Below are 71677 nucleotides of genomic sequence, written 5' to 3'. Positions count from 1 at the left end.
ATCTACATACTGTTAAAGGGTCAATTTCCTGGGGATCTGGAGGGTGCTTAAATCTTGGTGGACTACTTTGGAGAAATAAGAAGGTGCCTTAGTGAACCCTTGAGGCAATATACCCATGAGGTATATTGTTGATTGTTCTAGGTAAAGGCAAATAGATATTGGCTGTTGGGGTCTACAGCAATGCTGAAAAATGCTGAAGAAGGTTTATAACCGTGAAGAATTTTGAGTTTGGTGGAACTTGTGACAACACGGTGTTCAGGTTTGGATGAAATGGGAAGCAAGGATTAATTATCTTATTAATAGCTCTCAAGTCCTGGACCAATCACCACCCCCTCCCATTAGGTTTCTTAACTGGTAAGATAGGTGTTTTACAGGGGCTAGAACAGAGAATGATCAGCCCCTGGGCATGTAGGTCCTTTACTATGTGTATGAGGCCTTCTATGTCTTCAGGCTTTAATGGATATTGAGGCAACTTAGGAAAAGATTTAGGCGTATCTCTCTGCATCTTTGTAGGCTGTGCACTTTTTTTTTAATTTTTGTGTTTTTGCAGTCAAAGGTTCACCCTAAGCTAACATCTGTTGCCAATCTTCCTCCTTTTTTCTTCCCCTCTCCCCCCCCACCAAAGTCCCAGTATATAGTTGTTTATAGTTGTAAGTTCTTCTGGTTGTTCTATATGAGCCGCCACCACGGAATGGCTACTGACAGACAAGTGGTGTGGTTCTGTGCCCAGGAACTGAACCTGGGCTGCCAAAGCAGAGCACACTGCAGTTTAACCACTAGGCCATCAGGGCTGGCTCTAGGCTGTGAACTTTTTATTCCCCCAATGTTGGTATTAAAGTTGCCCACAGATTTTCAGGCATCTCAATTATATTAGGGAACTGTTGTTGGAATTCTTCCTCTTCTATGTCAAGGGCAGATTGTAAAGAGCTTAAAAGATCGGGTTCAGGTTGATCAAGAAACTGTAAGGTGAGGTCTTCATTGGAAGCAAAATGTGTTAGCCCTTTTAATTTAGAAAGGAGATCGCTACCTAATAGATTGACTGGGGCTGTACCACACGGCAAAAAGGGAAAGTTTTCAGTAAAAGGTCCCAGAGTCATTTGTACTGGTTGAGATAGAAATTATCTCTGAATGTTATTAGACATCCCTACTATAGAAACCTTCTTTCACTCCGAGGGATTTGGTGTCCTATGAGAATGGCGTTTAACAGAGAAAGTGTAGCTCTGGTATCAACTAGAATTTGGCAAGGTTTTCCACTGATTTTAGTTTTAGTTTCCTCTTGGCTATTTCAGGGAATTCTTTGGTAGCACTTTACAGCAGAAACCCTCAGAGTCCAGTCAACTTCAGGAGGGGCCCATTATGAGTCCATCTTTTGGGGGCATTTGAGTTGATGTTAAAGAATTTGCATAGGACATTGGAGAGCAAACTTTTTTCCAGTGTTCCAATTGATTACAATTGAAACATCAATTTCTAGAACAGTGTCTTGATATTGGACCCCTAGGAGGTGACAATGAGAGAAGCCTAGGTCTTATTTTAGGGCTGTGACCTTGGAGCTCTTATAACTATAAGGCTAACAGCTTGGCCAATTCTTGTTTGTGGTCTTGCTCCAGGGTCCTTTCAAAGTGCTCAGCTATTGTCATGAGTTCAGTCAGTTTGATGGGTTCTCATCCTATTTTCTGCATTTTTATCAATCTACTAATCTCAGGAGATAATCCACTTAGAAATAGGGCAGCTAGAGCATGTTGCGTGACCTTATTTATTGTATAGAACTGGAATGTTGTAGGAAGAGGGCTTCCAAATGGGCTTTACAGTCTGCCACAGATTTATCTTTTGTTTGTTTGTTTGTGTAATATACAAATCAGCGTGGGCAGGGAAGCCTCTAGGAATGGCTTGTAAAAGATCAGTTGCTATTTTTTGAGCCTTTCTGGTCTAATGGAGGAACATATTGAAGATCAAGGGTTTTAAATACCGTCCTCAGGGTTTTGCCATTTTGCTTCTTGCATCCAATTTTGGACTTCATCAGGTCCTACCAACATGTGTACAAGCTGACAATGATCTTGCAACCCGGGATCATAGGCCCCAATAGTGACTCTAAATTCTTTAAAAATCTTTTGAGGAGCCTCCCTCGGTTTAGGAAATTCTTTAACTATGACCTTTATTTTGGTTTTGACCAAGGGGTGAAAGATATCTGAAAAGGTTCATTTGGAACCTAGGGTAGTTTTGTTTTAAAAGGTAACTCCTTAATAGTCTCTTCAGAGTAGAAAGGCAGTTCAGACAGAGAATCAGTAAATGTGGGTGCTGGGGTGAGAAGGACAGAGGGGAGCAGTAGGAGTCACATCATCCTCTAGTCTTTTGTTTATGGTACTTTTTTCATCTTTAATTTTTCATTAGCCTTTTGTGGCAAATCTTTTCATGTAGCTGTTTTGGATTCTTGCAGCCTTTGTAAGGTATGCATATCAATTAAAATAGTTAATCCATTCTACTTGTTTCATTAAGGGAACCTTTACTTTATTGTGCACTTCTTAAATAAACTATCTTGTCTAATTGGAACATTTCCTGTAAGGGCTATTGTAATTCTAGTTGTTTTTTAGCAAGATCTTAGGCCAATAACTGCTGCAGAGAATGTGAAGAGACACCTTATCCAGCACCCAACTGAAAGCACGCATGTAGTGTCAGCCTCACCCTGCCCTGCCTGCCTCAATTTGACCCTCTCACCTTAGTTCTTGCACAGATGGCACCTGATGTTCCCCACCTGGAATCTGCTCTTGCAAGTGCAAATCCTGCATCATGTCATGGGGTCCTCAGACCTGCGCTAATAGCAGTCCCCTCCATACCCACATGGATCACACATACTGGTTTCCTTCCCTTCTCCACCACATTGCTAAATGCCGGGAACCCACAGTATTTGTGTGAGACGTGATGGTAGTGTGTAGGGCTCAGATGTGCTGTGCTTCTTTCTCTTTCTTAATGCTACTGAAAGATGGGTCTGGGGACAGCAGCGACAGCACCAACCAGGACCATGTTAAAAATGAAAATTAGCGGCCCCCCCACAAACCTGCTAAACCATCCCTTTTTAGAGTGGCAGATCCCAAAAACATCTACTTCAACAGGATCCCCAGATGAATCCTATGCTCGTTACAATTTGAGAAGTAATGTTTAACTAAATGGTCCTCAATATTGGTTTCCCGTTTAGGATCATCTGAGATTTTCAAGAAACATTATCTCCTGTGCTCTGCCATCTCCCCCACTTTCATTCTCTCAGTTGTCAAGCCTTCAGGACTATTTCTGTTAGTGAAGTCCAAGTTCTGGCACATGAGGAGGTAACAGATATCTACTCTGTGTGGGTTTTGTAGGGGGATCTTGGTCCAGTCACATCTCCAATGCTGCAGCGTGATTTGGCCTGTCTCTAGAAGGAGAATGTCCCTGAAGACAGGGGAGGAGAAACTCACTTTATGACCTTCAGATCAGAGCTGTTTGCCCTTGACTCCCTCCTGTGGCAAAGACAGGCAAGTGCAGCCTTTTCTGCATTTCAAGGTCCTTCTGCTTGTGGGTATGGAGGTGGCAAGGGAAAGTGTTTTTGTTTCCAAGGGCTGCCTTAACAAGGACCATGAACTGAGGGGCTTAAACAACAGAAACTTATTGTCTTACAATTCTGCATGCTAGAAGTCCGAGATCCAGGTGTCAGCAGGACCAGGCTGCCTCTGGAGATCCTAGGGGAGAATCTATTCCAGGCCACTCTTCCAGCTTTTAATTCCTTGGCTTGTGGCAACATAACTTGAATCTATATATGGCATTCCCCCTGTGTGCATGTCTGTCTCCAAATATCCCCCTTTTTATAAGGACACTAGCTATTTGGATTAAGGGTACACCCTACTCTAGTAGGATCTCATCTGAACTAATTATATGTCCAATGACCCTGTTTCCAAATAGGGATAAATTCTGAAGTACTGTGGCTTGAGTCTTCAGCTCATTAATTTTGAGGGAACACAATTCAACCAATAACAGAAGGGGAATGTTGATGCCATAACAAAGGCATATTTGTAACATGTCGTTTTTGAAGATAATGAGAAAGAGGCCTAGAGAAGAGAAGAGAAAAGAAGAGGAGGGAAATGTCTTTCTCAGGCAAACACTGAGTCCTAGGTCATATGCTGTGTCCCCTATTCCTCCTGAAATGCCATGTTTTTATGACTGGAAAAGCTTTCCTTCTCTATCTCTGAGATATTGAGTCAAGAACCAAATTTGTTAGTTGTGTGTGTGTGTGTTTGTGTGTATAGTACAATTTCAGGTACAATTTCAGATATATTCTCAAAAGGCATGAGAAGTATAATATACCTCAGTGATGAAAATTGTTACATCTGGAGATCAAAATAGTATTGGTCACAGGTAATTCATGAAGACTTTGACTTTATTTTGTTGTTTAAATATTTTACTCAAATTTGTTCCCATGTATATTACTTTAATTTTACTGACATAACATATTACCACAAGTTTAACAGCCTAACAGAATAGCCATTTTATTTTCTTATTTTTCTTAAATTGGAAATCTGACTAGGTATTCTGATTAGGGCATCACAAGCCTAAATCAGCAGCCTGGGCTCTGTTCTCAAAACTCTGAGGAAGAATCCACTTCCGGGATCTTAAATTCCTAGCAGAATCCATTTCCTTCTTGCAGTTTCCTCATGTGCCCACCTACATCCCATCTTCACAGCCCAGCAATGGCATGTGAAATCCCTCTCATATTTCAAATCTCTGACCTCCTCTTGTACCCCATCTCTTTGCCTTCTCTTTCTTGTTGAAAGACTCTTGTAATACATTGAGTCTACCAGATAATCAAGGACAATCTGCCTATTTTAAGTCTGGCTTATTAGCAACCTTAATTTTCACTGCACAATTCCTTTACTATGTACCGTAACATAACCATCTAGGTTATGTTACACTTCTGGATGGAGATTTCTCTATAGTATTATGAGACCAGTAAATTTTTTGGAGTAAAAAAATATTATTTTTAAAGTATCAGTGTATCTACAAAACTTATCACAGAGTACTCCATGAGATGGTATCTTATATGAAAGAAGCAAAGAGGAATATGTCCTTAACATTTTTAGTTATTTTATTGTTTTATTTTTTATGGTAAAGTTTACAAATATATGCTTGTCAGAGCACATAAAGATTAAAATTTAGTATTATATTTTAGAAATACTACAATAAAGAAAGATATTTTCATCACATCAGTCTTGGGACATAAAAATTCTTGTGGCACTAAAGTTTTCAACCTCTAAACAGGCTTTTTGAAGGAATTATTTGGCACCTTTTTCCAACACTGAACACTGGGTACTAGTAAACAGCCTCTCCTGTTAGACCTGCTGTGTTTGATCCTGTACATGGTACCAAAAAATAAAAGAGAAAATATTGTTGAGTGTTGTTCAGCCAAATTTTAGCTGCTCTCCTCTACTATAGATTAAATTTAAGGGATATTCAGGGGCATGTTACGAGAGGAAGACTTTTAGCCCTAAGCTGAAATTAGAGACCACAAGAAATAAAAAGAGGTTATGGGAGAGATATCTGCAATCCTATGTTTGTTGCAGCATTGTTTACAATAGCCAAGATATGCAAACAATCTAAGTGTCCATCAATGGATGAATAAAGAAGATGTGATATATATTTACAATGGAATATTATTCAGACATGATAAAGAAGGAAATCCTGCCCCTTGTGACAACATGGATGGACCTTGAAGACATTATGCTGTGAGATAAGTCAGACAGAGAAAGACAAATACTGTATGATCTCACTTACATGTGGAATCTAAAAAAGTCAAACTCAAAAAAACAGACAGTAAAATGGTGGTTACCAGGGGCAGGGGCCTGGAGGAATAGGACAGTTGTTGTGTAAGGGTACAAACTTGCAACTAGTAGACAAAGAGGTCCTGGATATATAATGCACAGCATAGTGAATATGAACATTAATGTTGTATTATAGTCATCAAACTTTCTAAGACTCTAAATCTTAATTATTCCAACCACCGAAAGAAATGATAATTAGGTGATGTGATAGAGGTGCTGTCACTACAATGGTAGTTATATTACAATATAAAATGTATCAAATCAATATATTGTACACCCTGAATTTATACAATGTTATTTGTCAAATATATTTCCATTAAAAAAAGGAAACCATAAGTGACTATTGTGACTTGATCATAAATGAGGGGATAGATGAATGGAGGAAACAATTAGTAGCCTCCATTCTGCCCTCTGCCACCTCCATCACCCCTAGACCCATCCATCCTCTCAGTCTACCTCTATACTCCTATCTACATCCTTCATCTGTCCACCTGTGTCCTTTAGACATCCACTGAAATTCCACCTGCTCTCTGACATTCACCAACACCTTTGACTTCAATATCGCACTCTACACCTCTATCTGGTAGCCTTTTTCACCTCCAACTCTCTGTGACCACTCTTCTAGGGATCTCAGTCTAACCCTCTTCAGCCTTCGTCACCTCTGCAAAGTCCATTGTCCATGCACTCCTTCCTCTTGCCTTCCATGTACACCCAATTCCAGTATCTCATCCTATGCCCTGTGACTTCTATGCCCCTGCACTCTCATTCATCATAGCCCTCATCTTGCACTCGTCGTCAATGCCCCCAGGAACCCTATCCACACCCTGCACTCATTACATCTAACATATAATTCCTGACTCTTTCTCCTGGGCTCTTTAGCTCATGCATGCTCACTGTCCTCTCCACCTCTCTCATTGCCCTCTGCCAATTTAGCCTTCCTGCCCATGCGCATGGTTTTCCCTTGTGCCATCTCCTTTTCCCACATTCTCTCCAACTTAGATTTTTATCATCTACCATGATCTGCCTACCCCATTTGAATTCACCTTCTCCCCACACCGTTTTTTAAACCCACTCAATATTTGAATTTCCTCACTTTGCCATTATCTTCCCATCTCCATTAGTGCTTTTGTTCCTGTAACATTCTGCATTCCCTTATGACTCCAGATTCCAAGATCCCTCTTCCTTCACTTCATTACACACTTTGCTCACGTGCACTTTCATCTGTGACATTGCAGTTTAATACTTCACCAACATTAAAAACCCTGTGCCTTTTCTCTCTCTGTTCGCTCTCTTCCTCTGCACTCTCTATAACCCCAAGCCCCCAGGGCTCCCTGTATCCTATCTTATCCTTATTTAACCTGTGTCTTGTAGACTATTTTTATACACTCTATCACATACCCACACACTCTCACTCCACTATGCACTCCAAGTTGCCCAGCATGTGTCTCGATGTAAGGGCAATGCTCACAGCACATTTGAAGGGTTGTGCATTATAATAAATATTACCCTTATGACTGTTGCAGGGTTAGAATGACTATAAAGGGTAGGAAGGCCCCCATTTTAGGCATCCAGAAGTCTGGATATACAACTATTCTTCTGTATAAGTTCATGTTATTGAAATACACACATGTATGGTAACTGTGATTTTATAAAAGAGTGTAATTGTGAGTTTATGTATGTGTATTTATGAGTACTTACACAGGTGAGTGTAAATTTTCATATGTTCAATGTGTGCATTAATATTTGTGAGAGTGCAAATGAAATTTTGTGAGCACATGAGTGACTGTGTATGTATATCAGAATGTGAATGTATGTGACTATATGTTTTACTATACATGAGCTAGTGTGAATGCATGTGTGTTTTTGCATCTGTGTGTAAATGAGTTTGTGTGTGTGTGTAGGATGAGTTGTCCACCATTATGGCTCAAAAAACTGACTTGACAATTGGGGGTAATTGCATGGTGAACCCAGATCAAAGGATTGATTTGTGTGTAGGAAAATCTAAGAATTAAATTCAACTCATAATTTATATTTATTTTTTTTCTGACCCATAAAAAATATATTTCTTAAGAAACAAGCAGTCATAGATCCTTACTGAAAATTTTGGAGAAAAGTAAGTGTAGAGGACTGTTGTGACCATTTGATCATCTTGAATTAAGTTAGCAGACTTGGCTTATCTGATAGTTACAAGAATGGCGGAATCTCCCTGGTAAAACATCAAATTCTGGTTCTTTATTTGTGAGGGACTGTTTTAGAACATTATCTCTTTTTTTCTGTGGATATGAATCTGCTTCTGCTTCCTATCACTAGTGAGTGTCAATATTGGTAAAGTAGAGTTTCCTAACAGTACACATTAATTGACATTGAGTTGTGCAAATGAGTGCAAAGATATCGAATATAAATTATTGGCATCATGTTCTTCTTGTTACTTCTATCTCTTTTTGAATCCTTCTCAGATATTTTGACTCACTCCATTTTTTTGCTTATAACTTAATTGTGCATCTCTGTCGCAAGAAATTAGGAAAGAACTCACTTTTGGGTAGAACTTCTGGGTGAAGTAGAACATCCACTGTGACATAAATACTCACAGCCAGTTCCTTATGTGTCAGACTTAAGTATTTCCTGTTCTCCTCCTTGTGGCCATTGTCTGCCTCCAGGGATCATGGAAAAGTTAAGAGTCTCCCACCAACACTCCAATAGTCTCTTAAGAGATGCTAGCTGGAAACTTGTAGTTGTTCTTGATAACCAGTACCTGTGAAAAAAGTTTTCAAAAATATCCTCAGCTCCCAAGCTTGTTACTGCCAATCCTTCTGCAGGTGAAATGATAATTGCAGTTCTGAGGGGAGGTGAGGTCCCAGAATCACAAACTCATATCTCAGGGTCTAGCTACCCTCTCACACATATATTGACTGCTTTGACCTTCGCGCTGAGCCCACCATCCAGGCAGCAGGAAAACATCAGTGGGTTTTCTCTATTGATCTGACGGGTAGAATCTTTAGGAGAAGGAGTTGTATCAGGAGTCCAGGTAAGTGAACATATTGGACAAATGGAATCTTCTGCATATGAACCTGGTCCACTACCAAGGCCACATAGGAAGGTGGAATAAATCCTGAGGCATGAGCTGAGATAGTAAAGATAGATGAGTCCTAGACCTTCCACAGAACCCTGACGGCTCCAAGTATAATGTAATGTAATCCTCACTGATGGTGATTGTTGTGGTTTAATCCAAGTGATAATAAAATCTGATTGTTAATGTGCTTAAGGACTGTAGTTCTGGAGTCAATCTTCTGTTCAGCCTACTTTACAGGAATCATAGACATAACTTTCAGGTTTCAGAGGTGCACCCATAATACCTCCATGCTTGTAATAAAGAGGTGGATGAACGTACAGGAATCATCTGATCCTATGCAGAAACAACATGTCTAATAGCAGTTGCTAGAATAGAAATGTTTTCTCTAACTCTGGGGGTATGAAGTGCTTAATAGATTTCATGATTGTGTCTCTATTGATTGTGGAGAGACTTTTCCCACTTAAAGTTAGGGAAGCAGCATTGAAGAAAAATATAACTCTCTAAGTTTCAGACAACACTTTTAGGTTCAAAAGTATTTTGTGATATTTCTGCCACTTTTTGTGTGTGTGTGTGAAGAAGATTAGCCCTGAGGTAACATCTGATGCCAATCTTCCTCTTTTTGCTGAGGAAGACTGGCCCTGGGCTAACATCTGTGCCCATCTTACTCTACTTTATATGGGACACCGCCACAGCATGGCCTGACAAGTGGTGCGTCCGTGCGCAGCTGGGATCTGGGCCTGCAAATCCTGGGCCACTGCAGTGGAGTGCTCACTTAACCGCTGAGCCACTGGGCCAGCCCCATCTGCCACTTTTAAGTATTATAATATCAATCCAAAAAATGGCTGTCAGATATACAATACACAAGGTTTTTGCCTTAGCATTGCATGTTGCATATGTGTCTCTTGTTTCATATCTTTCACAAATCTTGCCTTACTGCTAATAATTTTATTTAACTCAGGTGTTAATGAATAGACACGTATGTGATCTGAAGTTAGTAATAATTGTTTTCAACCATACACTGTTCGTTCACTAGGCATCAGTGTTTCCTGTCTCATAGTTCCTGTGACTAAGGCCATTGTGTTTTTTTACCTGGGTTAAAAAACAAAACGAGTCTTTCTGTTGCCATCCTAGTGTCAAAGAATTTATGTGTTCATTAAACCCAACTTGTCCTGGGCAAGTTCCTGCAGTCATATACTACAACCAGGGCATCTACATTTTATTAAGATCTCTAAAGCTTTATTCACCATTTATAGTGCCTATAGAATAAGTCTTCATAAAGAGGGAAACTTTGCATTACCAAAATTCTAAAATAAATTACTGCCAATCTGAATTGAAATGACAAGGTGCAAAAACAAAACTAAATTTAGATCTGGTTTATTTAAAGAACACAGCTAACTGGTATTTTAGTATATTAAGGATTAAATGCAGCATCTTTGTTGGCAACCCAGCCAAGTTCAAATGCACACTCCACCCCAAACCAGTGAGTGAATACAGAGGAAACACTTAACCTCTCTGTGCCAATGTTGTCCTCATCTTTATAAGAAATGTAACAGTGCCTGCCCCATGAATGTGTGAAGGATAAAGAAGTTACCGCATATGTGGCCATAATTTCACTGATTCATACATTGCAAGTGTTCTTTAACAGTAGACATTCAACTCTTGGAAGTCTCTAAATGACAGAAAAACTTTAATTATTTCAAAGTAGGAACTGTTGGTAAATGGAGAACATTGGATTTCGGTTGACATGATACATATGGTCCAACCTCCTATTTCAATGCAGGATCCTCTAGCTCAGAAGACCAATATCAGTTATTGAGAACTGAAAAAGATGCCTGTCAAGTATTTGGCACTAGGAATGATCTTCTTATTCCAGACTACAATCAGAGTCCTGGGGAATTTCTCTCTTCTTTACCATTATCTCTTCCTTTATTTCACTGGGTCTAGGCTAAGGTCCACAGATTTGATTGTCAAGAACCTGATTGTAGCCAACTTATTGGTCTTGTTCTCTAGTGGAATGCCTTTTACAATGGCATCTTTTGGGTGGTATCAGGTCTTCAATGATTTTGGATACACATTTTTTTACTACGTTCATGGAGTGAGCAGGGGTGTGTCCATTGGCACCGTCTGCCTTTTGAGTGTAGACCAGGCCATCATAATCAACCCCAGGAACTCCATGTGGGCAGAGCTTAAAGAGAAAGCTCTCAAGTGCATTTCCCCTTCAATTTTCTGTGCTGGGTCCTCCACATGCTGATAAATGTCATGTATCTGACGTATATGACTAGGAGTGGGAGCCACAAAAACATCACAAACAGAAAAACTGGTGGATACTGTTCTGCTCTTCATCATGACCAAACCGAAGATGCGTTATATGCAGCATTGCTATCAATCCCTGATGTCTTCTGTTTCGGGCTCATGCTCTGGGCCAGTGGCTCCATGGTTTTCATCCTGTACAGGCACAAGCAAAGGGTCCAACACCTTCGTAGGACCAGTCTTCCCCAGATCATCCCCTGAGTCCAGAGCTATGAAAACCACCCTTCTCCTGGTGAGCACCTTTGTCTATGTTGATACGCTTTCCTCCATCTGTTATGTGGTTTTGTCTATTTTTAATAATCCCCACTGGTTCCTTGTGAACATTACTTTGATAGTCACTCTGTGTTTCCCAACTGTCAGCCCCTTTCTGCTCATGAGTCAAGACTCCAGTGTCTCCAGGCTCTGCTTTGCTTGGATGAGAAATACAAAATCCCCTAATCTTATGAGAAATATGTAAACTGTGTGTATTCGCATCACGCTCATTTGATAATTCACTAATTTTCCTCAGAGTCCTTATTACAATTATGAGTGGGTGACCAGAGAATGTAAGCAGGACATGCTAAGCATCTTTGCCAAAGTAAACAATAATAGTATTTGTAATGAAATATTATATAATTATGATGATAATACTTATGTGATTGGAATTTTACTAACGCTTGCAGTGGAGGAGTTCAGAATTCATGCAATAATAAACTCCAGGTCCTGAAACAACCTGGATAATATGGAGAAGTCTTCAAGTTTGTAACTTAAATCTGTAACAGTGAGTTTCTCAAAATGAGCTAGGGATGGAATTTTAAGAAAAGGTACATGAAAATGAAACAGCATGTGGCAGGTGATAACTGAAACTGAAGCCAATAGAGCTGGAGTGGAAATTTAGTCAGTGACTAAAGTTTTTGGGAGCCACTTATGAGTTTTGTACATGACATCCTTGGAGAGTCATTTATTTGAAATATGATATTATTAAGGTTAGACGAGCATATTTAAACATTTTCAGGTAAAAAATGACCAGTTGAACTGGAGTGGGGCAAAGGAGAGCATAAAATTACATTTAAGATGATGTTTAAAGAACATCAGATGAGTGTGACAATTTTAAAAGACATGAATTGCACGAAATTGGGATCTGTAGAGGGCAGATTTTTCTCTCGTTTGTGAAGATGACTTGGGTATGTTGGCAAGAAAGAGATTTAGAGTTTTACACACCTGTCTCTAAAGTGATGAAATTAGTTTATGGTGGAGACTTCCATTAAATTTGGAGCACTGTAGGGAGAGCCATTTGAAAAGGAAAGACATGAATCCATTCTGTTTACATGGAGTTTGTGGCTCCTTGATTTTCAAGGAGCAAAGTGGATATTTCCACAATTTTAGGAGAGATTTTTATAGAGTTTTCTCTGTCTTACATTCTGAAGCTGATGCAAAGTATTGAGAACTGAACAATTTGAAAAACAAAAGAATTTTTTTTACCTAAAGGATACATATATATTGAATCTTGCACCACAAAGAGAAATCCGTATTTTTAGCTTACGTAAGACACTTAAATATTTACCACAAATTAGATCACAAAAGAAGAAAAAGAAAAAAATAAATATATATAGAAACACATATACCTATAATTGTGTATGTAAATATATGTATGTCTGTGTGTGATCTGTGTCTATATATATATATGTGTACATATACATATAAAGTTTTTCATGTTTATTATCCATCAATCAATATATTGGGTTGTACATTAAGAAAAATTTTAAATAGTAATAATTACAATATTGACAAATCTTAAAGTTTATGTTATCTGATGTATATATTGCCATGGATGTTGTTTAATTGTTAAAATTCCATAAAGTGTATTTCTCACTTTGGTACTTTAATTCTATTATTTGGCCATATCTCTTGAAGAAACATCCAATGAATATAGTAAAAAATGTTTGATATTTAAAGGAATAATTAGCCTATTTAAATTTAATATAGTAATTGATACATTTGGGTATCAGTAGCATTTATCTTCTTATTTTATCTGTTAACTTCTTTTCTATTAATTTTTAAATACAAGTCCACATTATAAAACTATTATAATTGACCCTTCTTCTTTGAAAGTTGTGTACTCATTATTGGTTAATTTTTACCTAGAAAATTCAGCATACATTTAAAAGCTAATCACAGTGTCATTTTATTTAATACTATTAAATTCCACCTTTACAATATAAGGACATTACAACACTAATTTTTTCACCATATTCCACCTTTTTGTTTGGTGATATGTATTTTAAAAATTTAAAGCCACATTGACAAGTTGTAAGTGCATAGTTCAATGAAAGTTCACAAAGTGAACACGTTTCTGTACTCAGTACCTAGATAAATAAAGGGAATACTGTCAGACCCCCAGAAGTTCCTCATGCTCTCTCCCAGTCACTGCTCCTCAGGGGAACCAGTGCTCTCACGTCTAACAGCACAGGTCACTTTAGCCTGTTTTGCATTTTATAGAAAGGAAGTCATAGAGAGCATCAACTCTTAATTATCTGGCTTTTGTGATTTCTTATGTTGTTTGTGAATTTATTGCTGCATGTTTTTATTGATCATTCATTCTTATTGCTGTATTGGATTCTAACATGGGAATATAAAAAAATTAATTTAATCATTCCATCATTAATAGGTATATGGGAGGTTTACAGTTTGGGACTACTGTACACAGTGCCAGTAAGTAGATTCAGGACATGTATTATGACACAAATAACAATTTCTGTTGACTATCTCTGTAATATTGGAATTGTTGGGTGACAAGTTTGCATTTATTTAGCTTTAGGAGATAGTGTCAAATAGGTTTGGAAAACTATTGTACCAATGTCCACACCCACTAGCAGTGTAGAAGATTCTTGGTTTGTTCACATCTTTGTGAACACTTTTTTTTTTAAATTTTTATTTTAGATTTGTGGTTAGTGTGTGATGGTACCAAGCAATGATTTTAGTTACATTTCCTTGATTATTACAGAAGTTCAGCATATTTTCACATATTTATTAGACATTGGGCAACTTGTTTTTGAACTACTTGTTAGTTTATTTTGTCCATTTTTTCTATTGTGTTGTCTGGATATGTTACCTTTCTTGATTCCCCTTTTTTCTCTCATGTTCTCTCTGTCTTTCTGTGTGTGTGTGTGTGTGTGTGTGTCTTGATGAGGAGAAAGTCTTAATTTTAACATAGCTTGATATTTCCTCCTTTATAGATAATGTTTATTATTCTGTTTGAGAAATATTTTCCTATTCTAAGACCATAGAGATGTTCTCCTTTGTTTTATTTTAGAAACATTATAGACCTTAAAAATTTAGATTGGCAATCCATCCAGAATTGACTTGTTGTATGTGTAGATAGCAAATTATTTTTTTTCTAAGCTAACAAATTTCAATTCATCCAGAATATAGAATGTTATTATTTCTTTTCATTGCTCTCACCTCTCATGGCTCACCTAGGTTAACATCACCTCTCCCTTGGATCTGTCTCTCCTGTGAAGTCTCCTGATAAATCTGTGTCTCTTCCTTCCTCCTTTAGTCTTCCACAACCCCACAGCATCACATAACCAAGGTGAGTCTTGGTATCAAAAATCTTAAATGAATCTTTTTATTCGATCAGTTATTCTCAAATTTTAAAGAGAAAGGCACACCCTATTAGGAGACAATTCTCCATGGGCCTCTCAAATTCTTTTCACATCTTATATCAGATACTGTTCTGGACTATCTTTCAAGGATTTTGATATAACAGCTTTGGAAGGAGGCAGTAGAGTCTATCTTGGGGGCAAGGGCTGATTAATTACCTGACCAATATAATGAAGATAATGCCTTCATCAGAAGCACAAGTTGAGCAAGTGTACTAATAACCCACATTAAATGATTGGGATTTGTTAAGCTTAATGTTCTCCAGATGTGACACAAACCTACTATGTGTGCAACATCCACCTGGACCTCTTTGCATGGCCCCCTTTGAGCTTGTGGGAGCAATGGGAACAGATGTGATCACAAAGCTCTTGATGTCTGTTGGGCAAAAAATAACAATGCCTTGACTTAATCACAGGAATCTCATGACTTGTGCCAGCATCCATGAAAGTGGCAGGGTAACTTGTTTGTCTGCAATGAGGTAAAATCTTATACCCTTTATGTTTTTTTTGTCAGTTTTGACAATGAAGATGGGATAGTGGCTGAGCTATACAACCAATAGCCTTTGTGCATTGTCATAGTATCAAAAGGAAGTTAACTTGTTGAGGTAGTGGGCGCCTATCTCAGTCTGTTTGGGCAGTTATAACAAAATTCCACAAACTGCATGGCTTACAAGCAACAATTTATATCTCTCCATTCTAAAGGCCAGAAGCCTGGGATCAGGTTGCCAGCATGGTCAGTTGAGGGCCCTCTTCTGGGTTTCAGACATCTTGTTTTATCTTCACAAGGCAGAAAGAGGCAAGAGAGCTCTCTCAGGCCTCTTTTAAAGGGCACCAACTCCATACATGGGGGCTCTGTCCTCATGACCTAATCACCTCCCAAAGATTCCACTTCCTAGTACCCTCATCTTGGGGGTTAAATTTCAATATATAAATTTTGAGGGGACATGAATCATAGCAAGACCCTTTGAAAAAACTCAATGTCCTGTTGTTGTTTTTACATCAGAATATAATAGGACTTGTTCTGTTGTATGCTTGGGATTTGCAATCCCATAAATGCCAGAAGGGATTATCCCAATCAGAGGGAGTTGGAGGTAGATAAGTGTTAGTCAGATAAAGTACCCTTTCACTTGCCCCTAGATGGTGGGTAAGGATTCAGATCAAGTGCCGCTAACCTGTGATGTGCAAAGTTTTCATTATGTAAATGATAATCTCTCGGTTGGAAAGTTAGAAGCCTCAGTCTCAATAGCCCAAGTTAAAAGTGACTTGCTCAGTGATCTTATGTAACTAAGTTTCAACTTCCCCAGAAGTATTAATCCAGGTGCAGGAGCTGGTGTTGGCCACAGCACATAAATCTCCTTGCTCAGCTCAAAGATAATCAGGGCTATCCCGTTATCTAGAACAACTTTGACCAGAAAGTCTAAGGATCTCTGTTGGGCATCTATTGTCTGAACAGCAGATTTTGTATATTCTCCTGAGTTAAGGAGAGATTTCTGATCATATTCTCACTTACATTTACTCCTAACCAAGGAAGTATGGCCTAGCCAAAGGAAGTGAATTCTGGGTCATGAACACCTTCTGGAAGGTCAATTTGAACTTGATGATATAGATCTAGGGGAGCCAACCCATGAAGTGTCCTATTTTTTTGTGTTTGTGGAAACTTAGGGGCACAGTTAGGAAATCTGAGAGGCATTGTCCCTCAATGCACCAGCTACATAGGCATTCATAGACCCAAGGAGAATGATAACCAGCACAGACAAAGACAAACCCTGTCAGGGCACAAATCATCGCTGTTAACATAGTACTGTTATGTAATCCATTTGCAGGGATTACTGCATTTACCCATTCAAGCCAGAGGTCAGTTAGTTTTTCAGTGCATACATAAAGAAAATCTCCTAGCCTGAAATAAAGAGTCCTTCTAAATACAGTGCAAAGATGGGTGCTGCCGAGATCTCTTAGTGAGTGGGGGCAGATCTGATCTCGATAATCATGGGAATGTGGCAGTGCAAATTTACTAAGATTTATGTAAGTAATTGTGTCTAATTGGACAAGTACAGTTATAATTGGAGAAAGGTAACAACAAAGCACTTTATGTTCTGATCATAAAAGTTGAGGTCAGTAAGAGACTTCTAAGGGGGGAGGTCAATTGTGTTTGCAGTGACATTGAGAACAGAAGAGAAATTGGTCACAGAATAGACTGGGGCTCTCCCCATCATGGATAGATTGGAATTTGTGATGACAAATCCAGCATCTTAAAGTTTACCCCCCTTAGCAATTGCATGGGAGATACAGATGAGTGTGTTATCTTTCCAGGCCGATGAGAAAATAAAGAAAAGGAAGAAAAGAAAAAAAATTTTCATGTTTAGTAAAAGTATGAAGTGTTGATCTGGTGTCTTGGGTGGAAGCATTCTACCTCAATGTCAGCTACTTCTCTTCCTTGCCAATTTGATTCAGTGGTCTCCAGCACTTGTACAGGACCAGATGTCAGATAAAGCATTCTTTAGCTGTGAGATGTGTACCTCAGAATTAATGCCTTCTAATTTTGCAGCAGTGTCAGAGTCAGGAGCATTTGGTAAGGTCCATTCCAACAGAGTTTGAGGGCTCTCTTCCTCTGATGATGTGTCCTGAATACCCAGTGACCAGGCTCCAAGCTGTGGCCAGCAAGATCCATTGAACCAGGATCCGGGAAGCCTTCTTTAACCTGTTGATGATAGGCTTTAGCACAAGATATTAAAGACTTACAGTTGCTGGTCATAATAGCCTGGTATATCAAAGGATCATCAGAAAGTTGTATACCCCCAGAAATAAACCCACACATCTATGGAGAGCTAATCTTCGACAAAGGGGCCAAGAACATACAATGGAGTAAAGAAAGTCTCTTCAACAAATGGTGTTGGGAAAACTGGATAGCCACATGCAAAAAAATGAAAGTAGACCCTTACCTTACACCATACACAAAAATTAACTCCAAATGGATTAAAGACTTGAATGTAAGACCTGAAATCATGAAACTTCTAGAAGAAAACATAGGCAGTAAGCTCTTTGACATCGGTCTTAGCAACATATTTTCAAGCACCATGTCTGATCAGGCAAGGGAAGCAATAGAATAAATAAACAAATGGGACTACATCAAACTAAAAAGCTTCTGCACAGCAAAGGAAACCATCAACAAAATGAAAAGACAACCTAACAATTGGGAGAAGATATTTGCAAACCATACATCTGATAAGGGGTTAATCTCCAAAATATATAAAGAACTCATGCATCTCAACAACAAAAAAACTACCAACCTAATTAAAAAATGGGCAAAAGACCTGAACAGACATTTCTCCAAAGAAGATATACAGATGGCCAACAGACACATGAAAAGATGTTCAAAATCATTAACTATCAGGGAAATGCAAATCAAAACTACAATGAGATATCACCTCACTCCCGTCAGAATGGCTATAATTAACAAGACAGGAAACAATATGTGTTGGAGAGGATGTGGAGAGAAGGGAACTCCCATACACTGCTGGTGGGAGTGCAAACTGGTCCAGCCACTATGGAAAACAGTATGGAGATTCCTCAAAAAATCAAGGATAGAACTACCGTATGATCCAGCTATTCCACTGCTGGGTATTTATCCAAAGAACTTGAAAACACCAATGCGTAAAGATACATGCACCCCTGTGTTCATTGCAGCGTTATTCACAATAGTCAAGACTTGGAAGCAACCTAAGTGCCCATCAAGGGACAAATAGATAAAGAAGATGTGGTATATATACACAATGGAATACTACTCAGCCATAAGAAACGATGAAATCCAGCCATTTTTGACAACATGGATGGATATTGAGGGCATTATGCAAAGTGAAATAAGTCAGAGGGAGAACGTCAAATACCGTATGATTTCCTTCATTAAGTAGTAGATAATAACAACAATAAACAAACACACAGAGACAGAAAAAAAAAAGTTTTCTGATCTATCAGAGGATGCCCTAGAATACATATTCCACTCATTTCTCCAGCAGATATTTAAGGACATCCTTCGTATCAGGTGCCAGATTAGGTGCTGCTATTACAACATAAAATAAGACACAGTCCTTACCCTCTAGTCTAGTGGAAGAAACAAATGAAGAAATACAGGTTAGTCTAAGTGCTGAATGAAACAAACCAACCTGATTACATAGATGTTCCCCCTGCTTCCTGGTGGTGGGTGCCTGAGCTGGGGTGGTGCGTTGGTCCTGGACCTAGAACACGGGTGCCTTTCATCTGCACCCAGGATTTCTGCGCCATGTGGTATACAGAGCTAAATTTCCATCTCCTTCAAGACAAAGGAAAGCTTCCTTGTGAACTTCTGTGTGAAATAAGCATGAATGGAGGGATCGTTGTACTCAGCCATTTCTAATACTACGACTTCAGTTTCCAGAGTTTGGGAGAGGGAGGAGGAAAAGCAGTTCTTGGATTTCATACAACTTTTTAAAGGAGTCAAAGCCTATTCAAATCAACTCGATGTGGAGCCGGCACTGGGCCAAGCCACTCTCCCAGCTCCGCCCCTTCCCTTGTTCTTGACCTGCAGGCCCCCTGCCAGGCCCCACCAAGGCTGCCAGTCATTCTGAATTACACAGCAGAATAGCAGAATCGTGCTGGTGGCACCAAAGTGCGGCAAGCAGGGCTCCTGGGAGATGAGACCAAACTCGTTTTTTCTTGGTCGTTAAGCCAAAGCTTCACATTCTGTTGTTAATGTAATTATTTGTTTATTTTTTTGCTGCTCTAGGGGAGTATCTTCAGTACCAATGGTACAGCTGGCCTGTAAGGCACCTTCATGTGAATACCCAAAAAGCCCCCATTGGACAGGTAATTTAAAAAGGCGTTCCCCCTGAGAGGGCGCCCCAGGAGAAGGGCTTGGTGGGCTGAGCTCTGGTGGACTTCAGCCGCATCCACCTCTCCAGGGCACGACAGGATGGCAGCCCTACAGTCTAAGGATTTTATTTTAGCTCCAAAGAATACTATAATTTCTGTATCAAGACAAGGCTGTATTAAAACAATTTCTGTTTAATCTCTTTACTGTGAGATTATAGTTTTCTTTTCTTCTGTATACTTTTCTTTATACAATGCCCAAAGAAGTGTGATTTTTAACATATTTTTAAAACTTACAAAAGTAAAACCTACCTTGCAAATCCTAGAAAAAAAAAAAAAGAAAGTTGTATACCAATGAACACTGGTCTGGCAGTGATTATCTCATGTGGAGTGAACTTAATATTTCCTAAAAAGAGTACTGTGAACAGTCAGCAAAAGCAAAGGCAATATCTTAGGACAAGGGAGTCCAGTCATTTCAGCAAGTTTAGAGATTTTACATTTGATGATCTCATTAGTTCTTGCAACATTGCCTGATGATTGAGGGTGATAGTCATATTGATAATTCCAAGAAGTTTGCAAGGTTTTTGTTATGGTTAGCGTGATTTGTCACTGAAATGAGTGCTTCAGTCACTGGAGACTGTGGAAGGTACACTCCAAGTGGGAAACACATTTTCCAACAACTTCTTTGTGATGTGTGGGCATCAACTTTGCAGCAAGTGAAGGATTCAACCCATCCTCAAAACATACATAAAATAACAAGAACATATGGATAAGCCATACCAGGTGGCAGCTGAATGAATTCCAGCTGCAGGTGCTCAAGAGGGAGGAAATCTGAGGCCTCTCGGCAAAAAATAGTTATTCTGGAATCATGGACCTGACAGGTCAGATATTAGGGGCAGACTGCTGTTGCAATTTTATAGAAATCTCCCTACCAATGTCTATTCCTAACTTGAATCACTTAAATACACGAGGCTGAGTGAAGGAATGTAAAAGATGAAAAAGGGGTTTGCCAGGGAGTTGGGTAGCCGTCTTGGGTTTTTCATAGCCCCAACTCTTCATTTAATTTACAACCATTTTTTGCCCATCCTAATTTCTCTGATTCATAGGCAGACTGTGGCCATTTTGCAAGGACATCAGGGTGCAAAATTCTGGCAACAAGGGGTTATTTTTGTAGAAGCAGAAAGGAATTCATCCACATGTGCCACAATCTTTATAGAGTCTATTGCTGCTCCCTTTGCATGAAAGTCAGGCAGGGGATTTTCCTGATAATCAGATTTAGTCCTTTTAGTCTGAGCCTCAATTTTGATTACAGCAATTTCAGAAGGTGAAAGAATAGCAGTAAGAAGACTGTTTACTTCTCGTCCATTTTTGATTGGAGTCCCAGAGGACATAAGAAAACCCCTTTGTTTCTATAACAGCCCAAAATCATAGACGACCCTAAAGACACACCAGCTGTCAGTATAGGTAATAACAGATTGTCCTTCTAATAACTGGGATGTTCTATAAGGGCATGGAGCTCTGCTTGTTCAGCTGATTTAGCTTGTGGGAGGTTTCCTCTTTCAAGTAGTTCATACTGGATAGTAATAGCACAACCAGCTTGGAAATTCCCTTTTTCATTCCTACAGTATGACCAATCAACAGAGCAGCTTAGATCAGGATTAGGAAAGGAGTGTCTCAAATCAGGACACAGTGTCACAAAATGAGATTTTATTATCTGAGCCATGGGGCTTGCCATCAACAGGCAGAGATACTAAGAGCAGGATTAAGGACATTGCACGGTTTAAGATGTAGATTAGGTGATGAAAGCAGAAGGATCTCATAGGAGGTTAGTCACCTTTCACAGAAATGTTGAGTCTATTCAGAGTTAAGAAGACTTTGGACAACATGTAGGCCTTGCAGATAAAAGATTTCTTCTAGGGTTACATATGCTGAGGATTCTACTAACTTTGCATCTGCAGCTGTAGCCTTAAGACAGCAGGGATAGGCAGGAGCAAGCAAATTAAGTTGTATGCTGTAATAAATAGCCCTATGTTTACTTCCATGTTCTTATGTGAGAATTCCCAGGGCTTAGTTATCTCTTTCATACATAAATCAATAAAATATTTGAATATTTAGGTAGCCCTAAGGCAGGCATTTCTTGCATCACTTGTTTTAGTCTTATAAGAGCCTGTACCGGTTTATCTTCCCAAGGAAGGGATTCAGGGACTGAAATTTTGGTAAATTCATAAAGTGGGGAAGCCAGTAGAGAAAAACTAGGAACCCATAGTCAGCCATAACCAGCCAAGCCTAGAAATCTACAAAGCTATCACTTAGTTGTAAGCCTAGGAAATTCTTGGATTAACCTAATCCTTTTTGGAGATACCTGGATTATTTCAGCACTTAGATTCTGACCTAGGTAATGAACAGTGTCTAGAGATAATTGCAATTTTTCGTTAGAGACCTTATGTCCTTTTTCAGCTAACTGTTGCAGCAAATAAATGGAATCTTTTATGGATGCCTTTTTGGTAACGGAGCACAGCAAGAAGTCCTCTACATATTGTAAAGGGGTCAATATCCTGGGGAAATGGAGGGTACTGAAATCTTGGTGGAGTGAGTAATTTGGAGAAATAAGAAAGTCTCAGTGAACCCCTGACACTTGCTTGTCCAGGTACATTGTTGATTGTTCCAAGTAACGGTAAATAGATACTGGCTGTTGGGGTCTAGAGGCGTGCTGTACAAATGTCTACAACAGTGAACCATTTTGAGTTTGGTGGAACTTGTGACAACAGGGTGTTCAGGTTTGGATCAAATGGGAAACAGGGAGTAACTATCTTGTTAATAGTTCTCAAGCCCTGGACAAATCACCATCCCCTCCCATTTGTATAGTAGGGATATGTAATAAAGTTCAGAGAGAATTTCTATCTCAACCAGTATGAATGACTCTGTGACCTTTTATTGAAAAGCTTCCTTTTTTGCTATGTGATACAGCCCCAGTCAATCCATTAGGCAGGGATCTCCTTTCTAAATTCAAAGTGCTAATATGTTACTTTAGACCAGGGGCTGGTATAGGGAATGATCAGCCCCTGGGTGAGTAGGTCTTCTACTGTGGAAGTGAGGCCCTGTGTGGCCTCAGGATTTAATGGATTTTGAGGCAATTTAAGAAGTTTAGTCATCTATCTGGATCTGTATAGGCTCTACACCTTTTATTCTCCCAATGACAGTATTAGATGTTGCCTAGAGATTTGGGGGCACCTTAAAATCTGAGAACTTTTGTTGGAATTCTTCTTCTTCTATGTCAAGGGCAGATTATAAAGAGCATACAGGATCAGGTTCAGGTTGGTCAGGAAACTCTAAGGTGAAGTCTCCATTGGAAGCAAACATATTAGCCCTTTTAATGGACTTCTAAATTCCAAAATTTAATTTAGCCCTTCTAAATTCTTAAACAAAAAATTTGGGGAATTTTCCCTGGGTTTAGGGAATTTTTTAACTATGGCCCTTAGTTTGGTCTTTGAACGGTGGGTGAAAGATATCTGAAAAGATTCGTCTGAAACCTCAGGTAGTTTTATTTTAAAAGGTAATTATTTAAGTCTTTTCAGAGTGGAAAGGCGGTTCAGACAGAGAATCAGTAACCATGAGTGCTCAGGTGAAGGACGAGGGGAACAGTAGGAGTCACGTCAGTCCTCTAGTCTTTTGTTTTAGGTGCCCTTTGTGTCTTTACTTTTACCTTAGCCTTTTGTAATGAGTCATTTAATGAAGCTATTTTGGAATCTTGCAGCCTTTTGGAAGCTTCTGCATACCAATTAAAATAGGTATTCCATTTTGTTTAATTTAGGAACTCTTGCTTTCAAGTGAACTTCTTAAATAAACAATCTTGTCTAATTGAAACGTTTCCCATAATGACCATTGTAACTCTAGGTTGTTTTTAGTAAGATTTTGCCATTTGGCTAGATATCTACAGTCCAGGACTGTAATTCTTAGACATGAAATGAGCAGGTGTGTTGGAAGGTGGCACACTTGACTCTTTGGAGCTTAAAGATCCCATTTCTTTTTAGTTAAGCCTTTGGGTTTCTTGGAGCCAAACTAATACCTAAGAGGGATGTGCCTGGGTGTTGGGAATTGTGTGTAGTTTTACATTGTGCTTTGTTGCATGGAAATTTTCTTGAGGTTGGTGGGTGACCTAGTGTCAATTTAACCCATTTCATAACCAACTTATCCTAACATGGGAGTATTCTTGAGGTATACAGTGCCCTAACAGCCTTTATTTTTTTTTTCATTTTATTGATTTATTCATTTTTTTTGAGGAAGATCAGCCCTGAGCTAACATCCATGCCAATCCTCCTCTTTTTGCTGAGGAAGCCTGGCCCTAAGCTAACATCTATTGCCAATCCTCCTCCTTTTTTTTTTCCCTTTTTCTCCCCAAAGCCCCAGTAGATAGCTGTATGTCGTAGTTGCACATCCTGCTAGCTGCTGTATGTGGGACGCCGCCTCAGCACTGCCGGACAAGCGGTGCGTGGGTGCGCGCCCGAGATCCGAACCAGGGCTGCCAGTAGTGGAGTGCGCGCACTTAACTGCTAAGCCACGAGGTCGGCCCCCTTAACAGCCTTTAAATGCTTGTTACCAAACCAAGTTCATTTTTCCCACCACATCATTATGCTAATCACCCAGATGATGAGTTTGCAAAGAGAAAGGGTTTAACAAGGCAGCCAAGCAAGGAGATGGGAGAACCAATCTCAAATCCACCTCTGAAAAATGGGATTAGGGATATTTATGAGATAAAGGGGCAGAGTGGTCTGAAGTGGGAATAGATGATTGGAGGTAAGGAGAAGTGAGGCAATTGATGATCTGTGCAAGTGCAATCAAACTTCATGACTCTTCATAGGATGCATGTTCACAAAATGGCAGCATCACCATGATCTGAGGGTGGAGTTTTCAGCTCCTTGACATCAAAGCGTCACCTATGGGTCATCCATGCAGGCCCAGTTGATGTGTCGGTGGTCTTAACCAGCCTGAACTGGATGAGGAGTTGACTGTCAGTTCCTGAAAAACTCAAGCACATGTTACCATGGTGACCCAGGCATCAGAGATGTTGTCTATAGTGTGGGTTTTAGTAATTCATTATCTAACTACTTTTGCAACCAGACAACTAACTGAGTATAGTTAAAGCAAGCTGGTCCCCAGTTTCATGCTCGACCCATGCCCAGCAATGTTTGTGGATTTGTTTTTGTTTTTGTTTTTTTTACTTCTGATTCCCACTAGCCACTAGCTTTTACTTAAAACAAAATTGCATTCACCTGATGCCTCAGGCTGGACCCAGTCCAGCTTAAATTGGACCCGGCCTAACTCCAGACTTAGTTGGATAACCACCAGCAGTTCCCCATGTGGAATGGGGGGGGCTAGTGGGAGAGAATTTGGGGAGGGAGTCCAATCAAATGGGGAAAGCCAATTAGATCAGGAGCTCAATGCAAAGAGAGCAGAGCTCAGAACTGAGAGGAACTTACCCACTCCCTCAAAATTGGTAAGAAAGACAGAGAACTCAACAGACTTCATGGGTACCACACCTGTGTCTCTCGTCCCCAAAGCTGTCAGAAGTCTCCTTCAGTCCTGCCACTGCCACTAAATCTGTTAAATAACAAAAACTCAACTGAGTAAATTTAAAGATTAAATTGGCTTTGTGAATTAGGCAGCACACTACCTAGCAAGTAGAGAGGAGCTCCAAAGGGCTACAGAAAAGGAAAGGTTTTTAAAGGCAGAGAGGGGGTGGAAAAAGGGAAATTATTAGCAAAGAATGCATGGTTTCAGGCAAGGTCACCATTTTGAAGGGAATGGAAGGGGACTTTCAGGTAGATTACCGCACTTGTGCTGACCAGGTAATTCCAGGTTGACTGGTCAAAGGTTACATTCCAACAGAGGTTTAAACTGCAATTAGGTTGGGTATTAAGTCTTGGTTTGCTGATGTGGGATTTAGCACAAGTGACTCCACTTTGGGTCTGCTATCTCCTTTTTACAAGCATGATATTTCAATTTTGGAATGAGTCAATATGGACTTCACTATTAACAAGTAGGAAGGGTCCCAAAAGTCCTGTGTCTCATGGAAAGTGTATATTCAAGAATGAAGGCAGACTGGCCTCAGTGACATCTCGGCTTTACAAGAATAAGTGGTACTTATCCCTTTGGAGGAAATTTTAAGTTCTACACTGTAGCCAAAGCCACGCACTAGGAACCCTCGACCTCAAGATTCCCCCAAATGATTCACTGATGGTTTAGGTAAGCTAAATCCTAATGGTGTCCCCTGGGCCAGTGTGGCTGTTTAGCCTTAGTGCCAGCTCTGCAGAACCAAAATTAGATGTGATTGTTCCATTCATTGGTCAGATCTGAGACACCTGGACTGCTGCCAGTGGTCTAGCTGTTTACTATGCCACTTGGAAAACTATGGACTGCCAGAATAAGGACACCCCTCTTTTGGGCTGTGAACTGTGGAAACAAATGGCAGTGCTGGAATAATTGTCTGGGTGATTCATTTAGATGTCCATGGTAAAGGCCTGTTGTTTGAAAAGACTGACAAGAATCAAGTTGCTGATTATGCAGTTGCTGTCTGATGCAGAGGCTACCTCTGCATGGCACACTTGTGACTTTTTATTGTGCCCCAGCTTTATTGAGGTGTAATTGACAAAGAAAATTTCAAGATGTTTAAAGTGCACCCTTAGCTAACTAGACCCATAGTCTCAGTGAGCTGGTGAGGTAGGGAAGGATCCTGGGAATATGGACAGCAAGGATTGAACTATGAAACACCACCACCCCTTACTTTTTATGGGAGTAGTTTCCTAACTGGAGTGGGTAGAAGTCTTTGGAAAAGATGCTTGGGCTATTCAGACCTGTCCAGGAGTCCTAGCTCAGCCTTACCCTTCAAGGGGCACAATAATGGGTGAAGAAGCACCCCAGCCTTTCCCATCACCGCTCCCAAACTCCCTCATTTAGGGTGGTCCTAAGATTGCGGGTAGGGGGGCTGTGATGAGTGAGGCTAGGAGCAGACACTAATCAGTACCAATCCTGTCCCATTCTGTGGGAGGAGACAGACATCAACACAAGAGTCACAGCCTCAGCCTCGGGGATGGGAATTTTGAGAGAGAAACAGGTTATGTGGCTCCTTTTTTTTTTTTTGGTGAGGCTCTAGGGGCTTGAGGGCCAAGCCTGAAGAAAGGCAGGGAAGGGGAGACATTTATCTAGAGATGAGACAATTGAATAGAAACTGCTCTCCAAGTAGAAGGTATGTTTTGGGCAAAGGCTTGTTGGCATGAAAAAGCATGACGAACTCAGGGGGCTAATTTTCCAGGACTGCTGACGTGTAAAAAGGAGAGATGGGAGATGTACCTAGATAGCGTTTAGGAATCAGATCCACAAAGGCCTTGAATACTAGTCCGAGGGACTTGGGTTTAATCCAGATAATAAAGCAACTCGCCAGCCTTCTCTGGACCTCGGCATAAGACATAAATCAAAGCCTCACTCCCTCCTGCCCCTCCCGCACAAAGGCGCCGGGCGTCCGCCCGCCAGCTAAAACCTTCAGACGGTCCGGGTCACCTCATGACGCCACGCATTCCAACCGACGCATGCGCAGAAACTTGCTCCAGGAGTCGCAGACGGGCAGGCTTCGCCTCCTCCCAATCCTGCCCCTCATTGGCTAGAAACAACAGCTCGTCTTGGCCGTTGCTAGCGACAACGTAGGCGGGCACGATCTTGGTCGCTAAGATACCGCGTACTTCCGTTTCCTTCTCCCCCACTCCTTGGCTCCGGCAAGCCTTCTCGTCCCTTCCACCAATGGCAAATGGGCAGTGGGCGGGACTTGATTTGTCCGGACCAAAGAAAAGCGGGCTTCTCTGGCGCAGCGCGGCCAATGACCGTGGGGCCGCCCCTGTAAAGTGGCTCGGGCGCCCCCACGCCCGCCTTTCCTCCTCCCAGCTCTGCCCCTCCCTATCCGGATTTCAGCACGGCGCTAGCCGCAGTCTGACAGGAACGGACGGAGCCAAGATGGCGGCGGCCGACGGCGATGACTCGCTCTACCCCATCGCAGTGCTCATAGACGAGCTCCGCAACGAGGATGTCCAGGTCCGGAGGCCACGGGGGGCTTGAGGAAGACGGGAAGGGGGACATGGAGGCACGGGGGCCCTCGCGGAGAAGGCTCAGCGTTCTCTGGGCGTGGCGGGGGGGGAGCGCAGCCAATCAGCGTGCAGCTCTCATCTCTCTGGGTCCCAGGACTCGATGCAACAGCGCCCGGGATTGGGTGTTGGCCCAGCGGAGGGCGGGAGCGAGGCGAGTCTGGAGGGTCCCGGGCCTGCCGAGTGCACGCGGCGGCCCCGGGCCTGGGAGGCCGCGGCCAGGGAGGGGGTTTGCCTGGTTGGTCGGGGACAGGGAAGGGCTCGGTGATTGGCGGCGGTCCCTGAATGGCCCCTTGGGGATGGAGAGGGAGCGTGACTTGCTCCGAATGGGGGAGGGGTCGCCTGCTTGGTCTGGACCCGGGTAGATTTTCGCCTTTCTGGGTTTTGGCGGCTGGGCCTTAGGGCTGTGGGGCAAACTCCCTAAATGGGGGAACTGAGAGATGGAGGCTGCCTTTCCAATTCCTTCCCTCCCTCCAATTTTGGTGTATATCCCCGAAGGAGCGGGGGGCGGCTCGCCAAATTTAGGAGTCAATTACGAGGTAGAAACCCGCTCCCCTTCTGGGATCGTCCCATTGACTGGGAGGTGGGCACTTTGCTAAATGGGCTAACACATTTCTGGTGAGCCGAATAGGGTGGCTCAGGGCCCTGAGCCTGGCTGGCGAGGATTTGAGAAAAGTGAGGACTCCACGGTTTGCCCATCCCATCTGCACCTCCCACCCCCGCCGTGTGACCTTATGCAAGTTACTTCATCGCTCTGGGCCTCTGTTTTCCATAAAATGTGGGCTAATCATAGTCCTAACCTCATTGGGTGGTTGTGAGGGACTGAACGAGTTAATAATACATGCAGGTAAAATAGAACGGTGTCTGGCCTGTTGTGAGGACCCAGTAAAGGTTAGCTATAATTATTGAGTGTTGGTTGAAGAGGTCTCATCCTTCCTTTCTGCCTCAATTTCCTAATTGATAAAATTGAGTGGGTTGCACTGGGCCCAGCCTCTGAGGTTCCGGGTATATCACTTTGGTTCTGTAGTCAGACAGGCTGCTGTTGTACTTCTGGCTCTTCCACTCCTTGCTGATTGACATGGGCAAGTTAATCTCTCTAAGCTTTGGTTTCCTCTTTTCTCAAATGGAGGTCATTATCTAGTTCATAAGGGCTGTTGTAGGAATTCATTTGTTCAGTAAACACCTGCCACATATCAGGTATGGTGCTGAGGATGTAGTGGTGACACCAGTTGTTATACAAGAGACGTGTGGAACAGAGCTGAATACATTAATAACACATGTGAGATGTGGTGGGAAGAAAACCATAGCATGTTGTGACAGTGAATCAGTAAATATTTATTGGGCCTCTGCTCTGCGTAGGGCACTGTTGTAGACACAGGTATACAAGAAGATTGACAAAAGCTCCTGGCCTCGTGGAGTGTACGTTGTAGTGAGGGGAAACAGACAGTAAGTAAAATGTATGCTATGTTGCGGATAAGGGCTAAGGAGGAAAATGAAAAGTGGTGGGGGATGCAGTTTTAAAGAGTAGTTAAGGAAGGCCTTGCTGCAAAGGTGATGTTCGAACCAAGACCCGAAGGAGGCAAGGGAAGGAGCCATGAGGCTCTCTGGGTGGGGTACACAGCAAGCACAAAGTGGGGTGAGGAAGATCCGTTTTAAGTAGGGTAGTTAAGGAATGTTTCTCGAGGAGGCAGAGTTTAAGATGAGACCAGAAGAAGGATCCAGCCTTGGGAAGAAGGTGGGGGAGAGTCTTCCAGGTAGAGAGAGCAGGCAGGTAGTGGCAGTAGTTCTCAACCAGGGTGATTTTACCCACCGCGGGACATTTGGTAATGTCTGGAGACATTTTTGGTTGTCACAACTGGGGAAGTACTGTATCTGGTGGATAGAAGTCAGGGATGCTGCTAAACCTCCTATACAGGACATGGGGTACAGGACAGCCCCACAGCAAAGAAATATCTGCCCAAAATGTCCATAGAAGTGGGATTGGGAGAATCCATCGTATGGGAAACTCGAGCCAAATTTAGTGGCTTAAAAGAACAGCAGTTTATTGTCTTACAGCTCTGGAGGTCATAAGTCTGACCTGGGTCACACTAGGCTAAAATCACGGTGTCAGTAGGGTTGCGTTCTTTCTCCGGGCTCCAGGGGAGAATCCATTTCCTTGCCTTTTCCAGCTTCTAGAGGCCACCCATATTTCTTGGCTTGTGGCCCATTCCTCCATCCTTAAAGCCAGCATTGTTGCATCTCTGTGACTGTTCTTGTGGAGTCACATCTCCCTTTGACTAGCCAGGAAAGGGTCTCTAATTTTGAGAGATGAGATTGAGTCCGTCTGGGTAACTCAGGATAATCTCCCCATCTCAAGGTCCTTACCTTGGTCACATTTGCCAAGTCTCTTTTGCTTGTAAGGTATCATACTCAAGTTCTAGGGATTAGGGTGTGGACATCTTTGGAAGGCCATTATTCTGCCTACCACAGCCCTTGTGGCTGGAAGGTAGAGATCGAGGGAGAAAGTGGTAGGAGTTTGAGTGATATGGTGGTGGTGAAGTGCCCTTTTAAAAAAATTTCTTTTACATCTTCAAGTGGTTTAATGTTTCTTTTTGTTTATTCTTTTGTTACTTTTATTGCATTGAAGTCTGAAGGGAAACTCCTCATTCAACAAATATTTAAGGAGTGCCAGGTGGGTGCTGGGGATTGATGTGGGTAGTGGGGCAACAGCAGTGAACAAAACAGGCAAGAATCTGCCCTGATGGAGCTCCCTTTGTTGTGGAGGCAGACAAGGAACAAACAAGTACAATGTAGAGGAGGATAGACAGTGCTAAGTGCTATGGAGAAAAATAAAGCAGGGATGGGGGAGGACAGGAGAGGGTTAGAATTTTAGGTAGAATGGGTAGGGAGGGCCTTATTGAGAAAGTGACATTTGAACAGAGATTTGAAGGGAGGGAGCAGGCCTGCTGGATATCTGGGGAATAGCATTCCGCAAGTGCAGAAGTCCTGAGGCAAGACTATGCAAAGTGTGTTCTGGCAATGGCAGAAAGGCCAGTGTGCCTGGAGCCAAGGGACTGAGCTGTTGATATTGGGAGATGAAGATGAAAAGGGATGTGTCTTAGAAGCACCTTGTGAGCTATCACTTAAACCAGGGATTGACAAACAGCCACCCAGGACCCTGTGCCTGTTCGTATTTTTTTAAATAAAGTTTTATTGAAAACACATACACCCATTTGTTTACATATTATCTATGGCTGCTTTTGTGCTACAGCAGCAGGGTAGAGTTGAGTAGTTGCAACAGAGATGATATGGCCCCTTAAAGCCTCAAATGTTAATTACTTGAGCCTTTACAGGAAATAGATTACCAACCCTTGACTTAAACCATCTCTGTATCAAATCCCATCCCCCCCACAAGTAACCGGTAGTATCAGATCAGTGTGAATCTTGCTAGACGTGGGCTGTCCTAGCCCCTTGCCACATGTGGCTATTGAACACTTGAAATGTGGCTAGTTTGAATTGAGATGTGCTTATACATAAAATACACACCAGATTTCAAAGACGTAACTACTACTGAGGGTAAAACATCTCAGTAAAACTTTTTATATTGATTACATGTTGAAATGATAATATTTTTGATATATTGGGTTAAAAAATATAGTAAGATTATTTTCACTTGCTTATTAGTTTTATTAATTTTACTAGACAATGTAAACTTACATGCAGGTCTTGCATTTACACTCTGCATTATATTTCTATTGGAGTGTGCTGACTCTGGGTCATACTCTATTCATATATAGAGAAAGAAAGAAAAAGTGGGCGTTTTTTCCCAACAGTAAGTACTTTATTTTGCAACTTGCTCTTTTCACTTAATATTTCTTCCAAATCTTTCCATACAGGTACATACACATCGGCATGTATAAGGAGTTTGAACATTTTCCCAAGAATCAGAGACATAGAGACTCAGAGATTGCATCTTTGTCCATGTCTGTGGGCTTTTTGAGGACAGGGCTTGGACCTGATTCATCCCTAAGGATTCAGTAGCCAGTACAGGCCTGAGCACAGAGACCAGGGAATACAGGAGCTCAGAAAGGGTTGAATAAATAATATTAACAGCTGATATTTATTGGGTACTTGCTCTGTGCTAGGTGCTATAAAAAGGCAGTGCATTTATGAGCTTACTGAGTTCTCACAACCACCCTTTGCTTACTTATATTTTCCAGATGAGGAAACTGAAGCCCAGTGAAGGTAAATAACTTGGCCACATTCATGCCAGGTGGGGAGTGGAGGAGCCAGGAAAGATTCCCAAAGGAAGTCTGAGATCAGAGAGTGGAAGAGAATTTGGAATGGGGCAGACACTGACTAGATTTGTATGCCAGATACTGTACTTAGTCTTTAATGGGACAGTCTAGGATACTAGAAAGAACATGGGATTTGAAATTTTGTAGTCTTGATTCACTTGTTCAGCAGATATTTATTCAGTACCTCCTGTGTGCCAGACTCTGTCTTAGATGCTAGGGTACAGCAGAGAGCAACGGTACAGCAGAGAGCAACACAGCAAAGTTGCTGCCCTCTAGGGGCTTGCATTCTAATAGAGGAAATGGACAGTAGATCTATAATATGATATCAGTGGCAGTAATTGCTAATTAGAAAAATAGGCAGGGACAGGGAATAGAGCAAGCCCAAGGCTGCTGTTTTTGATAGAGTGGTTAGGGAAAGCTGCTCTGAGGAAGTGGTACTGAGCAAGGACTTGAATGAACAGGTTGGGGGAAGAGCAGGCTGAGCAGTTGGTACAACGGCCCTGAGGTAGGAGCATGCGCAGTGTGTTCAAAGAACAGCAGGAAGGCCAGCGTGGCTAAGACAGAGTGAATGTCAAAGTGATGGGAGGTGAGGACGGGTACTGAACGAGATCTAGTGAGACCTGTGGACCAGGGCAAAGGCTTTGGTGAGATGGGGGGAGCCATTGGCAAGGCTTAGCGTAGAGAAATGATGTGTTGTGACTTAATTCTAAAGGATCCTTCTGCTGCTGAGTAGGGGTTTGGGCAGGGGCAGATAGGCCTGTTGAGATGCCCTTGAAGAGCACCCAGGACCAGTGTTGGCATGTAGGTAGGGAGAAATGGTTAGATTCAGCGGTCTTTGTTGAGAAGGAGGGCTGTTGGGATTTGTTGTCGGATAGGACGTGATGTGAGTGATGTAGGCGGAAGAGTCCAAGATGACTGAGGTTTGAATCCCAGCTTGGCCAGTTTGCTCCGTGTGGTCCCTTGGACCATTGCCTTCCCCTTTTTGGGCCCTGATTCCTCATCTGCAACGTGGGGATAATGATGAGGAAGCAGCGTCTGCCTGGTAGTGAAGATGCAGTGGAGTTGGCATGTTTAAGTGGCTGCCTCAGAGTAGGCGTTTAGTAAGTGATGACCTCGTTCAGTTGTCATGGTAGCTTATGGTTTTATACTTGGGAAAGTGAGGTATAAAGAGGTTGCATCCCTTGCCCAAGGCCTCCTCAGCCAGTAAGAGGCAAAGGCTGGATTGCCATATCCCAGGGGTGTTTAGGGCACCATTTTTCTTAGAATATGGTCCACTGGTTGAGAGGCCAGGTTTCTGTGTTACTTACACTCTCTCTGCCTCAGTTTTCTCATCTATAAAATGGGAATAATTTTTGAATTTAGCAGTTCATAGGGATGTTCTGAAGACTGAGTAGGTTAGTAGATGAAAAATGTATAGAACAGTGCTTGGCATGTTGTTAATTGTTAGAAAGTGTCTGCTGGTAGTCATGGTGGTGAAATAATGGGGGCTTTGTCTGTCAAAGGTGAGATGCTTTGGGCGTTTTTAAAAACTGTTCTTTTAATGGTTACTCTAGAGCCGTGGTTCCCACCTTGGGACAATTTTGTCCCCCAAGGAGATATTTTTGGTTGTCAGGACTGGTGGGGGGAGTATTACTGGCATCTAGTGAGGAGAGGCCAGGGATGCTGCTCAATACCCTATAGTGCACAGGGTGATCCCTCACCACAAAGGATGATCCAGCTCTGAAGGTCAATGATGCAGAGGTTTAGAAAGCCAGACAGCATGCGTGTTAATTGAATCCTTACAAAAGACATCTAAGATAGGCACTAATTTTCTTTCCATTGAAAAGTTTTTTAGTTGTCAAATTTTAAACATACACTAAAATAGAGAAAATAGTACCAAACACCCAGATTCAGCAGTTTTTTCAAAATTTGCCACATTTTTTTCACGTTTTGCTCACTCTCCCCCTGCCTTTTTTTTTCGCTGAAGTATTTTTAAAATAAATCTCAGGCTTCAGACATTTTCTCCTACATACTTTGTTATGTACCTCTAAAACAACGGACATTTTTATAACCACAATGCCATTATCATACCTAACAGTTTTAACAGTGATTCATTGGTATCATCTGAAACTCGGTTCATAGTCAGGTTTCCCTGATTGCTTCAGAAATATCCCTTTACAATTGACTTGTGTAAATCAGATTTGTGAATTTGACTGTGAATCTTCAGTCTGAAATTCTTCCCATTTAATACATAAAGATACTTAGTCGCTGTCACACAACCTGGTAAGTAATGAAACTAGGAATTAGCCGAGGGCACTGGGTTTCAGGACAGCACTCTTCACCACCACCCTGGATCCCCCTGTGGAGACAAAGCCCAGGCCTGAAGGTGACACGGAGGCACTGCCACGGGTGGAGGCAGACCAGGGTTTTGAGTCCTGGTCTGGCCACTTTACAGGTTACTCAACCCTTCTGGGCCTTGGTTTTCTTGTTAAATGAGAAAAATGATAGAAGACACACCCAACCGGGTTGTTGTGAGGGTTAAATGAGAAAAACTATGTATATAAAGACACAGCAGTTATTTAGTAGCTGTGGTCTAAGACCTTGCAGCTGCGTGCCCCCATGTCCACATCTTAGAACCATGACGTTATAGACTCCGACTTCTTTTTATAGAGTGCATGGGAACTTGGTGAAGCAGAACTTAGAAAGAAGGTTGCCCTCTGAGAGCTTAAAAAAGAGAAGTTGGTGGGATGGTGGTGAAGAACATGGGTTCAAGTTCCAGGCTCTGCCAGAAATTCGCTGGGTGACCTGCGTTCCCCTCTCTGCACCTTAGTTTCTGCATCTGTTAACTGAACGCAAAGGTGGTGTCTGCCTCTTAGGTTTGTTGTGAGAATTACAAGAGAACATGTGCAAAGTACCTAGTCTTGTCTCTGGCACATAGTAAGCACTCTAAATGGTAGTTGGGTTTTTAAAAACTTAAATTGTTTCTGTTTATGCTTTTTAATGTGCCCAGCCCTGTACTAGGTTCATGAATCACCACTTGCTAGGAGTCCTGTCCCTTCCTCGTCCCAGAGATAAGTGACCTTCCAAATAGAGGGACAGGCATATCCATAGATAAGTATAATGCCAGGCAAACAGCTATGGGAATTATTTGTTGGTGCAATTTCCAAGGGGGGTAAGGGGATTCCTCTTTTTTTCTTCCTATTTTAATTTACCTTTTTCTTGCCTTTGCTCAAGAAATACAAATATACAAGAAATAATGGTAAGGGTAACAACTAACATTTGGGTGCTTGCTACATGCCAGGCTGTCTCTATGTTTTCCTTATTATCATCCTAACAACCTTACGAGGCAGGTGTTGTTGTAATTCCCGTCTTACGTGAGGAAACTGCAGCTCCGAGGTGCCCAGGACTCTCCCAGGGACCCCTAGCTACTTGGTGAAGCCAGAGTATGTGCTCATTTGTTATTTAAAAAAAGTAAAATGCTACAGAAATAGAAATTATGATGCCCATTTTCACTCTTGAGCGATGCTAAAGGATTATCAGATAGGTGCTTAGTTTTTCACACCTGTCCGCCTACACGCATTATGTTCTTTAGAAATGTGATCTTCAGGGAATAAGGAGGGAGGATGTGTAGACAGAAGAGACACTTCTGTCACTTACTGAACATTTCCCCAGGCTGAGGCTCCTTGTTAAAGCACACACATTACAGACCCTGCCACCCGTTGTCAGCCACCAGCTATACCAGACAGTAACAGTTTGGAACGTATTCCTCCAGGTACTTTTTTTTTCCCCTGGCTATACTATTTGTATTAACTTTATTTTTTTAAAAAGTAATCCAGCAAATATTTATTGGCCTCTTTCTCTGTACCAGGCACTGTCCTAGGTTTGGAGGCAAAGAGTGAAGAAGACAGAGTCGCTGCCCTTGTGAAGCTCACATTCTAGTGGGGAAGGGGAAACAGTGAACAAAGTGTATATGGAGAGTGATAAGAGTTAAGATATGTAGAGAGTGATGAGGGCGTGCTGTTTTACTCAGGGTAGTCATGGTGAGGATTGAGCAGAGACTTGGATGAAGTGAGGGGAGAGCCCTGGGGTGTCTGCGGGAAGGGTGTCTCAGGCTGAGGAAACAGCAAGTCAGCAAGTATGGAGACGCAGGCTGAGAATGGATGTTTGCTTTTTGGTTACCATCAAGAAAGCCATTGTGACAGGAACCCAGGGAGCAAGGGAGGTGGTGGGAAGTGAGAATGGATTGAGAGACAGGGGCCAGATCTTGTTGGGCCTTGTAGTCCATAGTGAGGGCCTCTGATTGTGAAGGGAAGATGTATTGCATATGGGATCATACCGTATAAGTTCATATCAGGGAAGCTCAGTGGATTGAATAGAAGTGGGTCTTAAAAAGTGGCTAGCATTTCTACAGGGTGGATGTAGTGGTGGAAAGGGAGATTTTATTTATTGAGGCTCTATGTACTAGGCTGTGTGCTGAGGGCTGCTGGGGACCCAGGCAGTTCCAGCCTGGGAGATAAGTGCTATCATGGAATTATATACGTGGAACGTAGTAGGTGCTTCCTGGGGCCACGTTTGGGCGACAGTGCACAGTGAAGTCTTTTATGGCTGTGACATGATCAAGGGACAGGGAAGATTTCTTATTGATGTTAATAGCTGCTGTGTCAGGAATGTTGCAGATGACCCAACCAGCAGTCGTTTATACAAGTAAGGGTTCATGTTTTCCTCAAATAACAAGTTCGGCAGCTCAAGGATATCACAGAATTGGGTCAGAGTATGCCCTTCTTTTGACCTGCTTCATGTGGTCACAAGATTTCTGCAGCATCTGCTGTCATTAAGTCCTTGCGGAACCACACTGAAAGCAGGGGCAGACCCAGGGCAGAGAGGTTCTTGTCCTTCTCTGTTTTATCAGAGGAAAATCTTTCCTGGAAGCTCCTCAACCGACTTGCCCTTATTTCTCTTTGTCCAGAACTAGGTCATGTGCTGAGTTAGTTGGAATTAAGTTTGGCTGAAAGTAATAGGAAACTCGAAATAAATGAGGCTTAAATGAGCTTGAAGTTTATTTCTGACTCATGATTAAAAAGTCTGGCGGCAGTCCAAGGTGGTGTGGCACTCTATGGTGTTAGAGTCCCAGCGTCTTACATATTGTACTCTGCTTGTATGTCCTCCATCCTGCCCTCCCCATCCCTAGGTTACTTCAAACCCCCAAGATGGTTGCTAAAGTCTCAGCCATCATAGCCCCATTCCAGACAGAAAGGAGGGAAGAATGGTATGACCCCATCTCCATATAAGGACACTTTGTAAAAGTCACACACACCATTCCCACTTGGGTTTCACTGGCCAGACATTAGTCTCATGGTCACATCCAGATGCAAAGGTGATGCAGATGTGTCTTTGTGTGTGTGGTGGTGGTGGGGGGGGTGGATTGTTATGTGCTCAGTTGAAAACCAGGGGTTAATGAGCTGCAGTATAGCCGAGTGCAGGAGCTCTTAACCTAGGGCCCATCTGTAATTCCAGGGCAGGTCTATGAATTGAGATGGGAAAAATAATCTTTATTTTCACTAACCTCTAACTCAAATTTAGCTTTACTTCTATCATGAATTATAGTATAATAATAGTATATATAAGTAATGTTATAGCAAACCTGTGACAGAAACCAGTAGAAATCATGGCTGTTCATATCTCATTTCAGCTGTTGCAGATACTTCTAGTGTTGGTTATGCTCACCTCTATTTCAAAATTGTGGTCGTTACTAGATCTACTAAGTAGGGGTATGGCGGGGAACCATGGCACCCCTCCCCCAAATTAAAAAACAGAAATGTGAATCGATGGTACTGGTTAAGAGCCAGGTGAGTGAGGTTCATGTCCCGGCTATGCCACTTCCGAGCTGTGTGAGGTTATTTAACCTCCCTGTGCCTTTGATATCTCTGCCATATGATGGAGGATCTTGTGTTTACCTCATGAATCTGTTGTGAGGATCAAATGAGTTAAAACCTTAAAGCACCTGGAACAGTGCCTGGCACATAGCAAGTACCATGGAAATATTTGCTATTATTATTCTGTCACTGTGGGAAAAGGGAAAAGAGACATTGCTGGACAGCTAGCCAGCTGCTACATGTCCTTCTTGATACCCAAACAAAATCAGGCTGCTGTCGTCAGGATGAGGTTGCCACAGCCATTAGTGATCTTGCTCTAGTGGTAGGGTGTTCCCAGTATTTTATCACTTTGTACTCACAATAGCTTTCTGAGGGTAGGTATTATTATAATCTCCATTTCACAGATGAGAAAATTGAGGCTTAGAAAGGTGCACAGAAGTGTCCCAAGATCCCACAGCTAATATGTCAAGCAGTTTAGCCTTGAACCTGGGCCGTGCGGCTCCAAAGCACCACTGCATGCTGCCTGTCTCGAGTGTCCACGGCCCATCTGCACTGAAGAAACCAGTGGACATGCTTAGCAAAACCGAAACCAGAATCTCCAAGGACAGAAGTAGAAGGAAGGAGCTCTCCATGGTGTCAGAGACAGCCCGATTCTCATGCGGCATCTTGCCTAAATGACAGTGTGATGTTGCAATTGAGAGTCAGACTGCCTGGCTTCTGGTCCAGGCTGTGCTGCTTTTGAGCAAGTGACATCTTTGCATCAGCGTCCTCATCCTTTGAAAGGAGGATTCTGGTAACAGTGCCTCTCTCAGAGCACAGCTGTGAGGATTAAATGTGTTAATTATCCATGTTAAGCACTCGAATGCTGCCAAGCTCATAGTAAGCAATTGATAAATGTTAGCTGCTGCCGTTACTGTCGTTATGATTATTCCCTGCCAGCATCTTCTTGTCCTCAGGCGTGCCACTCACCTGTTGTGGCCCTGGCCTATGTGTACTTTTCCCATAGCCTGGCTAAGAGAAGAACACAGAGATCTAACTTGGAGGTGACAGAGAAGAAAGAAACAGGCAACTAAGTCAATACTCCCCCAGTATTTTATTATGGGAAATTTCAGACATACAGAACAGTGAAAGACTAGTCCAAGGGCCAGCAAACTACAGCCCATAGGCCAAATTCCACCCATGACCTGCTTTTGCAAATGCAGTTTATTGGAACACAGCCATGCCCATTTGTTTGTGTATCATTGGCTCTATGGCTGCTGTTGTGCTGCAAGGGGCATAATTGAGTAGTTGGGACAGACACCATGTGGCCCACAAAGCTGAAAACGTTTACTTCCTGGCAGTTTACAGAAAAAGTTTGCTGACGTCTAGGCTGGTACTGTGAGCACCTCTATGCTGACTACTCAGATTCACTAACTGTTAGTGTTCACCCTGTTTAGTTTTTTTATCTGTTTCTATAGGTCTATGTCTATATACATTTTATTTTTTGGCTAAAAAGATGATGCAGGCCTTGTAATACATAATGTCAGGTCCTTTTACTACCAGGGAGGTGAGTGTTTGGACCACCTCAAGCCCAGGTAGTACAGAAAACCTGGTGACATTGTATGAAAAAAGGCCACCCTAGCATTTCTCCAGATTCTCATTCTCTATGATCCCAAAGAGATTCCTAGACCCCTTAAACTAGAGAACTGAACTAATGTAGGGCCTTGGTCAGTCACAGGCCTCTTTGCAGGTGTGTGGGGCCCGGGAAAAGAACAGGCTGAGGGAGCCCTGGGTCCCTTCTTGTCCTGCTTTTTCCAGGAAGAGGATTCTCACTTGTCCTCGGTGGCAGCTTACTCATTCATGAGGGCGGTTCCCTCCACTCTCACACCCATGATCTCATTGCATTCTGGCCACAGCCCTGTGAGGGAGGGAGGAGAGGCCCCATGGAGAAACAGGAGGGATGTTGGCCGTCCCGTCAGAGCAGCTGGGTTTGGATCCCAGCTCTCTCAGTGCTGACTTAGCCAGGTGTCTTTACCTCTCTGAGGCTGTCTCCACAATGGGGAAAGAGGGTATTAGTTGTGCTTTCTTCCCTAGGATTGAGAGGATCAAACAAGGTCCTAACACGTAAATGCTCAGCCTGAGACCTATTGCACGTGTGAGCCAAATGTGTTAGATTTCTAGGGCTGCCACAACATAGCACCACGAATATGGTGGCTAAAACAACAGAAATTAGGCTCAGTTCTGGAGGCTAGAAGTCTGAAATCAAAGTGTCAGCAGTGTCGGCTCCTTCTGGAGGCTCTGAGAAGATCCATTTCATGCCTCTTTCCCAGCTTCTGGTGGCTGCTGGCAATTCTTGACGTTCCTTGGCTTACGGATGCATCACCCCAAATTCTTCCTCTGCCTTCACGTTTTCCCTTCTCTATGTCTCTGTGTCTTCTTTTCTGTCTCTTATAAGGATACTGTCCTTGGATTTAGGGCTGTGTAGAGAAAACTCACTCTTCCTGTATTCCTCCTTTACTCTCACACTGCTACCACACTCAGCACTGCTGACACCAGACGTGTGGGTTATTTTCCACATACCAAGCCATTCTCTGCGACACCAGCTCAGTGTCCTGCGATTCAATTCAGTTCTGACACTGACGAGTTGGCACAGACCCCGCAGAGTAAGGACTCAGTTCCACGAGACTGCCCCCCACTTCAGACACGAATCATAAGTAGTAGGTTTTTTGGTTACCCACAACTTCTGTCCACGATGGCTATAAATCGCAGGTTCCCTGACCCCACGCCTTGGATTCAATTACTTGCCAGAACAGCTCACAGAACTCGGGAAACACATTTACCAGTTTATTATATAATAAAGGATGTGATAAAGGATAGCCAGCCCTGGTGGTTTAGTGTTTAAAATTCGGCGCTCTCACTGCCACGGCCCAGGTTCACTTCCCAGTCAAGGAACCTCACCACCTACCTGTCAGTTGTCATACTGTGGCAGCTGCGTGTTTCTGTGATGCTGAAAGCTGTAAATGGTATTTCAAATGTGAGCAGGGTCACTGAAAGTGGGCAGGTTTCAGTGGAGCTTCCAGAAAGTGACAGACTAGGAAGAAAGACCTGACCATCCACTTCCAAAAAAATTGGCCATGAAAACACTATGAATAGCAGTGGAGCATTGTCTGATACGCTGCCAGAAGATGAGAGGATGGTGCAAAAAGACCGGCAAGGTTCCGCTCTGCTGTACACTGGGGTGCTAGGAGTAGGAATCGACTTGACAGCACTAACAACAACAAATGGTAAAGGATGCAGGTGAACAGCCAGGTGAAGAGATACATAAGGTGAGGTCTGGAAGGGTCCCGAGCATAGGAGCCTCTTTCCCCCTGAAGTTGGGGTGCATCACACTCCCAGTATGTGGATGTGTTAACCAACCTGGAAGCTCCCCAAACCCCATACTTTGGGGATTTTTATGGAGGCTTCATCACATAGGCATGATTGATCATTAACTTAATTTCCAGCCCCTATCTGGAGAATAGGGGAATGGGACTGGAAGTGCGAAGTTTCTAATCTTGGCTTGGTCTTTCTAGTGGCCAGGAGTCCACCAAGAGTCACCTCTTAGAACAAAGGATAGTGCTGTCACCCAGGGAATTCCATGGGATTTTGGAGCTCGGTGTCAGGGACAGGGTCAAAGACCAAATATCGAACAAAAGATGCTCCTAGTACTTTTATCACTTAGGAAATTGTAAGAGTTTAAGGAGCACTGTATCAAGATCTGGGGCAGAGACCAAAATATATTTGTTTTCTGTTTTTTCACAAGGGCCCCCCCTGAATTTGGGATGATCTCATCTTGAAATGCTTAATTACGTCTGCAGAGACCCTGTTTTCACATTCATGAGTACTGGGGGTTAGCACTGGGACATATCTCTTTGGGGTCACCATTTAACCCATTATACTAGTGGTATCACTACAGCCAATACTACTCCTGTTTTAATAGCAATGTTATTATAATGTTTGTTCTGTTCACATCACTGTTAGCTGACAGTCCTGGGTTCCAGTCCCTGCTCCACGCCATCTGAGCTGTATGGCTCTTAGGAGGAGCTGTAGCTCCCTGAGCCCATTTCCTCCTTTGCAGAACGGGGCTTATAACTCTCTGACCTCAGGGTTGTCCTGAGAGTTAAATGAGACCGTGCGTGTGAGTGCCTGGCCTTGGCCCTGGCACAGAGTAAGCGTGCTGTGAACGTGGCTGCCGCTATTAGAGTATGATGCATAGCCTGTTAGATGGTGCTGAGTTGCAGGCCGGGGCTAAAGCAGAGAAGGAGGGTAGCGAGTGTTGGGGAGGCAGGCCACAGTTTTAGACAGAGTGGTCTTGGAAAGTGCCACTGAGTGGGTGTCGGCTCAGTAAGACCCAATGGATGCTTTTGCTGAGCCTGCTGCTACCATTGTAATTTAAGGACTCGAAGTCACAGAGTCACTTGGTAGGTGTTTGCCAGGTTATTATTCAGCATCCTCACACATACTTAGCGAGGCTTCTGGGGCCTAACTAGGTCCAGAGCTGTCATACTCCATTAAGTCTGGGCTTGCTGACGTTCTCCCCTCCTATTCTTGTTCTCTCTCTCATTAGCTTCGTCTCAATAGTATCAAGAAGCTGTCCACCATCGCCTTGGCCCTCGGGGTGGAAAGGACCCGCAGTGAGCTTCTGCCCTTCCTTACAGGTAACGAAGTGGACTTCTAGGGTCCAAGTGGAATGGGGTGGAATGGGGACTGTTGGGAGTGGATCCTGCTAAATAGGAGAGAGGCCTCGCTGTGGATTTAACAGACTGTAAGTGTCTCCCCTGTGCTAGGCACTGTGAGGTGGGAGCAGGGATTGGTGAAAGGGGTATGGAGGTAGATAGAGCCAAGTTTGAATTGCAGCTCCAACAGTTGGAAGCTGTGACTTTAGGCAAGTTACTTAACTTCACTGTCCTGTATAGTTTTAATGTATAAAATGGGAATAATTATACATGTGGTGTAGCATTGATGTGTGCATTAAATAATTATAATAATAATAATAATTGCTAACACTTATTACATGCCTACCACGTGCCAGGCAGTGTTTCTTGTGAGGATTGAGTTCGTTCACAGAGGCCTTAAAACAGTGCCTGTATGTCACCATTGTTATCCGAGTTAATCTCTCAGCAATTCCTTAAAGTAGGTAAGACTGCTACCCCCATTTTATAGATGAGGAAACTGAGGCACGGAGAGGTGAAGCAATTTATTTGGTTATACGGTTAGGAGGCAACCTGGAGAGGAGATTTATTTAGTCATGCTGGCTCCAAACTTGACAGCATTGGTTAATGACTGATAGCACAGATTCGGGGTCCTGGCTACCTGGGCTCAAATCCAAGCTCTACCAACTTTCCCAACTGTGTGACCTTGGGCAGGGTATTTCACATCTGCCTGCCTCCAGTTCTTCATTTGTGAAATGGGCGTGATAGATCTGCTACGAAGATGAAATAAGCTAACATGTAAAGTGCTCATATCAGTGCCCAGCATGTGGTAAGGACTGCTTAGTGTTAGTGATTAGACTGTTCCCAAGCTCTCCTGTCTGTGAAGCTGTGTGCACAGCACTGTCCGACATAGACTGGACCACTGATTAGTAGTAAATCCTCCGTTCCCATTATTCTTCTTATAACTTCGTACTTTATACTAACTGAAATCGCAAGTAAAGGCTCAGAGTCACACTGTGCTTTGTTGTATGAAACTCTTTCCTATCTGGTCCTCTCACTTGGACCTGGTGGTGATGATGGGGATGAGGGAGGCAGAGATTATTACTACTTCCTCATTTGACAAGGGGTAATTGAGGCTTGCAGGGGCTTGCCCACAGTGACACAGCTGATGATTGAGGAGCACAGGTGTGTCTGCCCCTGAACACCACATAAGGAGTAGGTATCTACACATGTGACACTGAGCAGATGACCCCAAACCAAGTGGCTTCCACTGGTAAACCATTAGAGAGACTGGAAAGCTTTCAAATGCTGAGACAGGGACAACTTCTGGCGTGAGGGGTGTGGCACAGCAGTGTAACAAAGTGGTTAAAAAGTTGTAGAGAAAATAGAGTTGGAGTGACCTGGGTTTGAAACCTAGCTGTGCCACCAACCTGCTGGGCAAACCTGGGTGAGCCATTCCACCGCCTCGCCTCAGTTCCCTTATCTGTAAAGGGGCGTAAGTGTAGGACCTAACTCACAGGGTTGTGGGGAGGATTAACTGCTCCACACAGAGCCTGGTCCATAGAAAACTCGCTGTGTTCTGTTGGTAATTCTGTAATGAGGTAGTGAAGAAGGCAGCCTGGGGCAGGAAATAGAGAGGAGTAAACAGCAAATGGAGGCAAGATTGAACACGGTAATGTGCCAGGATGAGGGATGCTGGGAGAGGTGCAGGGGTAGGTGGGTGATAGTGGGTGATGGTGGGTTGGATTTTGCTGGTCTTGAATGCCGGGTGACAGTCTAGGTTTAATCCAGTAGATGAAGGCAGGGCAGCCATTGGAGATAGATGGTAGAGGGCAGGTAGGATGAGATGTAGACAAATAAACCTTACATGCCTGCAGAATTGTGTTGAGGGGTGAGATAGGTGAAAGAACGGCAGAGGCAGGACGTCGACTTGGGAGACAGTGGCTAAGAGCCACTGGAGTTAGACTGCCTGGGTGCAGTCCCAGCCTCGGCGTGCTTCGTTTCCTCATCTGTAAAATGGGGACAATCATATAATACGTATTAGGGCCATTATGAGGATTCTGAGAATTTAGTGTGTAAATGTTATCTTCATTATATTGTAGAGTCACATATAATATTATAATATTAATAATCCAGATGAGAGGAACTGTGGGAGACAGAGTAGTGTGGGAGCCATAAGATTGAAGAGGAGCCAGTGATTCAGGAGAGAGATTTCTTTGAGCTGTTGCAGTCCCAAGTCATATCAGGTTTGCTTTGCTTTGGGCTTCCATCCATTTCAAAATGTTCAAATAGCAAATGGCAGATATGCTGTGTCTTTCAGAAATGGTGATACTGTTTCAGTCAAGCAAAGAGCCCTCTCTGAGCTAATACCTACAGAATGTTCAGAATCGGTATTATAAGGAAAAAGTTACCATATGACGTCCCTACTGTGTTAAAGACACCAGTGTTGGTAATTTTTGGCCATAATTTGTGAGACATGGGTGGGTTCCAAGGTGAGTCCAGTCACGTGTATTTTTAAATGGGCTGAAAAGTAGCCTGCCATTTAGAGACTGGTACTCAGGTAAACACTAATGAAAAGTAGGCTCAGAAATCCCAGGTTTGCACTAAACACACCTCATGGTTTTGTTGTGAAGACCTCTGACTGCAGGTTCCCTGAGACAGAGGAGAATGGCTTGAGATCTGCCTTTAGTCATGGCTGTGACATTTGTTCAAGGTCAGGAAAGAGGAGTATTTTCTATTTGAAAGATCTGAGTTCATTAAGCTAATTCACAGTACATTTAAAAACATTGTTTTTAGTAGGCCATTTAAAGGCATATTTATTCCATAAATATCTAATGCACTCCCACTATGTGTTGTGTGTCTGAGATAGAGAACAAGTCAAAGTTTCTGTCTTCGCAGAGCTTCCATTCCAGTTGGGGGAATAGGCAGTGAGTGATGAGGCCAGAAGGAGAGATGAAGTGCGAGTAATGGTAAGGGATATGACAGCGGGATGTCAGGGCAGGTCTCCTGAGGGTGTGACCTGAATATAATGGAAGTGCCAGCCACGTAGGACTCTGGGGGAAGAATGTTCGGGCAGAAGGAGAGGCAGGCATATCCTTGCATGTGGTGGCTGTGGGTTGGGCAGTGTTTGAGGGAGGGTGAGTGTAGGGCTTGAGTTTGGAGAAGTACAGTGGCCACATCTCATGGGATCATGATATCCAGAGTCTGGATTTTAATTCAGGTTTCTCAGAAACCATTGGAATATTGAGGTGGGGGAATGTCATGATTTCTTTTACAGTTTCCTAGGGTCACTCTGGATTCTGGAAGGAGAATGGGTGGTTTGAGGGCAAGGGCAGAAATAGAAAAACCAGTTAGGAAGCTGTTGCAGTCAGCCAGAGGGTGGTGATCAGAGAGACATTAAAATGGAAAGTTGACAGGTCTGGGTCAGAGAGGCAGGGAGGAGTCCCCAGACCTTTGAGGCTGGGAGGGTGGGGAGGCTGGGAAGCCTGGGAAAGCAGTTCTGTAGAGGTGGGAATAATGGAAATACAAGGTGTTGGCAGTTTCCATATATTTGGCTTTCAGGAATGTAGCTTGGGCAAGGAGCCTGGACTGGAGATTGAGTTGAGTATAAGTTGAGGCTGTGGATATGCATAATGTCTCCAGGAGATAGACAAAGAAAACAGGGAGGGGAGTGTTAACTGTACAGAGGGATCCAGAGAAACTGAGACTCAGAATGGGCCCAAGAGCCTGTGTGCCCGGAACCACAATGGCCAGAATTTACTGAAGCACTAACTCTCGTGCCAGGCCCCGGGGGAGCTCCTCACAGAAAGCTTTTGTTTCACTTCAGTCTCAGAACAATGTTATTTTTATGATTTGGGGGATGAGAAAACAGGCTCAGAGAGATGAAGTGAGTTGTTGCACAACCAGCCAACAGTAGAGCAGGATTTGAACTCACCACAAGATGGGGATGATGATGATGACGACTCCATGAGAGGATTGTGATAAGGAAGTGACTCAGAAGTTGAATTCACCACTTCCACTCCCATCCTGTCAGTCAGAGCGTGGTCAGATGGCCATGCAGCTGCAAGGGAGCCTGGGAAAAGTGATCTCTGGCTGGGTTGCCATATGCCTAGCTTAAACTCAGGTAATTTAAGTGCTAGCTTAGATGCTAGGGATGTTGGCATCTTCTGCCATAGAGGTCAGCAGTTGCCACTGCCTCAAGGAAGGAGAGGACGGAGCTTGAGGCGAAAGGCCTTTAGATTTAGATGTTAGGGCAGAGCAGTTCTGTCTTCACACAATCATTTGTTCTTTCAGTAAACCTGGATTAAGCTCCCAGTGTGCTCGTCTCTGACAGGCGCTGGGGCACAGAGAGGAGCCAGTCCTGGACTCTTAGGATAAAGACTCTGATAAAGGTGGCATGGGGGTAAGGGGAACCCAGAGAGGGACCTGACCTGTCTGGGGGGCATCCTGGAAATCTTCCAAGAAGAGTAGCTAAACTGAGTCTCGAAGGATGGAGAAGAATTTCTCAGGCTGAAGAGCAAGCAATTCCTGGCAGAGAGAACAGTGCTGAGGGTAGAAGCTGAACCCGAACAAAAAAGCTCCCATTTGTCACTCTGCACTTCGTGCACATGAACTTACTCTCTCCTCACTAAAAGGTAGAGATGATTAGCACCATTTTACAGATATAGGAACAGGCTCAGAGAGGTGGTCTTACACACCCAGTCCCACACCAAATAAAGGGCAGAAGTGGGACTTGGGTCCTCTGTCATCCGACCTAAGCCTGTGCCAGTCCAGGTGGAGTGCTGTGAGTGCTAACAGTTTGAGGAAGCAGAGTGGAGCCTGCTTGTTCCCAGCTTGGGTTACTGAGGGGCTGGGTTCAGACTTGGGGTGAGACTATAACACAGTCTGTCTTGGTCCCACAGACACCATCTACGATGAGGATGAGGTCCTCTTGGCCCTGGCGGAACAGCTGGGAACCTTCACCACTCTGGTGGGAGGCCCTGAATACGTGCACTGCCTGCTGGTGAGTCTGGAAGGCGGGGAAGTCTCCTTGCTTGCCCCTGGGGGTCAGACCCCTGCTCCTGTCAGCCAGGGGCAGGGAAGGGAGAGTGTAGGTGAGGCTGGGGTCGCCTTCTCCGGACAGATGGGCCTTGGGCATTCACTTTAATCCAACAAGTCAGTAGTTGTATTTGCTACAGCAATACTGAAAATGCAGTTGTCTTCCTTACTGTTAGCTGGCACCTGCCTGACCAGTGCCAGGCCCCACCTGACACTTTACATATAAGGCTTTGGGTTTGGAGTCAGGCTGGGTACTACCACTTATTTTCTATGTGGCTTGTAAGAGTTACTTACCCTCTCTGTGCTATGCTTTCCTTATCTGTAAATGGGAGTCATTAAAACTTACCTTTATAATCAACTTAAGAAGCCCTTAGTGCAGGACTTGGCACATAGTAAGTACTAACAGGTGTTAGTTGCCATTATGCCATATGTTATGAGGTCATGTCCACCCTTCGAGGTAGGGAGGACTCCCTTTTTATAGATGAGCCACCCAGAGCACCGAGAGGTTGGGCGTCTTGTCCAAGGTCGCAGGGCTAGTACGTGGCAGAGCTGGGATTCCAGGTGTGTCCATTTGACTCTCCCCAGACCCCTACCCCACTGCCTGCCTGTGCGACCTTGTGCTAAGTGTCTACTGGGGACACAGAGATGAGTCACATACTAACAGTAACTGTTGTTTGGGAGAAGAAAGGGGAGGACTCCTGTTTTCGTCCGGGGGTTACTCCAGTCCTGTGATCTGGGGAGAAGAGCCTTACAGGTTACCCAGACCCTTGATTTTTCTGTTCCTCAGAGCCTTGGGCCACTGCTGCTGTCTTTTTCTTCTCCCCGATAACTCTGTATTTCCTGTTTCTGAAGACACATTTTCATACTTGGGCATTTGCACTTGATGGTGTTTTACAGTTGTCAGCAGCCTTTCTTCCTTTTAATGGTATATAAAATAATGATGTTTTTTATAGTTGTTGGGATCTTGGATTTGAGCAGATCTAGTAATTTGTTTGTTTTTCTCCCAAACAGCATTAAGTCTAAGGAAATTGAATAAATGCCATTAAATTCTGATATCTCAACTTTCATCTCTGTGTATGTGTATAATTTGTGTGTACATACACACAGAAAATTGTGAATGAGATCATTTCATACATTTTACGTAGAATAGGGCTGCTTAACACAAGGAACGTGATGAAGTCCATGGACCAGCTTGAAAGGGGTCCTTTGAACTCTGTGGAACTATCTGCAGCTCCTGGCATTTGTCAGTTTTTCTGAGGAGAGGATTCACTGCTTTCAGGAGCAGACAACAGTGTTAAGAACCCCAGGGCTCACAGACCGGATAGGGACTCAGGCTTGCTGTGGAGACGGGACTGGAACCCACGGTCTTTCCCCAGCCAGGTCAGGGTCTTCCCACAGAGCATTCTCAGTGAGGGAAACCCGAGTCATCCCACGCTTCCGTTTAGGAAGCAGTCACGTGACACCCCTGGGACTGGTGTCCATGACGTTAACATCAGCCAGCAGAAGTATCCTGAAGCCCTCTGGGCTGGGCAATACTGGGAACCCAGAAGTAAGTCAGAATAGCTGGTGCTCAGTCAGCACCTGCAGCGTGTATTCCAAGTGCCTTTGGCATAGTAACTCATTCTGTCCCACAGTGACTGAGAGATGTGTGCTGAGAGATGTGTTAGCCCCAGGTCACAGATGAGGAAACTGAGGCACAGGCTGGTTTAAGGGAATTGCCTGAGCTGGTTGAACCCAGGCCTCTGACTCTTTAACTACTACCACTCCTGTACTATCCTCAGAGGGCTCCTGGTTGCTCTACAGGCTGATCAGAGCTGGAAAAGAGGGAAGCCAAGGGCCTTTAGAACCCAGGGGAGGCACCTGGTTTAGATGGGATGGAGGGGCCAGCAAGGAAGGCCTTCTGGAAGAGGTGGCCGTTAACCTGGATTTTGACAGGTTATGAGAAGTAGAAAATGGCTGTTGTGCGATTTGTTCATTCCACAAACATAAGCAAGGACTCTGGGCCTTGGAAACCCAGAGGTGTGTCAGACCCGATCCCAGCCCTCGTTCTCTGCAGTGGTGAAATGGAATTACAGTCGGCCTTCTGTATCCACAGGTTCTGTGCCTGCAAATTCAAACAACCGAGGATCAAACAACCTCGGGTTGTGTACTATGTTTATGATCTGCAGATGGGACGCCCTTGTTCTGCGGGTACTGAGGGAGGACTGTGATTTCACAGGGACCCATGTAGCTGCAGCACGAGGATTGTTTCTCTGTCAACAGCTCTTAACCCTTCCATAATGGTGGATCCCTTTGAGAATCTGACAAAAACTCTAGACCCTCTCGTAAAAGCACAGGTGATTTTAGGAGGTTCACACTTCTCGCCTTCCCCTACATGGTCTCCGGGTTTGAGAACCCTGCCTCTATCCTTCACAGAGGCCTCAGGGCAGGAGTCTTTATTGTGCAAAAGCATTACTTGGAGTTTCCTGAATGCGCCCCCTCCTGCACCCCGCCCGAGAGAGTCTGATTTTTACGTGTGTGCTGGGAGAGGCCTCCTGGGTCATCCTGCTGGGGGTGGTCTGGGGACCACACTGTGAGAACCTCTCCCTGCAGTAACCCACTGGGGCAGAGACCCTTGGGTGACATAACTACTGCTCAGCCGTGGTCCCCAGGCCTCTGTTATAACATTACCCTAAGTTCCACTTCCAGTCACGAGGTAAATACTGATTAAGAGCCTCCTGTGTGCCAGCCCGGGTAGCAGGAAAACAAGAACCCAGTCCCTGCAGTAGCCCAGTGACACCACACTTCTAACTACATCCCCGTGGGCTGATGCTGAACTGGAAACCCTACAGCAGAGGCCACACTGGCCGGCAAAGCATTACATTTTCCTTCTGAATCATTGCCAAGCTTTTGTAAATGAGATTTTTAAAAAATACTTTGATTTCTTTTCAATTTTTTTTGTTGTGGTAAAATATACATAAAATTTACCATTTTAACCATTTTTAGGTGTACAGTTCTTAATGCCAGTTCTGTGGCGTTAAGTACATTCAACCTATGGTACAGCCATCACCACCATTCGTCTCCAGAACTTTCTCATCTTCCCAAACTGAAACTCTGTGCTCATTAACCAGTAACTTACCATCCCCCCTTCCCCCAGCCCCTGGCACCCACCCTTCTGCTTTCTGTCTCTATGAATCTGATTACTCTAGGTCCCTCATATAAAGGAGCCATACAGTAGGTGGACCTTTGTGACTTCGCTTATTTCACTGAGCGTAATGTCCTTGGGGTTCATCCATGTTGTAGCATGCGTTAAATGAGATTTTTCACTTGTAAAAACCTGGCCCTTTTGGCTGCTCGTGAAAAGCCAAATTTGCTTTTACCAGCCGTTCCCCATGGTGATAGTTGGTGGAGCTGGAAAGCAGCCATCCTCCCTAGGCTGCATGCCATGGTCTTTGACTCTCTGTTGTCCCCACCCGTCACCTTTGTTCACTGCTTCATTCTGTTACCTGCCTGTGCGCTGGCGGCATTTCCTTTATTATTTGTTTCTGCCTTCTATAGCTGTCAAGCCAGGCTGGACTTCAGACTACAGACCTCCACACCTTTATTTGAACAGATTAGGATAAATTGAGTCTCCTTTCCTTAGGTCAGTGATGACTGAGTTCCTGCCCTATGTTAGGAGCTCTGCTGGGCTCTGGGGACTCAATGGTGAATCAATCAAATGTCCCTGAAGGAGCACAACCACTCCAGGCCTCACAGTAACAAACCCGTGAGCAGTCATGAACCCCAGGATCCCTCAGTAATGTGTGCCCCTGGTGCATTGCCTGTGAGAAACCCCAGCTGTGCTTTTCAACCCTTTGGGGGCTCTGGAGCCAGGTGGCCTGAGTTAGAGCCTGGCTCGTCGCTGTTACTAGCTTGGGCAAGTTGCTGAGCCTGTCTGTGCCTCAGTTCTCTCTTTAAAATGAAGACAGTAACAGGGTCTGCTTCATAGCATTCAGTGGGTTAGAACCCGCACTCCCTGGAGTTGTGCAGTCTAGTGGCCCTGCTTAGAACACATAGTGAATAGATGTTCCAGCCAGCGTCAGTGATTATTATTGCACTTTGAGAAGCTCATGACAGTTGTCGTCCTCTCCTCAGAAAGTGACATGTATAATTTTGAGGTTCACGGACCCCTCTGAAGCTCCTTCAAGGACCTCTAAATGAAGTTCTTCATTGTGGTTCTGCAGGGAAGGCGCGCTGAATGAAGGCTGGATAGGGTGATCAGAGAAGGTTTCTTGGAGGGGTTGCAGGGTGGGGCTCCGGGGCTTGGAGTGGTTAGGAGGGAGCTGTCGGGTGACCTTGTGCTCTGCGCCACAGCCGCCCCTGGAGTCACTGGCCACAGTGGAGGAGACAGTGGTACGGGACAAGGCGGTGGAGTCCTTGCGGGCCATCTCACATGAGCACTCACCCTCCGACCTCGAGGCCCACTTCGTGCCACTAGTGAAGCGGCTGGCGGGTGGCGACTGGTTCACCTCCCGCACCTCGGCCTGCGGCCTCTTCTCCGTCTGCTACCCCCGTGTGTCCAGCGCTGTCAAGGCGGAACTTCGACAGTGAGTCCTGGCCTCTGGCCCCTGAGAAGCCCCAACCTCCCGCCTCAGTGTGGTCCTCTTCTCTCAGGCCTCAGCCCCACGTTAGGTCACCCCAGGGCCCAAACACCCCTGAGTGTTCCCAGCCCCCACTCTCCCCCTCCCATTCCTCAGAGAGATGGTGTCACCCGGAGCCTGGTCTCTGGACACAGCTGGGTTAAATCCAGGTGCTACCTCTTGCTCATTTAGGGAATGGAGATAATGATAGTTCCTTCCTCCCATTGGTTGTTGTGAGGATTGAAAAGAATTGTCACATGCACAGTACTTAGAGCATAATGTGGCACATAAAAGCACTCAATAAGTGATGTGTGTTGCCATCTTAATCCCTGGCCGGGTCCAGAACCCTCTCACATAGATGGTCTAGGTGTGGCTGTCTCCTCTTCCACCCTTCTCCCCTTTGGCTTGATACCTTGAGGAATTTCTTGTATGCAAGACTTGCCTTCCAAAAGAATGAATGAAAATGCTTCTAATTGGATTAAAATGTCCTATTAGTCTATCTTTCTTCCCCTCCCTCTGGACTTCCATCCATCCACCAACTCCACAAACTATTGAGCAGAAAGCCTAACCCCTGAGGTCTTACTGATGCCAGAATACTGATCTCCACTGCCCACGCGTGCTTAAAGATCTGCGTTCACATGCATCTCTAACTGGGGCAATTGCTGCTGAAAGGTAAAACCTTTGAGTGGTCCCAGGCCAGCATCCTAGTTAAGCAGTTTTATATGGTCATAACAATATAATCAGCTCCTGCCATTTGCTATAGACTTGTTACATGCAGACAGGCTGCTAAGTGTCTCATACATGTTGTCTCATTTAAACCTCACAATGACCCTGTAGGGTAGGTCCTGTTATCGGCTCCCTTGTATAGGACTGGGAAGACTCAGAGAGGGGTCATCACTTTCCCAAGGGCACCCAGGCAAAGCCAGGACCCACGTGACTGCAGAGTCTGTGCTCACTCCTCTCTGCTGCACTGCCTGCTGCCTTGGGATCCCAGAGTTTCCTCCTGAGCCCCATCCCTGACCCCCAGGTACTTCCGGAACCTGTGCTCAGATGACACCCCCATGGTGCGGCGGGCCGCAGCCTCCAAGCTGGGGGAGTTCGCCAAGGTGCTAGAGCTGGACAACGTCAAGAGTGAGATCATCCCCATGTTCTCCAACCTGGCCTCTGACGAGCAGGTGGGTTCTGCTCCCTGTCCTTCTCTCCCTCTGGCAGACCCTGCGTTTGAAAGGGAATCTTACAACTAATGGGCCTCTGCTGCCCTCTCCCTGCTCCGATCCTCTCCTCAGGACTCGGTGCGGCTGCTGGCTGTGGAGGCGTGTGTGAACATTGCCCAGCTCTTGCCCCAGGAGGATCTGGAGGCCCTGGTGATGCCAACCCTGCGTCAGGCTGCTGAGGACAAGTCCTGGCGCGTCCGATACATGGTGGCCGACAAGTTCACAGAGGTAGGTGAGGAACCGTTGACAGTATCTCACAGATGGGGGAACTGAGGCTGTCAGTGGGGCCACATAGAGAAGCTGGGGCTTTTAGTTGGGCTCAGTGGAATCATTGGGTCGTTGAGCAGTAAGATCTCTATGATTATCCAGTTAGTTCTCATTTCACATGCCAACTCTGGTTAATTGTTATTGGTAACTTGAAGTCCTGTGTTGAGGATTCTGAGGCCAACTCGAGGTTCTGTGGGAGAGAGCACCACAGGAGCAGAGAAGGGTAGTGCATGTGTGTTCCTGACTTCATTGAACTTGCTCTTCTTTTACAGAAGGGAAGATGTAGCCTGCATTAGTTTGCTAGGGCTGCCACTGCAAAGTAACACTACCTGAGTGGTACTTTACTTTCTCACCGTTCTGGAGGCTAGAAGTCTAAAATCAAGGTGTCAGTAGGGGTGATTTTTCTGAGACTTCTTTCCTTGGCTTGTAGATGCCATCTTTTCCCCATGTCTTCACATGGTCTTCCCTCTGTGTACCTCTGTGTCCTAATCTCCCCCTCTTATGAAGACTCCAGTCATTTTGGATTAGGGCCCACCCTAATGATCTCATTTCACCGTAATTACCTCTTTAACGGCCCTATCTTTAAATACAGTCATATTCTGAGGTGCTGGGGGTTAGGACTTCAACATATGAGTTTGAAGGGGATACAGTTCAGCCCATAACACGCCCAGAAGTTTGACTGGTCAGAGTGATACCACCAGGCAGGCAGAACAGGGACAAGATCCCATGGCTCTGACTTCCAGGACAGTGCTTTTTCCGTGGGGGATCCAAATTTCCTTATCCCACCGAAAAGTTTGTTAGCACCAGCTCTTTGCTGGGCACTGGGGGTATAGTGAATTCAGAACATTCGAGGCCTTCCAGGAGCAGGCATCCTGAAGGGGAAGGTCTGTTGAGATAGGGGGAAATTTAATAATAAAGTGTTAACAGGTGCTGGGGCCAACAGGTGTACGTGGGGTGTAGAAGCGTTGAGGAGAGGAGGTGATGACACAGCTGGTTCTAGAAGATGAATGGATGTGAGCTGGGACAGGAACTGTGATCTAGCAGAAGGACAGCATGTGCAGAGAACCCTGAGAGGCAAGAGCAAGCATAAGCAAAACATTCAGGGCCGGCTCCTGGGGGCCCCATGAGAGAGAAAGCTGGAGAGATGGGCGGGGTCTGATCAGAGAGGCCATGGGTGCCACTCTGCCCTGTGGCTCCCTTTTCCTGTAGTTATGCTTATTTCCACTGGTGTTTGCTGGAAGGACTCAGAGCCTCAGGATGACATTTCCTAGGACCATCAGTTTTCCCTTTGAAAATGTTAGCACAGTGTGGCTGTGTGGATGTCCATGTGCCTGGGAGGCCCAGCACCACGCTTTAAGGACGATTCTGCCTGTCCTCGGCTCCTGGATGGCATGAACTGGGTCACTCTGGGTTTTAGATAAAAGCTCAATGAGGGCAGGTTTTAATTTAGGCTGTTAAAACAGTGCTTGGCATATATTACAAACAGTAAATATTTGTTATATGAATGAAAGGCAGCATTTGCCCAGCTTAGCATTAGGCTCGTCAAGGTCTTGACTTATTTTTTCCCTTCTTAGTAGTGAACTGTCCTGCTTCCTGCCAGGTCTTCAAGAACCAGCTTTGCAGCAGAACCCATGCATCTTTCCTTGCCTGGTGCCATAGGACAGGCAGGGCTTGGCATACCTTCTTCCTTTGGTTTTATTTTAAGTACAAAAGTAATACATGCTCTGGTAACCAATCTTAAAAAATACAGAAGTATATAAATCGAAAAGCAAGTGCCACCATATCATTAGAATGTTTTTGGGTCAGGTAATAGAAAACCAAACCCCAGATAGCCTGAGCCATAGGGAGGTGGATTGTTATTTTTAACGGGGACAACACCACTCTGTGGTAAGTACCCTCGTGGTCCTCATTTTCCTTTTGAGGAAACAGGCTGAGAGATGTAAAGTGATATGTCCAAGGTCACACGGATGATAAGTAAGAATAAGAATTTGAGCTGGGCAATTGGACCCCAGAGCCACGCTCGTGACTACTGTGCTACCCAGCCAAACTTAGTACTCCCCGATGAGGAAACCGAGGCTCAGAGACTTGCCCAGGTTACCCCATGGCGCTGGGATTAGATGTCAGTAGTGATTCCGAGGGCCATGCTCTTGCCCCTAATTCTGGTGCCTTTAACTTTGATTTTGGTCTCATTAGCCCAGAGTACCTGCCCAGCCCTCTCACTCCCCCCACCTTCCTATCTGCAGCTCCAGAAAGCAGTGGGGCCTGAAATCACCAAGACAGACCTGGTCCCTGCCTTCCAGAACCTCATGAAAGACTGTGAGGCCGAGGTGAGGGCCGCAGCCTCCCACAAGGTCAAAGGTTGGTGCTGGCGACCAGAACACAACAAGTGGGTGGGTGTCCAAGGGCTAGAGGCAGAACCAGGACATCAGGTCTCACCTCCCCCTGCTTCCCTTTCCCTGCCCACAGAATTCTGTGAAAATCTGTCAGCTGACTGTCGGGAGAATGTGATCATGACCCAGATTTTGCCCTGCATCAAGGTAATGGGGAGTTTGGTGGGAGGGGTAGAGCAGGTTTGAGCCTACCAAAAAGAAGAGTGGATATTGGGCTTTAGGGACTGCCGGCTGCAAACTGAGTTCCCAGCCTTCTAGGACCTGGCAGTCTTGGGTTTGAAGCTGCCCTGAGTGCAGGCAAAATCTGAGGCTTGGGGCTGAGCGTGGAGGTGGGAGTGCTTCCCCCTAAAAGGTTACCAAGGCCCCTCATCCAAAGCGCTTTGGGCTTGGAGTGGGGACTGCTGGGAGCAGGGGTCACTGAACTCTAAGCAGACGAGACATATAAGGAGCTACCGTTTCCCTTGTACTGTAAGCTGTCCGCTGCTCCGAGAGGAGAGGGAGGAGAAGGGCAAAAGCAGGCCCTGTGCCTGGGCTTCCTAGGGGTTGGGGTCTACTTGGCCACTTACTGCTGCAGGAGTTGCCCTGACCCCGTGACTCCTCTTCCTTCTGCCTCCCAGGAGCTGGTGTCAGATGCCAACCAACACGTCAAGTCAGCCCTTGCCTCGGTCATCATGGGCCTCTCTCCCATCCTGGGCAAAGACAACACCATCGAGCACCTCCTGCCCCTCTTCCTGGCTCAGCTGAAGGATGAGGTAAGGGCACTGAGAGGACTCTGAGCTCTAGGTTTGCAGAGGTGACAGGTAGGTCAGCTGCTTTCCCAGATTGGCCAGGAATCTCCTAGAATCTTAGCAGACACCCTGATCTCCGATGAGTTGAATGTTTGTGGCCACAGTGGACTATGTGTTCACTCGTTCATTTATTAGGCAGTTGTTTTCCATGCCATTACTCTGCTAGTCCTTTCCCTGGCTATTAGGGATACCAAAAAAGAGTAAGATGGTTTTGATCCTCAAAGACCTTCAGAGACTGGCAATGGAGAGAGAGAGAGCTGGGCAGTCTCATGATTCTATGATCATATAAATACTGTTCTATGTTCATGTTTTTTAGGGTTCAGGCTAAGATGCTATAATAGAGACCCCAGAATACAGTGGTTTAAATAAGATAATTATTTTTCTTTCACAACAATCCAGAGGTAGGTGGGCCTACAATGAGGAGTTAGCCCTGCTGACTTCTGCATTCTCTGGGTCTGAGGCGGCTGCTCTGATTTTCATCACCTCCCAGCCAGCATGAAGGGAGAAGGTACCGAACAGCAGTAGGCCTTGTCCTCTTAAGAGCAAGACCGAAAAGAGGGTACCCATCAGTCTGTTCACACCCTACACACGCCATTGGCCAGAGCCAGTCACACGACCACACCTAGCTGTTCAGTTGGCCTGGAGTACAGAGGATGAGGGAGTGTGCTCGGCGATGGCTGGAAGGGTCATGGGGTGACAGCCAGGAAAGTAGTTTTGGAGTTGAATCTGGGTGAGTGGAGGCGCTGGAACAGATCTGGATGTTAGAAGGGAGCCCTGAGGCTAATGTCAAAGAAAGATCAAAGTGCAGTGGCCAAAAGAGGTGCAGGGAGGGGCCGGCCTGGTGGCTTAGCGGTTAAGTGCGCACGCTCTGCTGTGGCCACCTGGGGTTCGGATCCCGGGTGCGCACCGATGCACCGCCTGTCAAGCCATCCTGTGGCGGTGTCCCACATAAAGTAGAGGAAGAGGGGCATGGACGTTAGCCCAGGGCCAGTCTTCCTCAGCAAAAAGAGGAGGATTGGCGACATGTTAGCTCAGGGCTGATCTTCCTCACCAAAAAAAAAGAGGTGCAGGGAGACTAGACCTTAGGCTGCTGCAGGGGTCTGGGAGAAGGGGGTGAGGCTGCAGAGATGTGGAAGGTTTCAAGAGGTGGAAGGGGCCGTGTCGGGGTGGGAGTGGTTTGCAGGTTCCCTGGTTTCTGCCTTGGTGGTAACTGGGCAGATGGTCACACCATTTGCTGGTGTGTGACCTGTTAGTGTAACTTCTATGCTCCCAAAGACCTTAGTTTTTCTCTCTCCCTGCCCCCCCTGACACACACACACACACACACACACACACACACACACACACACACACTGTTCTAGGATGTTGAAGGAAACGTTGTAACAGACAGAAAGCGTTGCATCGAGTTTGACTCCTCTGCCTCCCCCCCCAAATATCACATTATTAAATTCTGCTATGGGGTGATGATCTCTCACGCCAGAATTACAAATCAAGGTTTTCTTATACATAAAAAACAGTACATCTTTTTTTTTTTTTTTTTTTTTGTGAAGAAGATCAGCCCTGAGCTAACATCCATGCCAGTCCTCCTGTTTTTGCTGAGGAAGACCGGCCCTGAGCTAACATCTATTGCCAATCCTCCTCCCTTTTTTTTCCCCTTTTTCTCCCCAAAGCGCCAATAGATAGTTGAATGTCATAGTTGCACATCCTTCTAGTTGCTGTATGCGGGACACTGCCTCAGCATGGCAGGACAAGTGGTGCGTCGGTGCGTGCCCAGGATCCGAACCCGGGGCACCAGTAGCGGAGGGCACGCACTTAACTGCTAAGCCGCGGGGCTGGCCCCAAAAAACAGTACATCTTTTTAAGAGAAGCTTAGTAATCTTACTCTTGATCATTTATTTATATCAATTCTTACAGTTTGAGCTGTCATTAATTTTCATAATGACCAAAATTTTATGACCTAAGTGCTTCATCCACATATTTTTTTATAAGCATGCTTTTTGTAACTATAACTTGTTATAAATATAATTTTTATTTGCTTCTGATGCTTAAATGAGGACAACTTGGCTGATGGGAGCCCCTCAAGTAGACTTGTGTGTCCTTTGCACACCTCTCCAGAGTCTGGGACGGCATTTTGCTTTCTGGCATGAAGAAAGGATTCAGATGCAGCTTGTGTATGAAGGTAGTGAGCAGACACCTGCTAAACAGTGCTAGGGCTGGAGCATTTTTCTGCTGCAGTTTCACCTTCAGCAAGCACTATGTGGTACTCATATCCCTACAGCCACAGTCTGTCCCAGGACAACTTCTCTTGCAAAGAAGAAAAAAAAAGAACTGTCATGGTTTTCTTGGTGTGAGATATTCATCTGGCTTATGTCTGGAATTTTGATTTTAGATCAATAAACTTTATATTTTACGTTTGACTCTCACCAAGATTTACAAACCCTTTTCTTGGTACACCTAAACAGAAGTCTTTTTAAGTGGGTAAGGTGTATCTTTGAGCCTGCTCTTCTCTTGTGTTCAGGACACTAAAGCTTATGCAGCAGGGCCTCAGAGGTTATCTCCCAGGAGCCAAGCAAGGGCCAGTCCTCTTTGGAGGAATGTGCAGGGTTTGGCCTGCTGAGTTAACCTCTCACTGCACACACTTGCTCATTTGGTTCATTGATTCATTTCAGTGCCATTTATTTATTTATTATTTATTTATATTTATTTATTTATTTATTTTTGTGAGGAAGATCAACCCTGAGCTAACATCTGTTGCCAGTCTTCCTCTTTTTACCTGAGGAAGATTGTCCGTGAGCTAACATCTGTGCCAGTCTTCCTCTATTTTTTGTATGTGGGGCACAGCGTGGCTTGATGAGCGGTGCTTAGATCCACTTCCAGGATCCGAACCTGTGAACCCCCGGGCCGCCGAAGCAGAGCAAGTGGACTTAACCACTGCACCACCGGGCCAGCCCTATTTATTTATTTTTTTAATGACCAGAATAGTTTCAACAAGGAAATAATTTTCTTCCCTCTCCTTTCTCATCCCCAAGGGTAATGGTGGTTTGTGGGAAAGCCCTCATCTGAGAAAGGCTTTTCCTGTTAGTCTCTGGCTGACACTCAGGCTCAGAATTGTACCTGACCTTTTCAGATGCCCCAAAAGCGTTGTTACTTAGCTGCAGACCAGAGTTTGTCATCTGGGCTTGCTTTCTTTCTTTTTTTTGTGAGGAAGATCAGCCCTGAGCTAACATCCATGCTAATCCTCCTCTTTTTGCTGAGGAAGACCGGCTCTGAGCTAACATCTATTGCCAATCCTCCTCCCTTTTTTTTTTCCCCAAAGCCCCAGTAGATAGTTGTACATCACAGTTGCACATCCTTCTAGTTGCTGTATGTGGGACGCGGCCTCAGCATGGCCAGAGAAGTGGTGCATTGGTGCGCGCCTGGGATCTGAACTCGGGCCGCCAGTAGCAGAGCACGCGCACTTAACTGCTAAGCCACGGGGGCGGCCCTCATCTGGGCTTTCTGAGACGGCAGGTGCTCTGTACCAGAGAACAATTTGCAGCCTGGGGAAGTAAGCCTATTGACAACGGAGGTTTAGTTTGACTCCTGTACTGCTTCAGAGCCCATATCCAAATAGGTAGTGTGAATTTTTGGGCACTTGGTACTCCTTTGTATCCTGAGGTGAGACCCCCATGTGAGCATGCACAGTATTTTTCCATCTTTAGAATTGTGTGTTGCTAACCTTCTTCAGGGAAAGGAAAGAAGCCCATTCACTGTTGGGAACATTTCTGCTCGCAGTCCTGGATATGTGCTGACTCCTTTAATTCTTCATCATCCTTGTGCTGAGACCAAACTCAGCCTGTGGGTCTCCACGCAGTTCAGGAAGTCCATCAAAATGCTTTTATGGGCACTTCAGATGGTTTTTATTCAAATTATGCCTCAATCCAGTTAATTTCAGTTTATTCAAGAGAGAAATCTCCTTATTGGGTATTACAGATGCCTTCATCCCGTGCTGAGGGAAGAGAATGTGTCTCCTTCCTTTTCTTCTCCCAGCCCCTGTATCTGAGCACGTCTTGGTCTACTCAGGTTGTTTGAATCTTCTTTTTGTTCTAATGCAGCACTTTGATTACATTATCCAGTAGTATATCCTGACACTTACACATAGAAGTTAACTCATTTTCACGGACTGGGATGAAGATGGCAGACATAGGCAGTTCCCACTCCAGAGATCTTTCTTTAGAGAAAGAAAGAATGGGTAAAAAGCTCTTATTTACCTTTATGACAATTGATGCCTTTACGAATAATGGATATAAGGTCCCTTTAAGAAAAGCTAAGTAAGCTTAAAGTTGAAGCATTTATATCAGTTTATGTAATTTATGTAAACAGTGTTTCACAAACATTTAAAGCAACTATATCTGGTGGAAGATTTAAAGGAAGGTGCCAGAAAAGTACATTCCTGCTAACAAGTTGATTAGCCTTGAGACATTTCCTTCCCTCTCCCTGAGAATCCTTGGCTTTAGGAAGAAATGAATTAATACAGTGTAGGGGGTGAAATTGTGTTCATTCTGAGATTTATTCTTTAGCCATTGGGCTGGCAGAAAATTGGCGGTGCTCCGTTCCTAAAGGAGAATCTTATTTTTGATTAAGAAAAGAGGTACTTATATGCTTTTCACAAAGGAATTGTTGGGGGCCTCTTGGGACATTTCCCTTTGGAAGTGCCAGCTGAGGGGGTCTCCTCCTCCTAGTGGTTGCCATTACTGTTCTTTGTTGCTTGCTATGTTTGGGTCCCACAACCGTGCTCAGGTTCAGTGATTTGCTAGAACAACCCTCAGAACTCAGAACAGCTCTTATGTCTATATTTGTGCCGTTGATTACGGCACAAATTGTGCCGCAATCACACAAATTGTGTGAAAGGATACAGATTAAAGTCAGCAAAGGAAGAAGGTGCATAGGGAGAGACCAGGTGCGAGTTTCCAATTATCTTCTCCCAGTAGAGTTGTATGTACAGCACGGGTTCTCCCAGCAATGACGGGTGACAACACATGTGGAGTTTGCCAACAAAGAAGCTTACAGAGCCTTGGTTTCCAGGGGTTTTCTTGGGGATTGGTCACACAGGCATGGAGCCAGCCGCCTGCATGGCTGAGCTAAGTTACTCTGTCTCCAGCCCCTCCAGAGGTCAAACTGACACAACATGCCCCAAGGCCTCCCCCATAAGTCACTTTATTAGGATAGACTATCTGGTATGGCCCAAGGCCCTCAGGTAAACAAAAATAGTTTTATCAGGCAGGATACTCCAGGGGCTTAGAGGTCATCTCCCAGGAGCTGGTCGAGGGCTAGTCTTTTCTTTGGAATATGCCGAGTTTGAATAGCTGAGGCCTGCTGAGTTAGCCCTTTACTGCACACTTGCTTACTTGGTTCATTGATTCATTCCGTGCTTGCTTCTTCACCCCATAGCTTCTGGAGAGAGATGTAGAAAGAATTATCTTGCAGTGTTTGCCATCCAGGAATATGTGGTGAAGGACAAGGATCTAGTCTAGTAGGGCTCCTGTTTTGATTAGCAAGAACTAATTATGTTTATGTACCTTTTCTTATAAGTTGCTTTACATGTCTTATGGAAGTTAATGGGGTACATATATATGTACTGTAAATCAGAACTCATAATATTGGTAGTCAACAAGCAGTTCAAAATATTTTTTGGTTCCTTCGTCCTTTCTTTTAGCAGAAATGTATTGAGTACCTACTGTAGGCCAGAGACTCTACTGTGTACTGGAGTCATAAAGGAATTAGATGTGTTCCCTGGGGAGCTCCAAGACTAGCAGAGAGAATAAAAGGAATAGAAATGATAGTGATAATAAGCCCTCACATGTCAGGCCCTTTGTGGATCAGACACTGGCAGGCACTTTGATGGCCTCAGCCACTCTGCGGTTACGTGGATGTTTCCCTGTCACAGATTGATATCCAGAAAGGTTAAATCCCAAGGGCTCCCACTCACAAACAGTAGAGTGGGATTGTTATCATGTCTGTTCTTTCTGGGGTACCATATTTTTACATTATGATTCCCACAAATTCTTCAAAATGGCTAAACATTTCTTGTGCTGCTGTTATGAGATTTGAAAAGCTGCTTCGCTTAATAATCCATGTTGCTTGCTTTGAGTGTGCCTTTAACGCGTCCCCAGTGCCAGCAGCTGGGCTTGGACAGTAGTAGGCCCTCAGAAAATGTTTGTTATATGAAATTGATGCGACCAAGCTCTTTTCACCCTGACCTGGGTCGCCATGTGCAGTGTATTCTCTTAGAACCCTCCTGTCACCTCCTTAGTGTCCAGAGGTGCGGCTGAACATCATCTCCAACCTGGACTGCGTAAATGAGGTGATCGGCATCCGGCAGCTGTCCCAGTCCCTGCTGCCCGCCATCGTAGAGCTGGCTGAGGATGCCAAGTGGCGAGTGCGGCTGGCCATCATTGAGTATATGCCCTTGCTGGCTGGACAGCTGGTGAGTAAGGAGGCTTGGGGGCCAGGCATGCTGCCCCAGGGGAGGTACTCTCAGGGTCTAGTCATGGTGCAGCATGTCCAGGGCTGTGATGGGGTAACTGGGGGCCTTCAGGACTCAGCAGAGGGTGTGAGGACTGTCTGGGGAGTTAGGAAGGGGCACAGGAAATAGGGCCTTAAAGATGAACAGAATTCAACTAGAAGGAGAAGGGGAAGGAGCCCATAGGTGAAGGTGAGAAGTCCGTCTGTTGGATGGGTGTGGTTTCCCTGGGGTGTTGCTAGAAACTCTACCCAGTCTCCCTTAATCCTTTACCTCGTTTTGTCCTGCAGGGGGTGGAGTTCTTTGATGAGAAACTCAACTCCTTGTGCATGGCCTGGCTCGTGGATCACGGTGAGAACCTCCAACAGGATGGAGGAGATTGGGGCTCCAGGAGGGATGAAGGCAGATTGGCTGGGGCCTGTAGGGGGAGCGTAGAGGAGGCTGGAGTCACTCTCCCATGCTGTCAGATGCTCCCTTGGACCAACTCCCTTGATTTTTAGAATCCTGGATAAGTGCAGGGTAGGAGATGGATATAACAGATCACCCGGGAGCTGCCTGGTAATTTGGCGAGTCTGAGGACCAACGAGCAGACAGCCCTCACTTTGAATCCCACCTCCTGGCTCTTGAAGCTTAAGAAAGTCAGTTACTGTCTTTCAGCCTCATTTGTTCTGTGAAACATGGGACTTCTCATCCCCTTCTTTAAGAGCCATTGTGAGAACTGCTCATTGATTTTCACTACTCTTAGTGAAAACAAAGTTAACATTTGTCTGTGTTAGGCACTGTTCCAAGTACTAAGTACTGAGTAATTTGCTTGGACAAATCACTTCTTGGAGCCTCAGTTTGTCCATCTGGAAATGAGGCCAGTAATGGAACCTGTGTTTTGGAGCTGTTGAGAAGATACTGTAAGAAAAGAAAACCCTACATTTAGCACATGATGAGCTCTTTCTTCCTCTTGGAGTTTATTGATTTACCTGTGGCTTGGTACCTAGGGGATGCTCAGTAGGCAGTAGTGGGTGTGCCTGTTCCTTCTCTCCCATGTCAGTCCTTCACCTTCTGAATCACCACTCTCTCACCCTTGTCCTTCTGCAGTCTATGCCATCCGTGAGGCGGCTACCAGCAACCTGAAAAAGCTGGTGGAGAAGTTTGGGAAGGAGTGGGCCCATGCCACTATCATCCCCAAGGTCTTGGCCATGTCTGGGGACCCCAACTACCTGCACCGCATGACTACGCTCTTCTGCATCAATGTGAGCACCTCCACTCGCCCAACAGGCTGTTCCTGGGGAACTGGGAGTACCTGGAGAACAGAGGTGGTGCAGGGTCCTCAAGGGAGACACCTGGCTTGAGAGTAGGGAAGTGATGGGGCTCTGGGTCACAGGGATGGGTCCCTGGAAAACTGCATGCCAGAGGTTGGGGCTCCCCTGGTCAGAGTCACAGGGCCTCTGGGTGGTGGGGACCTGCATGGTGGGAGACCCAGGACTAGTGAGACTTGGCCTTTGGAGCAGTGATTGCCAAATCATTCTCAGCACCCCTCTCCTTTCCCATGAAATATGTGTGTATATTTATTTATGATATAATGGTTAAGTGTGCAGGCTCTAGAATCAGACCTCATTTTTAATTCTAGCTCTGCCATATATTAGCTCTAGACCTTGAGAAAAAGACCTAACTGCTTAGTGCTTTAGTTTTCTCACCTGTAAAGAATTCATACTGGTACTCACAGTACCTAACTCATCAGGTTCTGAAGGTTGATCTGGTTATACATGCAGAAGACTTAGAATAGCTATGTTGTACATGTGAAGAGCTCCTTTCTATTCATTTAAATAAACCATACAGATAACTAGAAATTAAGGATGGGATTTAAAAACAAATATAACTAACTATTCTGATAATGTCTTCTCACGCCTCACTTTGGAAACCACCGCACTAAGGAAGGGATCCTGGGGGTTAGGAATTAAGGTCCATCCCCAGAGGATGAAGGGGCGTCTGAGGACAGGGAGATGGACTGGGACAATCTGGCTGGGAGTTTCCGGGGCAGGGAGACAGTGCTGTTAGGAGGGTGTTAGGGGAGATGGGAACTCCAGGAGAATAAACCTCCCCCAAGATAGGTGAACCTAGGCCCAGAGTCCCACATGTTGCTCGGCTTCATCCTCAGGCCTTCATCCTCAGCTTAATGCTCGGGTGATGATCACCAAGGTGGCCTGGTCATGGGAGTTAGCCATGAACTTTGGGTAATCAGCCCTTTGCCACTCACTGACCCCCAGGTGCTGTCTGAGGTCTGTGGGCAGGACATCACCACCAAGCACATGCTGCCCACGGTCCTGCGTATGGCTGGGGACCCCGTCGCCAATGTCCGCTTCAACGTGGCCAAGTCGCTCCAGAAGATAGGGCCCATCCTGGACAACAGGTGAGGCCTGGACCCTCCCTCACACACCAGTGAGGCTGTTCTGGGCATCTTAATCTATGAGCTTTGAAGATAGAGCCTAGGGTTTGAGGCCCAACACTGCTCTTCACCTGCTGTGTGACCTTGGTCCATCTCTTCTTAGTTTCCTCAAATGTAGAATGAGAATTCACATGGCCTACCTCACATAGTGGGAGGGGCTGAGAGGGTTGCAGTTCTGTGTATTAGCAACAAATCATTAGAATATGAAAGTAACGTGTGTGTGTATGTTTTCTGAGAGTTATAATTGTGTCGAAAACATCAAATACCCAGGAATAAATTTAATGAAAGATATGTGATCCCACTAGTGAAAATGATAAAATATTGCTTTGAGAAATTAAAGAAGACCTACATAATATTCATGGATGTGATGATTGCCCAAATTCATCTATAGATTCAGTATAATCTCAGTCAATCTCAACAGGTTCTTTAAGGAAAAATTGACTTGAAAATGCAAAGATCTGAAATACCCAAGGTGATCCTAAAGAAGAACAAAGTTGAAAGACTTAGATACCAAGACTTACGACAGTAACACTTGGTAAGACTTAACAAGTAATTACCAGAGTAATTAAAAAATGAGATGTTGGTACAACAGTATTCAAATAGCTCAATAGAACAGAATCAAGGGCACAGAAGCATACTCACTTGTTTATAACAGTGGGTGCCACTGCAGTTTAGGGAGATACAGGTATTTTCCATAAATGGCTGGGTCAGCTGGATATCCATGTGGGAAGAAACCTCCCACCTCAGTGCATAAACAAATTAGAGATAACAGACCAGAATCAGAAAGATAAAAAAAATAAAGATTCTAGAAGAAAATGTAAGAAAATATCTTCAAGACTTACGGAAGGCACAGATTTGTTAAACAGCTCACCAGAGGAAAAGATTGATAAGTTGGCCTTCAGTAAAATGAGAACTTCATCAAAAGACAACATTTTGAGAGTAAAATGGCAAGCCACAATTAGGAGGAGTTATCTGCAGTGCATGTTTCTGACAGAAGACTGACTCATCCAGAATACTTTCCTGCAAATCAATAAGACAGACCCCAAGAAAGAGATGGGCAAAGAAAGACTTGAACAGGAACTTCAAAAAGATCATCTCCAAATAGCCAATAAGCATATGACAATGTACTCAGCATGGTTAGCCATCAGGAAATGGAAACAAAAACACATCCAGAATGGCTAAACTTAAAAAAAGTCAATGGTGCAAGTGTTGGTGAAGAACATTTAGGTGTAGGTAGAATAGCTGGAGTGCTCAGACCTTGCAGGTGGGGCCGTGAGTGGTAAATGTGTACAGTCACTCTGAAAACTGGTGGAATCCGGTGAAGCTAATTATATGTGAGCCACACTTCCACTCCTGGGTGTATATCCAGGAGAGATGAGTGCCTGTTTCTCTCAAAAGAATGTTTGTGATAGCTTTATTCATATTAGCCATGAAATGGAAACAACCCAAATGCCCATTAACAGTACAGTGGATAAATTATGATTTATTCATACAATAGGAGACTGTTCAGCCATGAAAAAAGCCTCCTGCTGTATGCAGTAACATAGGCGTCTCTCTCAGACTTCATGTTGAGTGAGAAGCCAGACCCAAGAAAACATATCTGTGATTCCATTGATCTCAAGTTCAAAAGTAGATGAACGAGATCTAGATGATAGAAGTTACAATAGTGCTATATGGGGGAAGAAGAGCTGTCTGTCAACTGGAAGGGGACACGTGAAGCCTTCGTCTCTGAATTGTGTCTGTCAGTTCCAGGACCCAACCTCACAGCTGTAGTTTCTGAAGTCCGCCTTCATTTCCCAAAACAAGTGACTTTCAGTGCAGACGGGTTTCCCTGGGCCCCTTAGATGAGAGTGGATCCCTCCTTTGGGCTCCTGTAGGGCCGAGGATTTCCCCCTGAGCATTTGCCACTCCTCTGTTACTTATCTTCAGTTTGGTCTTTGTCTTCCTCTTGCCCCAAGCTCTGTGTGGGCAAGAATCAAGAGTGTTAGATTTACCACTGCTCACACCTAAAATGCAGCAGGCCTCAGGAAATGTGTTAAAGAAATACATCATTTGCTAACCCTCGGAGACTTGTGTGTTTTGTGATTCTTGGTCTTAGTTTGTCAGACTTCCAACCTTCAAAGTAATTGTATCTCTGGCCTCAGAGACTTTTAATTCACGTGTGTCTGTATCTTTGTGTACCTCCTTGCTCAGGAGCCCTCTCCCTGCTTTGTGCCCTAGCCCAGCTCACTCTTCCCCTCCTTCCAGCACACTGCAGAGTGAAGTCAAGCCCATCCTAGAGAAGCTGACTCAGGACCAGGATGTAGACGTCAAGTACTTTGCCCAGGAGGCTCTGACTGGTAAGGCGTTGAGAAGTGGGAGACCCCATTGGGAGGTTAGTCTGCAAAGAGGTGCAGTTGGCCTGGCCCAGCAGCTCTTGGGAGGGGGAGATGCAGGAGTGGTTGTGGGCAGAGGGCTAGCTGTGGTTCTGACTCCCACCTGTTTGTTTCCTCAGTTCTGTCTCTTGCCTGATGCTGGAAGAGGAGCCAATGCCGGCCTCTGGTGTCCACCTTCCACCCCAATTCCCTCCCTCAGGGAGACAGTGGGGAGTCTTTGGCTGTCACTCCCTGTGCATGGTCTGACCCCAGGCCCCTTCCCCCAGCACGGTTCTTTCTCTTCCCAGCCTGGGAATCTGACTTCTCACTGTCCACCTCCCAAGGGGCTGGGGGAGCACAAGGTGGGACAGGGCATTGACCCTGGGAGGAAGGGGCCACTCCTGCCCATGTCAGGGGAGAGATGTGAGCATCCCAGGTCACTGGCTCCTGCTGCTGTAACGGGGACCCCCTTCCCCATCTACTTCTCCACCTCCCATTCTCCCTTCCTCCCCCTCAGTGGTTTTTTGTGTCAACTGTGCCGTTTTTATTTTATTCCTTTTTTTTCCCTTTTCACAGAGAAATAAAGGTCTAGAAATAGCTGGTCCTTTGGTCTTAGTCACTAGTGTGGAGGAGGAGCCACCACATGAGGGCCATGGTCTCGGCCCTTCTCTCTGGGGAAGACCTAATTATTGGGCTTGCCACACCCCTGTGTCCCAAGAGTGGGGAGGATTCTCTGGGGAGCACTAGGAGTGCAGCTGGGCTACGGGGTGGAGGGTCCACGCGATGTCTCTGGCCAGCAGAGTCCTGTGTGCAGTTCAATTTCACAGACATTGACCGAGTATGTGGTTAAGAGCAGGTGCCTTGGAGCCAGACTGCCTGGGTCTAGATCCTGGCTCCTGCAGCTGATAGCTGTGTTACCTTGAGTAGGTTACCTAGTCTCTCTGAACTCAGTTTTGTACTCTGTAAAATGGGGATAACAGTAGAATCTAGATAGCAGGGCCAGTTATGAAGACTAAATGAGTTAATACATATACCGTGTGTAACACTGCATGGCACATGAGAAACAGTCAGTCAGGGTTAGTTGTAACTTGCCAGAGAACCCCGTGTGGGCCGGGCCATGTCCCTGAGGAGGTCTGAGGCTAATCAGGGCTATAACAGAGTGGGAAGGGGCCTGTGGCAAGACAGAACCAGTTGTCCTTCAGTATCTGTTTGCCCATTTCTTTACATAGACATTCCTTTTTAACTGGGCACGTGGCTGCCTCGATTCAAGGTATTTTTCCAGTGTCTCTTAAAATTTGGTGTGGCATTGTGACTCACTTTTGGCTAATATGTGAACAAAAGTGGGTATGTGCTGCTTCTAGGAAGTGTTCTTAAGGGGAGGGATATGCACCGCCTTCTTTGCGGCTTCCTGTGCTCTGGAGTATAGACCAGACGACCAGAGTGGGAGCAGCCATCTCAGGCCGGGAAGTGATCTTAAGAGTATAGGCCAAGCAAGGTTGCCAAACAAGAGAGGAGGAGCCTAGGTTCCTGATGATGTGAAGACTCACGCCAATATTCCAGTATCGGTCACCTGGGAGAGTTAAGTGTTTAAGTGACTGTTTGTTTGGTGTTTCATTACTTGAAAGTCGCCCAAATTCTAACTGATGCAGGGGCCAAAGAGCCCTGGAGAGTGGAGCAAGAGACTTAGTGGATGGTGGTGCGTGTAAGCTTTCACAGAGGACGTGATACTTGAGTGAAATTTGGCTCAGCGGGGTGGAAGGGAAATTGGCATTGAGTGGCAACGTGATTTCACCAGCTCAGCCCCCATGTTACCAAGTTCCTACTGTTTGTTAGACCCAAATGGGTCCTGGAGGATAAGGGTGAAGGAGACCTTGTTCCTCCCATTATCAGCTTATGTTAGTTTCATAAGGGCAGGGCCTGTGGTTTAAATTTTGAATTTTATTTATTTTCCCCCACAGCCCCAGTAGATAGTTGTATGTCATAGCTCCACATCATTCTAGTTGCTGTATGTGGGACGCGGCCTCAGCATGGCCGAAGAAGCGGTGAGTCGGTGCACACCCGGGATCCGAACCCGGGCCGCCAGCAGCAGAGCGCGCGCACCCAACTGCCAAGCCACGGGGCCTGGCAGGGCCTATGGTTTAAACTCAGTCTCCCTACACATGACACAAATTATCTTTCCTAGGATATAAATATTTGAAGGACTGAATGAGTGAAGAGTTGATGAGATTGGGAGGTAGGGCAGTATAATCACTCTCAGCAAGATGTTGAATGTTCTAGCGTAGTAGGCAATCTACCTATAATTGTTGGAGGAACATTCAAATGAATAATCTATGTTGTCCCAGTTATATTTTGCTGCATAACAACCTACCCCCAAAACTTAGTGATTTAAAACAATAAAAACCTTTTCCTCATAATTCAGCAGTCGGGGCTCGGCTCAGTTGGCCGGTTCTTCTGCTCCACATGGTGTGTGCTGGGGTGGAATGATCAAGATGATTTCTTCACTCCTGTCTGGCACCTCAGCTGGGGCCTGGTACAGCATCTCCATATAGCCTCTGCAGGGTGACTGGACCTCTTTATCTGATAGCTTACGGTTCCAAAGCAGTTTCCAAGAGAACAAGTCCCAGTTTACAAGTGTTTTTCAAGCCTCTGCTTGCATCACAAGCCAAAACAAGTCACGTGGTCAAGCCCAGAGTCAGTGTGGGAGGGAGCCGCGCACGATGTGAAACCTGCAGGCGTGGTTCGCTGGAGGATGCCAGTGGAACAGTCTACCACCTGTGGTCCAGAGACAAACTTCTAAGTCCCACCTTAGCTCTGCTACTGACATGCAGGGGCATCAACAGTAGAAGGAAATGAGGCTGGTTCTGGAGTGTATAGAGCAATTTGGAGCAAGCTGAAGATTTAAACTTCATTCTGGAAGGCAGAAGCAGCCACAGGAGTTCTTGGCAAAGGAGGGACAGCATTAGATTCCAAAGGGGAGACATGAGGCCAGGAGCCTTGGGAGGCTTCAGGTCTGAGACAGGAGTTTTGAACTGGAGGAGGTAATGTGGAGTTAGGGAGGTGGTGGGTAAAGAGGGAGACAGAAGGGGAAGATTCCCAAGGAGACAGATTGGCACTTGGTGACACCCTAATTAGGGGAGTAAAGGGAAGGATGCAGTCACCTTGGCAACCAGGATTCAAGTCTCCCCAGCCTCACTACCCACTCCTCTCTGGGAAACACTCTTGGTTCCTGCAAACACACACATGATTCAGCATCTCCAGCCTTTTCCTTGTAACATGAACCTCTACCTGGAAAGCTTTCCCTCCTCCTCACTCTTCACAGAAACAAAAGTTATTTGGTGTGGAGAGTGGGGAAAGTGAGAGGGAGTGGCGCAGGTGAGCGTGGAGAAGTATGTAGGAGGCAGATCCTGAAGAGCACCCAAATAGCAAGGTGAAGAGCTTGAACCTGCCTCCAGGGACAGG

General features: G+C 44.7%; 1 protein-coding gene and 1 pseudogene across 2 annotated transcripts; both read left to right on the top strand.

Moving 5' to 3' along the window:
* The first annotated feature begins 10692 nt into the window (after nt 1-10692).
* Nucleotides 10693-11677, top strand: LOC101399848 (vomeronasal type-1 receptor 4-like; annotated as a pseudogene).
* Nucleotides 11678-27643: 15966 nt separating this feature from the next.
* Nucleotides 27644-68815, top strand: PPP2R1A (protein phosphatase 2 scaffold subunit Aalpha). Of its 2 annotated transcripts, none has more exons than XM_004439018.2 (15): nt 27644-27782; nt 42547-42637; nt 47533-47633; nt 52001-52233; nt 53294-53441; nt 53553-53708; nt 55991-56105; nt 56214-56284; nt 56755-56889; nt 63218-63391; nt 63718-63778; nt 64517-64671; nt 65686-65828; nt 68112-68203; nt 68359-68815. In XM_004439018.2, exons 1-15 carry the CDS (start codon nt 27705-27707, stop codon nt 68373-68375), a joined length of 1770 nt encoding a protein of 589 aa, XP_004439075.2. In that variant the 5' UTR covers nt 27644-27704; the 3' UTR covers nt 68376-68815. The 2 variants fall into 2 exon arrangements, with proteins under 2 accessions (XP_004439075.2, XP_087278172.1); XM_087422046.1 differs by having other exon boundaries at nt 68085-68203.
* Nucleotides 68816-71677: the final 2862 nt, after the last annotated feature.

Source organism: Ceratotherium simum, chromosome 33, assembly GCF_057802395.1.
Source record: "Ceratotherium simum simum isolate JZ-2026a chromosome 33, ASM5780239v1, whole genome shotgun sequence".
NCBI lineage: Eukaryota > Metazoa > Chordata > Mammalia > Perissodactyla > Rhinocerotidae > Ceratotherium > Ceratotherium simum.
This window is presented reverse-complemented; position numbering and strand designations above follow the sequence as displayed.

Coding starts and splice junctions, on each gene's coding strand:
- PPP2R1A (XM_087422046.1), top strand. CDS start 27,705: ATGGCGGCGGCCGACGGCGATGACTCGCTCTACCCCATCGCAGTGCTC. Junction 47,634..52,000: donor AATACGTGCACTGCCTGCTG/GTGAGTCTGGAA, acceptor TCTGCGCCACAG/CCGCCCCTGGAGTCACTGGC. Junction 65,829..68,084: donor GGGCCCATCCTGGACAACAG/GTGAGGCCTGGA, acceptor TTTGTGCCCTAG/CCCAGCTCACTCTTCCCCTC.